Here is a 68820-nt window from a genome sequence, read left to right on the forward strand (position 1 = left end):
CCCGGTTTTGTGAAAACGCCTGCAGCCGGAGGTCACGAAGTCTAGGTGCCTGCGGAGAGGATGTTCAAGCCTCCCTTCCCGTGTTAGGTTTCAGCTCCAGCCTTGGACTTCCTTTTTCAGAGGAACAACATACGTCACAGGCAACTTTTTTTTTTTTTGACATGACAATACCGGGAATAATGAGATACGTAAAGAACAATGAGGAGTTAAGCGTTTCTAAGTATATTTTGAGCAGGCATTACCTTCCATCAGTGCCTTTCAAATGTCACTTGTGGAGCGATCTCCTGTTTGTAGCGAAGCGCAAAACTTCGCTGTTCTTCTTCAAAGTATCTGAGAATCTTTTAACTCTGTGTTGAACTATGGGAAGTCGCTCCAAAATTAAAGCACGCAAGACCTTTATTTTGAGAAGCTGAGAGGTGCCCATCAAAGCTGCGAGACCGTTCCCTTCTCCGTACTTACTGAGTGCGTTTCTCTGGAAATGGCAGACGTGCCCTCATTTAAACAATGTGACAGCTCGCAAGAAGACATCTGATGAACATCGCATTCAATTGTTAAAAGTACCACAAAGAAAGTCCAAGAAGTTTTTTTTTCCCAAAGAATTTATCATCAGTAATTCACATGAGCTACTTTATCTGTGGTCGTGTCCTGAATACAATGATTTCATTGCTCTCTCTGCAAATGGAACCTGCGAAGACTCATCTGAACATAAAGGACACCTGGGATTTTCACCTGAAAGAAAATAACAAAGCCTTAGGACTGCCCGAATAGGTTTCACACATTCCGAAACGTATGCAGGAATGTCTAAATGCAGAAGCACTGGGTGTAAGTCATCAAACACACATTTCTAAAAAACGTGTTTTGACCCAAAGCACCTGAATTTTTCATTTACCACCCCAGGGCGGCTCACTGAAAATCCAATCTCGCTGGCTTGGGGCGCCTCACAGTTTTGGGGGGTTTTTTTGAAAAATGCTCGATGCTCAGAATCAGCTCTTTGAACTTTCATCCTGAGGTTGTAGTTGGCCGCGTAGAAATAAACATTGATGTAGGAAAGACATTAGGGCTCGAAGCCGACAGCCAAGAAAAAAATTCTTGAGACGTCTTTGGTGCGAAAAGGTGGTTTTATTAAAGCACGAGGGACAGGACCCGTGGGCAGGAAGAGCTGCGTTGGGGTGATGAGGAGTGGCCTGTTACAGACTTTCAAGTGGGGAGGGGCTTAGGGGTAATGTAAGTCTCCCAGATATTTTGAAAGCAAGTTTTCCAGGATCCTGAGGGGGGTAGCTATTGTTAGGAAAGGCCATTTATTACTGCTCAGTAAAAATTCGGTCCTGAGACCCTTCAGATGTCTATCGGTGGGCCATATGCTTGGGGGGTGATTGCCAACACGTATTGTGCGGGGGGAGGGCAGAGATAAAAGAAGTTTCCAAAGGAATTTTTATATATTCGAGTAGACTTACAGAATCCTGGGGTTGGGCTAAGATTGCCTTTTGCCCTTAGCGAAGTATCAACAACGAGGTGGTTGAGTCCCTAGAGGAAGGTCACTCTGCCTGTTTCAAGGACTTGTCAATGGGTTGTAGATAGTAAAGACATGTAATCATTTTTCTTCCGCCTTTGTTTCTGCCTCAAACATGACCCTCCAGACGGCTGCTGCATGGCCAGCCGTCTTGTTCCCAAGATGCTACAGGTCTGTGGAGACAAACATCGGGCTTTTCAGTTGGCTATGTTCAAGTTGGGTTGGACAGTCGGGTTTCTGGGAGGAGTACCCGGGGACACGTGGGACATAAGAACCCGCTCCAGTGCCTGGAGGTTAGCCTTTCCTGCATCCCTATCTTCCTGTTCCTTTGCTCTCCACCCTTGGGCAGGAATGTGGACACCAACTTACAAAAGGCCCACCTCCGTGTCAAGTGCATTCTTGAGGAATTCTTGAGACAGGCAGCTGAGCCCCGCCCATAGAACCCACCCCCCCCTCGCCCCGCCCCCACCTCCTCGGCACCCCGTCAGTCACAGGGGGCTGCAGCCACTGCGGCACAGTGGGGATGACGTGGGTATCCAGAAACCTGTATTAGCAGGTTGATTAAGGCGAAACCTTAATGAAGCGGCTTTAGCCCAGCCCCTGGGAGGGGAAGCGGCTCTCTGAAGGAGAAAGTGTCCTCTGTGGGAGGAAGTCAGGTCGGGCCAGCCTGAGTCACCGTGCGGTGCGTATTGTGATGCCGGCGAGGGCTGCAGAATTCACTGGGGAGGGGACTTGTAATGAGCTGCCATGTTTCCTCTCGCCAGGCTTAAATTAATTTCTTCAAATGTTCCCGTTAGTTAACAATGATTGATAGAGTGAAGATATTATTAATAAAAATTAGGTACCCAGCCGGGGAATGGACTTTTGTTCGTGCCTCAGCACTTAGCAAAGGGCAAGTGAAAAAGGGTATTTTCAGCAGCTTGCGGGTGGAATGAGTCAGGCAGGTGGAAAATGATTCTAGCCATTCATCAAAGCTGTCAAGACCCGTCTCCCACCAGAAGTGTTTACCTCGATTCACAATGAGCTCCCGCGTTCTGCTAATAGGAGCCTGTTCGGCCGTAACTCAGGAGTTTGAAAACGGCTTAGGCTCTGTGCGGTGCACCTGTTCCATGGAACGCGGCCGTTTTGCGGCTCTTGAGGCCACAATTATACGAAAGCGCCGCGGGACTTCCAGAAAAGTAAACAACGCAGCTCTGAACAACGCTGCTTGGGGTGGCTTCCGAGGAGGCCAAGCCGGACGTGTTCCGGGGAGCTGATGCGTGGGGGAGCGGCGGCATCAGGAGTGAAAAACGAGCCGGCTCTTCCACACACATGTTAACATAAATCTGATTCAAGGAAATGAGAGAGAAGACAAGTAGACAGGGAAGCATATGGAAAAAGTTAAATAGAAACCCGAGGTGATGCTACCATTACTCTCTGGCTGGGGATTTATGAGGGAGCGGGTTCACGTCCTGGGTGTACTTCCTGCCGGTACCGTTCTCTCAGTGCTTGGTCATCGGCGGCTCCCCAGGGACAATAGCGGACGTTTGCTGAGCACCTACTATGTGCCCGGTGTGGTTTGAGGTGTGGAGGATGTTGAAAGAAGGGAGAACCCAGACTCCTAGAAGTTGGGGACTTTGCCTTTGCATTTTGTCCCCTCCCTCCCATGCGTAGCACCCCATAGGATTCAATCGTGAAGCAAATAAAAGAATTTGGGACCATAAAGAACATCGCTTTCCTCCTTCCAGTGTTTCTGAGCCTTGGCTCAATGGTGCCAACCCCGTTGTCGGGTTACCGGATCTGATCTCATAACTACCCCACGAGAGCTGTAATTGTCCTCAGCTAACAGCAGAGGGAACTGAGGAAGCAAAGAGAAGGTATGAGTTGGCTCGGGCCACGTGGTCAAGATACAAATGCAAGTATCTGCCTCGGGGGCGTGCGTGCCGTTGGCTACATTTCACGGCCTCCCCCAAGGACACCATGGGCCCTATCTGCAGATGGAAGTGTGGAGCCAGTGCGTTTCTGATGACCTTCACGGCCAGATAGGATCAATTGCTCGGTGGGGTTGATCCGCCTCTGTATGGAAGTCTGCGTCTGGAAGCCCCGCCCTGCCGCCGCTCTCCAGCCTGGAACAGTTGGCCCTGTTGCCTGCAGAGTGAGCCCACGGAACTGGGCAGCTGAGGCCAGCCCCGAACACATGACCAGAACCTAGACCCCACCGGTCCTGGCCCACGCCAGCTCTGGACAAGGCAGAAAAGGGTTCAGAAAGGGGGCTCTTATGTCACAGCTTCCTTGCACAAGCCAGGGAAAGAAAATGGGCATAATCTCGCCCCCTTTCGGCAGAAGGCCTGCAGGACAGACGTCAACCTGACCGGAAATGGAAGAATCACAGGGTCCACTGTGTACAGAGGGCCCCCACCCACTGCTTCCAGGCTCCTGCCTCAGACACCAACTTCCTGACAAGATGAATTGTCCCCGCCCATGTGGGCCGGTGACTCCGTGCACCCATCGCAGATTTCTCCTGCCTCCAACAATCACATAGATATCCAAAACACAAAAATGAGAGTTTCTTTTCCCGCTTTACCACTTACTTTACTTGGTCATCTCTTCAAAGCAGTGCAGGCCAGTTTGGGGAAGGGGGCTCATGGGCACGCATCTTTTCCACCAGACTCCGGGCCTTGTTCACACAAACAAGGTTTTCTGCATGGGAGACGCGCTTTGCTTCTGTACCAGGATATGAGAACATGGGGCGCCTGGGTGGCACAGCGGTTAGGCGTCTGCCTTCGGCTCAGGGCGTGATCCCGGCGTTATGGGATCGAGCCCCACATCAGGCTCCTCCGCTGGGAGCCTGCTTCTTCCTCTCCCACTCCCCCTGCTTGTGTTCCCTCTCTCGCTGGCTATCTCTATGTCTGTCGAATAAATAAATAAAATCTTTAAAAAAAAAAAAAGGATATGAGAACAGCAGTTCCGAGGGGCCTCAATTTCTATATAATGCGAGTTGGAAAGATTTCAAGGTTCCACGGCTAAGTTAGAAGCCCACCCCCCCCGCCCAGCCCCTGATGAGATGTGCTGGCTGGACCCCCACCCTGTGTCATTGAGTCTCCGTGGTATGAATCCCGACCCCTTGGGAGAGGAGCTGAGAATGTGTTAAGATTTACTGAGTTTCTGGAATTATTCCCAGCACGGACCAGAAAAGGCATTTTCGTTCTGAGCTGCCACGTTAGAGGCAAGTGGCAGAATTTGCATAGTTATCAGTGAGGGCGGGGGGGCTCGGTTCCGGAGGGACCGTCATTATTTCCAATAGAGTTAACGGCGCCGCAAAGTGGATCCATTTTCTCCCTGCAATGTACGTGCGTTGGATTGTTTTTGCGGTAACTATGCAATTAGTTCCTTTTGCCCCCGTGTCTTGCCGGGCGCTGCTGTCTTTTCTCGGCGAGTGTGTTGGGAGCAGTATTTCACGGTGAACGTGCTCTCAGTCTGCATGCTGCGAATTCGGAACGTGGGCCGGCTTCCTCTGTGGTACCTGAGATCAAGGGCCCCGGGCAGCGGGAGGGCCATCTCAGTTTAGAACCGAGGAAACCGAGGTCGTCGAGGGGAGGCGACCCGTCCAGGGACATCTGTCCCTCTGGTCATCTAGAATGAGCTCTTACGTGGGTCATTCTGGAGAATGGACGAGAGTCCACAGACCCTCAACGCTACAAGTCCTATGCAAACAAAGCTTTGGAACAAAGGGGATGGTGGGACAGTGGTGATTTGGGCCAAAACCCGGGTCTGCTCTGTCTACAGCATGCGACCTGAGGGGGAGAGCTAAGCGAGGGCCAACGTGAGTTTTTAATTTTGTTCTGTCTTCTCTTGGTTAGCTGTCTTTTCCCACCCAACGTAGTTGTGCGTCTACACCGCCTGACCCGCGACTTTGACTTTCCATTTTAACGGGAACAAAGACCTCTCTGGCCTCCGACAGGAAGAGAGGCTTAGCAAACACAGGGTCACCAGTCTTCCGAAGTAGGTGAGAGGGAAATAAATGAGACCAAAGCCACTTTGGACCTCAGAGCCCATGACCACGAATGTGAGCAGCAATAGCCCGACAGGACTTCATGGACGGAAACGGCCTTGGTGCGAATCCTATCCACCCCATGCTGTGCAGGCAAAGAGAGCTCAGATTTCCGGGGGAGCTGGCACTGGAATCAACCCAGGGCTCCTGAGTCTGGATTCTGTGCCAACTGGGAGTGGGGTCCTTGTCTCGCTTAGGATGTGTTTGGCTGCAAACTACAGGCCACCCGACCCCAACGGCGTAGGGGGAGTGGTGTCCTTGTCTCACACGGCCCTGGGTAGAGAGCCATGGAGACTCGTCCTGACTTGGAGGGCGACTGCCCTGTCACGGCCCGGTGCCGCAGCCTCCGTCGCAGCTGCCGGCGTCCCACGGAGGTGACGCTGCTCTCTGAAGGGCGAAGTCGTTCACGGGATGGATGCAGCGTCTCACGCCGAAGTCCACCCTGTGTGTCATCTCTGCATGACCGGAGCTCCTTTATGCCTCCCCGTAAAGCTGACTGAGACATCACCAAAGAAAATAAACAAGATTTATGGAGTCCCTATTTCCGTGGGTCACTAATGATTGAAACGGGAGACAACCAGACCTCTTTGAAAAGGTTCTAACACCTGGTTATTAACATTCATTGAACATGTCTTGTGGGCACATCTTTGCGGCAAAAATCATGCTTTATTAACATGCACTAAGCACAGCAGTTTACCTCAAGATTCATTTTTATCTCTTTGCCGTGGAAAGAATATGCGAACAACATCGTGACCCTCCTGAAGGAAGATCCCCAAATGATATAAATTGTCTTCCCCGCTGGGTGCGTGCACACGCGGCCCACGACCAAGGGCTCAAGACATCGCAAGGCCGTTGAGAGAAGTGGAACGGATTAGGTCAAGGGGTGATGGCCGGGTGGAGGGTGTTGGATACCTGCCTGCATCCTCGACAGGGCTTCTGATAAGCCTCCTGGTACACCTGCTCCCTCCACCTGTTCACTGCTCCCATATCTTCAAAATAAAAGATTGGGCTACAGAATCTTTTTTGTTTCTTCATTGAGGGAAAATGCACATCATAGAAACCGAACCATCGTAAAGTGTGTGATTCAGGGGCATTTAGAGCATTCACAGTGCTATGCCCCCACCACCTGTGTCTAGTTCCAAGACCTTGTCATCGCCCCCAGAGGAGAGCCCCTAACCATTAAGCTGGATTAACGTAACATTTTAAGGACCCTTCCAATGACATGATTCGACGGCTCCAGAATAGAAACTCAACCCATTCAACTGTAAAAGTACCCTCCAGACTGCAAAGACATTAGGATTATCCTCATAAATGGAGAGCATGTAAATATTTGTCCCTAACAAACACACCTGGGATTGCCCTGGCAAATGATTCCATGGCAGATCATTGCACAGCTGAACATCTTTTCTTGTTGTTTGGAAACTTCCGTGGCGGGGCGGTCCATGCCCATGGAGTAGCATCCCGGCAACGCAGACCAGAATCGACTTGCACATATACACTTGGCTCCCGCACAAGACGTGTGGCTTACACACTAGTTTCTCCTCCCCTTCTGGAAAACAACTGTTCCTTTCCCTCTTTACCAAGAAAGGGTTATGCTTTCCTACGAGTTCAGATTCCTGAACTGAGGGACATTTTTGTGGTCACCCCTATCAGCGGTGGGGTGGAGAGGGGAGGCCAGGATCTTGCAGTGAAGAGCCTCTGCTCGGGAAAATGTCCTCTTTGCATCCTCTGGGTCTCAGCTGTTTCCCTTCTCCAAGGAAGGAATTGGCTGTGATTGGTGGACTCCCAGTGTGTTTTGGCTGTGGAATTCCTTGTTCAAACAAAGATCCACTATGGAACCCTCATTGACACCACAGATGACGTCAGGAATGCTGTGCGTGAGAAGGCTCTGAGCACGTCTCCCTGGGCCTCCCCCCTGTGCTGTGGGGTGGCTCGGTGGAATCCCCCCGAATCCCTCCAAGCACAGTGCGGAACCCGTCTCTTAACTCTTATCTCTGCAGCAAGTCCACACACTGATGTTGATGGTCTTTGGAATTTCTGAGTTTTTTGTTGTTGTTGTTGTTGCTTTTTTTTTTTGGCTCTCAGATAACAAAGAAGCCACCAATATAGGTCTCCATCAAACTGCCCTCAGCACCCTTTGTGAGACCTCACGTAAGTTCGTGGCTTCCTTTCCACCGTTTACCTGGAAGGCAGCTGGTCCCCGCCCCCACCCTCATCTGCTCCAACCATTTGAGTCTCGGAAGTTCTAGACTGCCATCCTGTTTCCATGCTGCCTGTTCGGCTACCCCACTCCACACAGGCTTTCCAGAGTCCTTCTCACTCCCTCCTCGGACCCTGAGGACAGCCAGCCTGCAGCTGCAACAGCAACAAGGGGGCGTGGAAACTCACAAAGAGAAGTGAAGACATTAACGTTAACTCTGGGGTTTGAGACTATTTTTTTTCCCCAGCGTCTACTGTTTCTTTCTCCTTCTTCCAACGAAAACAATTTTGTCTGGGTTCCACTTTTTATTTGTTGCTGAAAAGAGGAGAAGTCTTGGACCTTTAGCCACCCTGGAAAAACCAGGCAGTTCCCATGGTGTTTAGTCCAGAAATGACCAATGCAGCTCACACCAAGAGACCATCACTATTTGTATAGTTCCCTTTGGGGCCGCCATCCTCCCCAGGGGCCCTATCAACAGTGGGCTGAGTGAACTTTGTCCATACTTCTGCCCTGTGTCCTCAACACCCTCACTTCTGTCTGCATCACTCTCTTCTAACAAGCTCAGTACTTCCAGGTACATCTGCAACTCAGTGTTTGCCTTTTCACGTTATTTTGACGAGGGACAGTGGCAAAGGAATAATGCCAGGCTTCCCGGAGGTCAGTGCGGGTAATTAAGCAATTGGCCGAGGGGCGGTGGTGGCCGGCTGCTCCTACGTTTTAATTGAGCGCGCGCTCTCTCCGGGAAAACTCTGAACACAAACACCTTGAATTTATGGGCAGCATTTAGAAACCGCAAATAAGTTCTGGTTTCTCATTTTTGTTTTCAATCCGTGTGCTCTTCCAGGGAAAGAAACCCATCACAGTTTTATCAGCAAAATGGGAATCTCTACCATTTGGGGAGACGGACCCGCCCTGGCATAAACGCGTGTGTTGCGTGTTTACGGCCGTGCATTGGAATGGCTAATTTCACTGGTGTCAGATGCGAAGAAAGTGTCCCTCAGCAACTGAGCACTGCGTTGTGGTTGCGTTTAGACATGACACAAACTTACATGGTTGACAGCACCACTAAGAATGAATTCCAGTGACCTCAACGGGAAATAATTTTAAGCTAAATGAAAACCTCTCACCTGGTGTTTATACCAAGAGATTCATTTGGTTGAATAAGAATCTGAGTAAATGAGACTTGCAACGGGTCGGTAATTTCAGTGGAATATGGTGACGTGTGTATACCTAGTGGTGCGGTGGGAACCAAGGCTTCCTGGGTGGTCCTTCCTCAGGTGGTCTGAGATTGCCATTCCCAGAGTCTCGTATTTCTACAGCTCCTTACAGACACAGTCACGGAATTATCTCTGCACACCCCGCTTTGGAGGCAGGCAAATCCTGACTCACCCTCATCTGAGGGACAGGGTGCCCACTGGCTGCACTATTGGGCTGCTTGTGGAGAGTGGGGGCCTGACCCTGTGCTCCCGACTTCTCACCCAGTGCTCTCGAAATGCCAGCAAGCAGCTCCAGAGTTCATTAAATTGGACTGAAGTTCTTAGGGCTTGCAAAGCGAATTCTTTACAGTCGGCATAAAGGTCTCATTGCTCAAGTGTAATCTAGCAAACCGCCAAGCCCCCTACACTCCCCAGACACTCAGACTTGCAAGGGCAATGAGAAGTGTGTGGTCATCTCACGGGTAACTGCATCCAGCCCAAAAAATGCTTAGAGAATACATGGAAAGTTCCAGAAAAGGAAATGGCACCTCACAAGGGACAGTGGGGTGGGGTGATCCAGAGACTCACTGGCTTATGTTCCAATCTTCTATCGCCTACAACCAGGAGCTGGGAGTAGCCACTTGGCCTCTCCGTGCCTCAGTTTCCTTGTCTGTTCGTAGGCTGTTCGTAGGCTCCAGCTCAGAAAGTAGCAATGAGTCAATTGATGCAGAGCATCGAGAACAATGCTTGACATTTGCTCATTCAGTGCCTACTATATGCTGGGAACTGTACCCACAAACATTAACAAAATAGGCAGGGATTCCTGCCCTCGGAGAGTTTGTTTATTTATTTATTTTATATTTTATTTATTTGAGACAGAGAGAGAAAATGAGCAGGAGAAGAAGGGCAGAGGGAGAGGAAGAGTGAGAAGCAGACTCTCCACTGAGCAGGGAGCCCGATGCGGGACTCAATCCCAGGACCCCGGGATCATGACCTGAGCGGAAGGCAGATGCTTCACCAACGGAGCCACCCAGACGCCCTTCTCGCAGAGTTTATATTTGGGGTGGGGGCACACAGGGGACTCAGTAAGATTATTAGCTCCCGGTGGTCTGACTTTTGCCAAGGAGCCAAGTGTTCGCTTACATTTGGGCACATCCTTTCCATAGGCCTTGACTGCGCAGTGACACCTCGCCACGGCGGTGTCCTGCCACCCAGCAGCCAGCGGGACACGGTCTGTGCTGCCAGCAACTCTTGCCGTCCCGGAGGTACACCTGCCAGCCTTATGGGATCCCACCTGCCTGTCAGGGGAAGGACAGAGTGTTTTACATCAGCCGTGAACTGGGTCAAAGTTTAGTCAATGACAAATTGTGTAAGAACTTGCTGTGGCTGGTCTGGGGACAAAGGCCTCCCAGCACTCATTAACAACTATCTGTTCAATGATTATCTCCCTGGGGCTTGTTGTGGTGAGCCCGTCCAGAAGCATGATGGACTGTGGCCCTGATCCAAAGTCTGGCCCCTGACGTCAGGGACGAGCCTCCCTGGGTGTAGCCAAGGGGCGGGGCCTTTCTCCTCAATGGGATTTAAGGCCAGGAGCTTCGGCCACCGAACGGCAAACGCGGCCTTCCCACCGGGAACGCACGTTCACCAGCGGGAAGAACCTCGAAAGAAACCCTTGGATCTCTCATCGAGATCATCCAAAAAGAAGAAAGGTAGGGAGAGATTTTTAACGGACGTTTCTAGAGATTACACAAACTCGCTTCCTTTTCTCCTTAGAGCTGCGACCGTCTCGTGAGGTGCCGCCCAAAGAAGGATGTTGAATTTCTTTGAGGGCGTCTGTTACTTTGTTCAAGAAGCCTGTGTTTTCTCTTTTAGGGAACCTTGGCGTCCGTGGCCCTTAGCACAGCCCTGCAGAGATGCCTCCTCAGCTCCAAAACGGCCTCAGCTTCTCAGCCAAAGTCATCCAGGGCACCCTCGACAGCCTGCCCCCGGCGGTGAGAGCCTTCGTGGAGAGCAGCGTCGGGCTGTGCGAGCCTGACCGCGTCCACATCTGCGATGGCTCCGAGGGGGAGAACCAGCAGCTGCTGGGCCACATGGAAGCAGAGGGCATGATCAAGAGGCTGCGGAAGCTGGACAACTGGTCAGCCCCCAGCCCCACCCCCGTTCACACCCTCCCCTCCACCGCCTCGGGCCTGCCGGCAAGGGGTGGGGGTGGCTTGAACACCCAGTGGGGGGTGGGGTGGGTTGTCGACTCTTAAAAAACTTAATGAAATGGCCGGAACCGTACAGACTCGAATGTAATGACATTCATCGAGCAGCTCGAGTCTGTGCAAGACGGTACATGCGAACTCTTCGCAAACTAAATCCCTGATGAAAGTGACAGACCTGCTCTGTCCTAAAAGACAAGCTTGTAGACGGCGCCCCAGCTGGTGTGGTTGTCCACAGTTACGGGACATCGTCAGTGTGCCCGCTCTCCGCTAGGTGTGGGAGGAGCACAGTCGCGAATGGGACTGGTCCATTCCGACAGGACGACTGGCTGAAGGGAAGCCAGGGCCCAGATGCCATGCAAGATGGTGGCACTTCCCTCTCCATTCCTAACCTGTGTGTTCTTTGTGTTTGCAGCTGGTTGGCTCTCACTGACCCCGGGGATGTGGCCAGAATTGAAAGCAAGACAGTCATCATTACGCAAGAGCAAAGAGATACCGTGCCCATCCCCAAAACTGGCCTCAGCCAACTAGGTCGCTGGATGTCGGAGGAGGACTTTGAGAAAGCGTTCAAAGCCCGGTTTCCGGGGTGCATGAAAGGTGAGAGAGACGTTTGTTTGACTGGGAGAGACCAACCGAAGCAAAGGCGAGCTTATTCTTATCATGTCTTCCTCATGGTAATTGCGACAGCCGTGAACACTCCCGTGGCCTCAGATAACTTTAGATCCATGTATGAAACTTGCAGCGTATTGAAAATGTCTGGCTCACTTCTGGGATTTAGGATAGCTTGGCAGAACCCGGTTGTACGTGTATGAAAACTCTTATCATTTTGGCATTGCGTTCACTTTCCAGTGGAGTCTTCAAAATTAGGGGGGTGCTGGTAGCAAGGGTGTGATGTGGTTAGTGGGAACTGTGAGGCTAAGCTCACCTGCTCTGTGGCTGCGGGATCATGTCTCACCGGTTCCCACCGACTGGCCCCCACAGGTCGCACCATGTACGTCATCCCGTTCAGCATGGGGCCCCTGGGCTCACCTCTGTCGAAGATCGGCATCGAGCTGACAGATTCGCCCTACGTGGTGACCAGCATGCGTATCATGACGCGGATGGGTACTGCCGTCCTGGAAGCGCTGGGGGACGGGGAATTCGTCAAGTGCCTCCATTCCGTGGGATGCCCTTTGCCTTTAAAAAGTAAGCATGTTACTTCAGAATCGGAAGTTCAAACAAATAAGCGTGGCCTTAACCCCCCGCCCCCCGCCCCGGGCCTTTGCTCTGGGGATCCCCAGATGGGGATGTGGCACACTCACCTGGGATGTGTCCTCCTGTGCAGAGCCTTTGGTGAACAACTGGCCGTGTAACCCGGAGCTGACACTCATCGCGCACCTGCCTGACCGCAGGGAAATCATCTCCTTCGGGAGTGGGTACGGCGGGAACTCACTCCTTGGGAAGAAATGCTTTGCTCTCAGGATGGCCAGCCGGCTGGCGAAGGAAGAGGGTTGGCTGGCAGAGCACATGCTGGTAAGATGTAGGGAGCTCTGCAGGCACGCGGTGGGGACTTGGAGGTGGGGACACGGAGGTCCCAGTATGTTCTGAAGCGCATCTCCCATCAGGCAGGACCTGACACGCCCGGAGGAGGACAGATGTAGAAATTCCACCAATGGTTATTAACGCCTCTTTTGAAGCACTTCGAATGCAATGGGACCAGAGCAGTCCCTTAGACTTTATTATTTATAGTGTTCGTTTTGACACCTGAAGACATAGATCTGGGGTACCTCCTTTTGGGGGGCTTCTGGGCACTCTCCTCAACTGAGCTACTGAAGGAACAGATTAAGGAGGACTCTTGCCCCCAACAGATCCTGGGCATAACCAACCCCAAGGGCCAGAAGAAGTACTTTGCAGCAGCCTTTCCCAGCGCCTGCGGGAAGACCAACCTGGCCATGATGAACCCCAGCCTCCCCGGGTGGAAGATAGAGTGTGTGGGTGATGACATCGCCTGGATGAAATTTGACCAACAAGGTGACTCTTTTAGGCCCAACTGTTGACAGTAATAATTGGACCTAAGCGAACTTTTGGCTTGTAAGATGTGCCAAATCCTCTCAAATCCAGTGTTTGGATTTTTAAGTCAGCTATCGCACATCTTGCAAAGCCTTAGGAAGATGTATTCTGTAAGCATTCTTTAATTTAATGTAGAATCTGGATTGAAATGGAGCCATATGTCGCTGCTTGTTGACACAATAAATTTGTTAAAATAGTACTGGTGGAAAAGGGGCGAGGGAGAAAGGGTTGTAAAAGTGCCAAAGTGGAAAGTAATGCTCGATGGGAGAAAAGAGAAATCTCTTCTGGGGGGGAGGAAAGACTTGAGAATTTGGAGCAAAAATTAGCCTGGCCATTCACTTCTACTTCTCTGGTTTAAAACTTGGCAGGTAACTTAAGGGCTATCAACCCAGAAAATGGCTTTTTTGGTGTGGCTCCTGGAACGTCTGTGAAGACCAACCCCAACGCCATCGAGACCATCCAGAAGAACACCATATTCACCAATGTGGCCGAGACCAGCGATGGGGGCATTTACTGGGAGGGCATCGACCAGCCGCTGGCCCCGGGCATCAGGATCACTTCGTGGAAGAACAAGGAGTGGACCCCCCAGGACGGTGAGCCCCTCTGGAGGCCCCGGGGCTCTAGCCTACAGGCCCTGCTTGTTTGGGCCAGACTCTAAGGGCCCTCTCCTCTCTTGCTGTTGTAGGGGAAACTTGTGCCCATCCCAACTCACGCTTCTGCACCCCTGCCAGCCAGTGCCCTATCATCGACCCTGCCTGGGAATCTCCGGAAGGGGTGCCCATTGAGGGCATCATCTTCGGGGGCCGCCGACCTACTGGTGAGGCTCTCCTTCATCAGCCTGGGAACGTGGGTGTGTTGGCTACCAGGGGACAGCCGTGGAATCTCGCCTTTCTCGTGACCTTGTCAGAGGCCGCCAAAGATCTCCAGCTTCCAAAAAGCCAGGATAATTGGCAAGGCACCGAGAGCCTTTCTGGATCCTTGACCTAATGGAGCTCTCTCCAGAGTCACTTCCTGTTGCGCGGCCTCGGTGGTGTAACGCAGATGGCAGTTTTGCGCACTTTCGCTTTGGGGGGGCAAATTAGCTCAGTTGGAAAGATACCGTTCTGCCATGTCTTTCCAGATGCCATCGCCTGCCAAAGGGTCTGGGTCAAAGTCTTTAAGGGACGGTTCTTTTCTCCCGCTGCAGGTGTCCCCCTGGTCTATGAAGCTCTCAGTTGGCAGCACGGAGTTTTTGTGGGGGCGGCTATGCGATCAGAGGCCACAGCGGCTGCAGAACACCGAGGTAAACCAGAGGGAAACTCTAAAACCACAAAGGGTGACTGGCATGCTCTCTGTCTCTCTGTCTCTCTGTCTGTCTCTGCCCGTCCGTATGTGTAGTGAGAGAGAGACAAAACCATGCGTGCTTACGTCAGTAGTGAATGCTGCCGATATTGCCCTACGAGAGCGTTCACCAGCACATCTGCCTCTCTGTTCATAGGCAAGGTCATCATGCACGACCCCTTTGCCATGCGGCCCTTCTTCGGCTACAACTTCGGCAAATACCTGGCCCACTGGCTCAGCATGGCCCAGCGCCCAGCAGCCAAGCTGCCCAAGATCTTCCATGTCAACTGGTTCCGGAAAGACAAGGAAGGCAAATTCCTCTGGCCGGGCTTTGGCGAGAACTCCAGGGTGCTGGAGTGGATGTTCAACCGCATCGCCGGGGAAGCCGGCGCCAAGCTCACGCCCATCGGCTACGTCCCCGAGGAGGGGGGTCTGAACCTGACAGGCCTGGGGGACATCAACACGAAGGAGCTCTTCCACATCTCCAAGGAGTTCTGGGAGAAGGAGGCAGAAGACATCCAAAAGTACCTAGAGGAGCAGGTTAACGCCGACCTCCCCCACGAAGTCCAGAGAGAGGTCCTTGCCCTGAAGCAGAGAATCAGCCAGATGTAATCAGCCCCGAGAGCTGCACCTGTGAAATCATCCCCTCTCCAGTCCCTGGGAGGTGCTGGGAGTAAGAGGGAGTGGGATGTCCCACACCGACACCACCTGTCCTGCTGTGACAATCACGACGATGAGCAGATCATTTTTCAGATAAGACCACAGAGTACAGGCTCGTAACTGTGAGATCGGGGAGGGAAATCTTAGCATGTCTCCAAAATTCACTCTCCAATGCACCTTTGTTCAACCCTGAGGACACTAGACAGTTAGGCTTTCCTGTTTCTTTCTTTTCTTTTCTTTCTTTCTTTCTTTTTTTTTTTTTTATCACTGTAGCTCTATCAGTTAGCTGGAATGTACCGATAAAATACTTGAGCTGTATATATGGGTGTGTGTACGTGTGTGTGTCTGTATTTCTTGTTATCTGAGATGTATATAATACCTTTGGAAAAATCTTGGGCAAGATTCTCTACTAGTTGTCACTAGAAAGAAATGTTGCTTTATTATTAATATGTGTGTTTAAATTATTTTTATATATCCTTGTTACTTACCTTGACGTAATTCCAATTTTTCCCCTAACGCTTCTTGAAAAAATCACAAAATAAACTTTTGTAGAAAAGATGGGTTTGTTTGCTTGGTTTTTCTTATCTGGGCCACCAAGAAGCAAGGAACTCTCTGATGAAACATCGTGTGGCGGGAACCCCTCCAAAGGAGGTGGGGACATCAGGACCATTCCTCAGGAGAGAGAGAGCTGGACGGGGGGAGGGGAGATGGAGGAACGGAGAGGGGCCGGATGGGAAGTGTGAGCAGAGAGAAGGTCACCCAGGGGTGCCGTGGCACCACAGTTCGGGTTTTCGGAATTAACCACCAGTTAGTGTCTAGAAGCCACTAGTTGGTGTCATTAGATGGTAGGTCTTGCGTCACCAAGTAGGAGAATTTAAAATGTACTTTTTGACAGAGGTTTGGGTCTGGGGGCTCAGCCTCCCACACTGAGGAAATCGAGGCCAATTTCACGGGCCTTTGTCAGTAAACGTTTCGACCAACGCTTTCTCAACTGTCATTCACAAGGGAGGAGAGGAGAGAGAAAACCAAGCAGAGTTCCATGGTGCAAGCATTCATTGAGCGCCTTCTGTATACTGAGCAGTGTGCCCACAGAGGGCTGCCCTGACAGGAGCAGGTGGCGTGGTTTGACCTCAAGCCCTCACCTGGTCCCTGGGCTCATGGCATTTACTGGGCGATCAGGAGCAATGCAAACGAACCCGACGCCGGGTTTGGCACGTGTGTTCTGCAGATAAACATGGTGTCCTTGACTTCCTGTCTCCCCGTCTGGGCACAGGCGGCGAGAGCGGCGTGACCCCTCACCCCTCCAATGAGCCACACGTTCTCAGATTAATCACCACACCCCAGCACCTCGGCTCTCCTCGCTCCCACCGCCTGCAAACTCACTCGTTCCCCTAAACTCCCTGGTTCTTTCTCCACGTGGAGGGTGAAGCCGAGATCACCTCAATCTCATAGATGGGGAAACTGTGGCCAGGAGCATCCATCAGAGCTGGGAAATGGCAACCAGAGCTTTCTTTCTCTTTAAAAAGCCAAGAGCGGACCCGGCTCTCCCGACCAAGTGTCGTGTTCTAATGCCAAAACCTCTGATGGGGAAAACAGTTGAATGGAATTAAATGTTATCTGCTGTACTAATTTAAATCCGTGGCTTTCAAACCTGTTTTTTTCTTTTCGAGGCAGAACCCTTGCTTGGCCTGTGCTCTGACTCAGAAACCGAACGTCTGAGGGAGACAAAGCAGGGGAGCGTCCACCCCAGGCTGGGGAGACCTGGGACCGAGGGTACCAGGCCTCCGTTTCTCTACCCCCTGCAGGCCTCCGAGGCAGTTTCCTGGACCCCTGAGAGGGGCTTCCAGGTAGACATTGGGCACCATTAAGATGCCCTGTTCTAGGCCTTCAGCAGGCTTCTCCTCCTTGTGGCAAAGCTGGCCATCCCAGAAGTGGTTACACCCCTGCACGGCATCACCCACATGCCCTGTGCACTGGCGTGTAACCACGTTGTCACCAGGCCCTGGGAGTCTGGGGAGCAGCCCAGAGCAAGTTCCTTAAACAGAACAAAAGTGTTCAGGGAACCACAAAGACTCAACTCCTGCCTTTGGCCCTTGACTCATTCATTTTCCCCGAATGGTGCCAAGCGTGTTCCATCCCCCTGCAGGTCCTGGTTACTGAGCTGGGACCCCTGACCACAGTAATCAGGACGCGATGGCCTTGTTTGCCTGTGTTACCATGTGGTGCCCCAGTCCTTGTGAGGCAGAAAGACAGATGAGGCCAAGCCGGTTTGCGGGTGTGGATTCCTGGTCTGGCCTCCCCCAGCACACACGAGCCCAGACCAACTCAGGCTGATACCTTCCGCTGGAATCCAGTGTGGGTGCCGCCCCCCAGCCCCGTGGGTTCTCAGAGCTGTGCTGAGTCTGGGTTAAAGCCCAGAACACAGTAAGTACACAGCAAATACTGAAAAAGGACAACAAACCTGCCTTTAAGTTCACCCGAGACCTCCAGGGGCAGTGGGCCAGGTGGGCGGGGTGGGGCCAGCCAGGGGCGAGCTTGGGGTTTACAGGTTCTTAGTCTTCTTGCCCTCTCTCCTCAGGCCCACCCCCAGCCAGAGCCCCCGGGCTGCCCACTCGCCCCTCTGGGTGCCACACAGCATGTTCCTTCCAGAGCCTCAAGACCACCGGGCACAGGCCCTGGAGGCTTTCTCGACCTGCTCCCTTGCAGAGGGCACCCTATCAGTGACCTTCGCCATCACGGTCAGTGACTGCAGTGAATAGGGCACCAGGTTCCATCATCTATGGGAAAGGGCCTGTCTCCCCCCCACCTGCTCCTGCACTCCTGCCTTTCCCGGGGAGTAGTAAACACTGGTGACCTTGGACACATCCCAGCTCGACCTCGCCAGCAGTGTCACCTGAAGTGACATTTATCTGTGTCATAGGGCAACAACACCCCTGCTGGGGTTTGACGAGGATAAAACAAAACAGCCCAGCTCAGCATGGACTCTGGGATCTGGAGGGTCGGGGTGTGAGCCCCAGCCTGCCCCTTACTTTCCCGTGATTGCACAAAACTCCAAGCCTCATTTCCCCAACTGTAAAATGGGCACCATAACCGCACCTTCTCAGCGGGTTGAGGAGGACAAGGGGTGACTTGAGGAAGGGGCCTGGCACTCGTCAGGGACATGTTTGCTCTCCTCTAGGTCTTTACTGTGGGCTGAGCTCACGCAATACCGGGGACGGGGAGCTCGCTGTCCCTCACGGCAGCTGGCCCACTGCTGACCAGCCCTGGGCTCCCAAGTGGCTCTGGGAGGCTGTCCCTGGGAGGGACACAGGGTAGCTGGGGACAGGGAAGGGGGGCACACATGGACCCAAGCAGCAGTCACCCAAGCCAAAGTGGGAACAGGACCAGCCCTCCACCCCCCTCCGGGCTGACATTTACTATGGTCGGGCTGGAGGTGAGAAGCTGAAATCACCCCACTGCCTCCCTAACTCCCAGCTCATCCATCCTGGGATGATGGGACCTCCAGACCTTCTCGTACAGCCGAGGGGCTCCCAAACCTGGTCTGCATTGCCTCTGGCAGTCATTGTCCCCACCGGGGACATCTGTTTCCCCCAGCGCCATCCCCTTCATACCGCGCGAGCCTCCACCCAGACCTTCACCGCAAACCGGGGAGCTGGGCAGGGGGAGGCTCCCCCCAAGCTGAGAAGACCCTGAGTCGGCTGACATCACCCCAATGAACTACGATGACGTTTCCTCCCTGGTGTGAAAGGGGAGCTTGAAATGGAGAAAAGTCCAGAGGGAGGAAAATCAAAAAAGTGACTTTTTTTCAGCATTTCTGAAGTTTTGCCTTGGACAGGAAACTGAACATAGGGGGCCCTCGGGAGAGGTTCCACACACGGGTTCCTGTCAAGGGCCACCTCCTGGGACCACCGCACGATGGACGTGGCTCTGATTTTTACAGAGCTGTTCCACGCATGATGTTCTGTCTGCCACCTGCCCCCCAGCCCCCCAGCAGTGGGACGGAGCCCAGAGGTTTCTCCGATGCCGCAGAGCCGGGATTTAGGGCCGCCGCAGAAGAGCAACGGACGTCATTGGTCCACAGTGGCACCGTGGCGGGGCCAGGAACACATTTGCTTTGCTGACACCTGTCACCACTTCTGCACTGACGCCTGTTCCTGGGGGCTGCTTGTCTGCCACCTGCTCGGCGCCGTGCGGCCCCCTGGTAACGGGCTCTGTAAGTGGTGACTGTGCGCCAGGCCCGCCAGCCCGCCCACCAGAACCTTTCTCCCCGCGAAGCAATTTGCAGCAAAATATGCTGTAAATATTTGTTCAGCCCAGGAAAATGACTTTAATTGCATAATTAAACTCATTGTAGATGCTGCTTCTGGACAAAACGACTGGAGAGAAGCAGAGACCACAGCTGTCCCTCTGAGTCTGCAGAATAGAGGAGACTAGACATTTGTTTGCAGAGACTTTGCTCTGCACCCCGCCCCCCAACTTCCTTCATGCAGTGGGGGTTCTGAGAACAGTCAGGGAGGATGGAGGAAGGGGCTTGGGGGCTGTGGGAGAGAGAAGGGGGAGAAAAAGTCCCCCAAATCAGAGAACCAACACTAAAGGTATCCCCCAGGCCCTTGGACAGGATTTGTACCGTGTTTTTGAAAGTTCTAGTGAACAGCCCATCTCCCATGGATAACTGGTATCATTAGCGAATGATCAATCCCCTTAATTGGAAAAAAATGAGTAGATTGAAAGAAGTTTGTTTTAGAAGAAAACATTGCATCCCAGTCATTAATTTAAAAAACAGGCATTCCTTGCTAAAGTAACCACATCAACACAACATTAAGGGAAAGAAGCTCGCCACAAAAGACTTGTCCGTTGTGTCATTCCCTTCATAGAAAATGTCCAGAATGGGCAAGTCCACAGGGACAGACATTAGATTTGTGGTTGCCGGGGGTCGGGTAGGGAGAGGCATTGAGGGGCGAGGAGTGATTGCTAACAGGGATGGGGTTTCTCTTTGGGGTGCTAAAAACCTCAAATTAGATTGGGGTGAAAATTGCGCAATCCTGTGACTATATTAAAAACCATTGAATGGTGCATTTTAAGCAGATGAATTTTATGGTACGTGAGTTACAGCTCATAACATGGTTTAAAAAGGGAATAAATTCAACAAAAATGAAAGTGTCTCTTAACTGGCATTCGAAGCCTGGTGTCTGCCAAAGGCTCTGGGTTGGAGGCCTGCACTCACCTTGTCAAAAAGGCGACATGAAGGGAGAAGAGGGAGGTGCTGGGGCAGGTGCTGCCTACTGAGATTCACTCCTGGAGACAATGAGAAGGATTTCGAGAAAATGGAAAAAGGACAGACTTTCTTATTGTGGGGTTCGACGTCATCTAATGCCAGGCCTGTGAACCTCTCCCATAAAGATCATCTCACCAACTTCTAGGAGAAACAGGGCCGGAGAGGATAGAACCCTGAAGAAGTCATGAGCCCAGTGGTAGCAGCGCTGGGGCCACTAGGAGCCTCGGATCCTAGGCCGGCTTGCATCGGCATTGAGTCTGCTGCTACAGTCCCAACCTAGTCCTCAGCAGGGAGAAGAACCCCAGAGTCAGGAGACCAGAGAGCAACCCAGCTCTGACAGTGGGTCAGGAAGCTCACAACAACTGGCTTGGCAACAGAAGGGAGGGTTCGGCTCATGTCACTGCGAAAAGGAGGGGTCTAGACACAGGTTCTCTGAACACCAAGGGCTCCAGCCATGCAGGACGGTCCACTTTCCTTCCCCCTCCCCCTGTAGCAAAAGCCTGTGGAATGGGATCTAGGTTATGAAACTAGTATCCCCCGCAACCACTAGAATCCTGGCATGGTCTGGGGACAGGCTCTTCCTCTCAGAGCCTCAGTTTCCCTGGCTATACTGGAGTGCCCTGCCTTCGCCCCTAGAAGTCTTTCCACCTCTACCCTGCCATGAAGTTGGAGAGATGCGATTCTTCAGTGAGACCCTTAGAATTGGGGTAAGTGAGCCCAGGTCCAGATGTGGGGAGAAGGACAAGGTGGAGAGGGAGAGCTTCCTTGAGGGACGGGAAGAACGCGTCCCACCCGCAAACAGCTCTTCAGCATGTCTGCAATCCCACCCCAGGAACGCCCCCCACTCCCTGTTGGTCCCACTTGGTAACACCATCCGCCTCTCACACACTGCTTAATTCTGCCAACGCCACGTCGAGGAAGGGCGGTGTGGAACGGGACGCTCGAACTCACGGGCTCGCCCCAGCTCCCCTCGGCCCTCCATCTTGGCCCAAAGCCTGGCTCCCTGCAGCCCATGGAGGAGAGAGAGAGAGAGACTCCCAACCTGCGGCTGTTTGGTCTTCAAGGACATGGGCAAACTCAGGCAGGGGGGTACTTAGCTGGCTTCGAGAGAAGCCCTCACATCTCCTGGGAAGATGAAAGGGACCTTCTCCGTGGCCCAGGGGCAGCTCCAGGCCCACAGCAGCAGAGGGAAGTCAGCATCTGAAGACCTTGGCTGCCATTCAAGCCTAGCCCTTGCACGATTCAAGGCTACTTTTTGGGTCGGGGTGAAGACTGCTCCCTGACCCCAGTGGAGGCCGCTGGCTCTGTGGTGAAGTTCTCTGCCAAGGGCTGAGGCTCCCGAATCTGGGTGAAGGGGCAGAGATGCCTCGGCCTCCCAAGAAGGTCCCAGGGGACTGATCAGTCTGGTCCAGTTGGAGCCTCCCCTGGGATTGGCCTAACTTCCCACCCCATCGTCCCCTCGGAGAGCCGCACGCCCTGCCCGCAGAGGTGAACTCCGGTCTGGCCTCGGTGGGCACAGAGGCCGTGGCTGTCTGCAGCCTCCGTGAGGGCTTCATCACCGTTAAGGGCAGACCAGGGAGCCCGAGGCCCCGCTGACTCATGTGGCAGCTGCTCCCCGGTTTGTAAGCGGAGCTCAGAGCCATTAGCCGATAGGAGATGAAATTTACATTTTGAATTAACTTGGATCATCGGAACGCTTCCTCTCGACCCAGGGAAATTACACATAAAGTCGGAGGGGCTGTGGGCTGGGGAGGTAGAGGCTCGGCCAAGCGTGCCAGATTGGCTTTTTCTTTTTCTTTTTTTCAACAGGCTGCAGGCAAAAGGGGACGAGAGGACACTGCCACAAAGTCAGCCTCAGAGACAGAGGGAGATGGGAAGCTGAGATACTCTTTCTCTCTTTTTCCTTGGGCAGGAGCACAATAGATCTCTGTGGCAGAACGAAATTCTGATCTGTCTGATCTCCTTCAGCTCTTCCTCCCCTAATAATGGTTATTTATCGAGCACTTATTATGTGCCTGGCACTTAGCTGGACACTTTAGAGATAAGGCAGAGTGAATTTGTCTTCCCCCTGCACCCTTTCCTTATTTCCCCCGCCCGCGTCCCTTGTGGGGAGGGAGTCTGAGGGAAGACGTAAAGAGACAGTTTTATTAACAACACCAGGCCCCCTGAGTTATGTTAGGAACTTTGTCTTTCTGATGCACTGCTCAGGAACGCGAGGCCCGAATCTGGCCGCGGAGACAGCCAAGGCCCGCTGCCCTCCCCCTGGTCTGCACAAAGAGGGACCCCTGAGGTTGTGCAGTGCCCCTTCTGTGTGACTGTCCAAGTCAGAATAGACTTTGCAGGCTGGGATGAAGACTGAGCGAGCAAGCTGAAGACGTTTGCACCTGCCTGGGGCCTCTGCATGTGTCTGTGACCAACATCTAGCGAGATTTGTCCCTCCTAGAAAGGGACAGTCTTCAGGCGTCCTTCTAGCACCCCCCCCCATAGCTCCATGGGGTAGGTCCTTTATCTATAGGACCTTCCTGGATTCATGGGTAAATCGACTCCCAGAACAAACTAGTAAGTCAAGTTGCTTTGGGTTGACTAGCTTCCCATCTGATGTCCCTCACATCCTGGACCCAGATGGCTCAGAGGAAGGGCCACCTCCCCTGTGCCACGGGTGGTGGTTCTTATAGGGAGTCACGTGCCTCTACGGGGTGGGTTCTGGCACCCTACAAACATGGGAGCAAAGACCGAAGACTGGACGCTGCGCTGCTCACAGCAGGGTCGGTTTTTCCTGTAGCGGACTGTGAGAGAGCGTGCTCCTGACCAGCAAAATGCCTGTGTGCTTCCCGGCCGGCCATGCCTCCCTACAGTGGCAGGCGTCCAAGATCAATCCGTCACTTTCCAATGAATAGTTATTGAACGCCCTCTGACTGCCTGGCGCTTAGAGTCGGCCCAAGTGCTTAGGTGAGCTGATCAGGACTGTCCTTCTAATGAATTGGTCCCATAGGAGCCTCTGTCCTTTTCCCAGGGTCACTGAAAAACTTCAAGCCTCAAGTTATCAGGAGGAATATTTCCTGTGGACAAGAATCCACAGGCCCCTGTCCTGCCCCTTGCGGAACTCCCCTGGGGGTCGGCCTCCTGGTCCACCCCCCAGACTCTGTAATTCTGCCTGGGCAGTGAGTCGCATTTGCGATCTACCTTCCCCTCTTCCCCCACTTCTTTCCATCCACCAATCCAGCCCCTTACCTTTCCACTTAATTATTCATTTCTTTATCTTCCAAACATCTATGCCTCCACATGCCCTCCATCCATCCACCCGTCTACTCAATGGACCACCCAACCTCCACTTAGGGGCTCATCTGACCACTGTAGCGTCCCGTATATGTGAACCCTTCACCATCCATCCTTCCATCTTCTCACCAGGGCAATGCAGCTCCCGGGCTGGGAGAGCCAGAATCTCAATCCGCTGCCTGATTTTCCCGCTCTACCATGTGCCTTCAGGACAAAGTAACCGCTAGGCTGGACAGAGCAGAAAAGCTGGATGTTCTCAGAGGTGTAGACAGATTGCTGCAAAGGCTCAGAGGAAGCAACATGTGAGCAGCCCTCATAAAATGATGTCAGATCTGGAAAACCAGGATCGAAAAGGCAGAGTAGAGGAATCGCAGGTGATTAAGGGGCATGAGCAAGGATCAAGGTGGGCTGAGGGTGGAAAGTTTGGGGATCGGTGCACTGGGGGTTGGGAGTAAGTACTGTCTCGATGGTTGGAGCCTGAGTGGGTAGAAGCGTGGCCTGGTCCGAGGAAGGTGTGTGACCGCAGGAGGAGGAGTAAGTTCGAGTAGGTGCCCCAGGCTGGAGCAGACTATGAAAAGCCAAGCCAGGAACCTGAGCTGGGATTCATTTTGTTGGCACAGGGAGGAGACAGGAAGCTCGCTGAGGATGGGAAGTTGTTAGAGAGAGAAGCTTCGGCCGAGAGCAGACCCTGAGATGGTCTGCTTTCCACGTTGGGGTGCTGGTTGCTGCCACCCTTCTCAACCTGGGGAGCTGGGCCCAGACCACTCGGCTGTCCCAGGGACGTCTCCATCCAGCCCACACGGCAGAACTCAGCCGACAGGGATCTTAAACACCCCGAGTCCAGGAAACAGGTTGGCGTGGGGAGGGTGACTGACCGCAGGTCAGAAAGTGTCGCTCTCCGTGGTTACTTCATAATGGCCGTGGCAGTCCCTGCTGATCCACCAAGAACAAAGTGGCACCGGAAATTGAACAACTTCCCAGGCTCTTGCCTCTGGCAGGGGAGAAATCTAGGTCTTTTATGGTTTCAGACATAAGTGCTAGCCTGCTGTTATGCTAAAAATTTCAGCATCTGAAAAGTTCCAAGCTAATTTTCAGGGGGGAAATTAGATGAGAAGTGGCTTTAAAACTCAGAGAATTCTTGTGTTTAAAAACTTGGTTGCCAAGGAAACTCTTTCTCCAATACTTCCTCGCCACTGTGGTATAAATGAAACCCCCTAACTGAAGGGTGATTAAGGCTATTGCAGTATTTCTGCAGAGAGAGAGTGTGGCAAAGCAGTTGGGGGGGGAGGGGACCCCAACTTTTTCGGGCACACAGGCCCCCGAGCCCCGGGGAAGCCGGGTCCATGACTGCCCCTGGGGGGCTCACGGGCACCTTTGGAAGAGAATATAAGCCAGCGAACAGCTGCTCACTGTGTTCTGTGAAAGGCCAAGCAAGTGATTGCTGAAAGGAAATCTTAAATGTCACGCTGCTCCCCCTGTTGGGTTCGAATAGGTGAAAAGCTCCATGAGTCAGTTAATGAGCACATTGTACACGCTGCCGCGTCCCGGCCCCCTGTGGCCGCGTTAATGTCTGTGGTACCAGGCAGGAGCTGAAGCAATTGTTCTTGCCACCTTCGGGAAGGAGGCAATTTAGCATTTCGTTTCTGGTCCCAGCCATCCAGCAATCCATCTGTCCATTCATCTATCTCTCCATCTGTTCATTCATTCAGTTGTCCATTGGAATATCTACCCACCCACCATCCATCCACCATCGGGCCAGCCAGCCACCCATTTATTCACTCATCTACCCATCCGTCTGCATCTCTGTCTTCCTATCTGTCCCGCTCTCTATCTACCTAGCCATGGGCGCAGGCACACATCCAACAGAGATGGTAGGATGGCTGGTGGATGGATGGTGGATGGTGGATGGATGGTGGATGGTGGATGGATGGTGGATGGGTGGACTGTGACCACATCCATTATCTATCCACCTACCTCTATTTACCTATCTAGGTATCCGTTCACTTACACATTCATCTGTCTGCCCTCCACCCACCCATCCATTTATCCTCTCCTCCCTCTATCCATCTAGTTAGTAGACATTTACTGAGCACCCATATGGCTGGAGACAACCCCAGCCCCTCACTGAGTGCTTGTGTGTGAGGGCACTTTCTAGGCACCCTTCTTTAGTTCCTCCTCTCAACCTGGAGACTTGGGTGTTGTTCTGACCCCCCACTCTCTAGATGAGGCAGTAGGGGAGTTCTTACATCTAGCAAGGCAGGGAGCTTGGATTTTTAGCCCTTGTCTCTACCCCGGGTGCAGATTCCTGGAGAGAGGGCCGTGGCTTTGGCACCTTCCAACCACCAGTGTTTCAGCCGTAAGAGCAAGTGTTGAAGGAGGATGGGGACAGAGAGCAAGGATGAAAGACCAGGAGGGGGGCCTACATCTGAGGCGCCAGGAGCCAGGGGCTCTGGAACGCCTGGGTCCAGCTGCCCCGGCTCTGACTGTCTGCTCCAGGGCCCATGCGCACACACGCACAGCACCTATCTGGCCCCTTCCCTCCCCCAGGGTAAATACTGCCAACGTGTTCAGGGAGCTGGTGCCAAGGTGAAAAGTCCATAGATCAGAAACCCTAGCGGTGGAGGCCGAACCCCCCGGGAAATGCTGTTCCCAGAAGCTGAGACCTTTTCCCCAGTGAGCCTCAGGCTCTTCTACCCCTCCCCCCTCCACTCCTTTGCAGGGAATGCCAAGTAGGCAAGCCGGTGCCCCCTCTTTGGCCTCCGCCTCCCCCTTCACTTCCTTCCAAGGTACCCTTCTCCCAGAATTGGGCTGCTTGGTGGACACACAGGGGGCGCGGGTGCATAAAAGCGTGGGGGGATGTGGAGAGGAGGGGTGTGATTGTGGAGCGCTCCCCACGGCCCTGCACCACGCGGGGGCTTCAAGGGCCTCTTCACGGTGGATCCTGCCCACAGTCCAGCTGCGAGTCGGCTCACTGCTCTCACTTTGCAGAAGAGGAGCCTGAGGTTCAGAGTGACTCCCCAGGTCAGGCAGTGTGTTTTCAAGGAGCAGAGTCTCACTGAATCCTGACAGTGTCATGCACGCTTCACGGGGCAGGGAGCAGCTGCAGCCGGGCTGCAGTGGGCATGGCAGGGGGTGAGAGGGTCGGCTCTGGTGTCAGCCACTGCTGAGCTGTGTGACCTTGAGTGAGTCACCTCACATCTCTATGCCTCGGCTCCCTGTTTTGTACCAGAGAGATGATAACAAAACCTTCCTCTTAGTCAGGGTTCAAAGAAGGGGTGCATGTCAGGTGTTCTGAATGTGCTCGGCACACAGTTAAGTGCCCAATATATGTCAGCTCTTTCCGATGATCGCCTCCTTTGTGTCCTGGGGCTCTGCAGGGAAGCGTGTGTCAGACGAAGGAGCAGTGCTGCGGGCAGGACACCCAGGCGTCGGTGGAGTCATGGAACCTTGCGGAGGGGAGGATCGATCTGCTGTCGTGCCCGTCTGGGAAGGGCACCTGAAGGCAGGCAGGGACTCTGCCACTGCGACAAGCCACGGTCCTGGGGGATGCTGCCACACTGCAGAGACGGGGGGAGCTGGGACCTGGGGAGGGGACACCCCTCAGCCTGTCCTTGGGGACAGGTATCCTAAGCTTTTTGTGGTCTGAAGGGACTGATGAACTCATCTGTTGAGCAAGCCACGGAGGAACAGGGCTGATCTGTACTAACTCCCCCCACCGGTGCCCAGCACGGTGCCTGGTGTCAGCCCGACATGCAGTGACACCCGTTGGAGTCAGCACTCCCGTGGGCTCCCACGTGGCAGAGAAGACACTTACAGCAGACTGCCTCTCTGAGGCCCCAGCCTCTCCTCCGAGGCAGTCATGACACCAAGTTCCAGCTTATGGGGCTCACAGGGTGAGTGACTTGCCAAGGTCCCTGGAAGCTAAGGGCAGGGCAGGGTTTGAACCCCGATGTGTCTGAGCCCAGAGGGGCTGCATCTACCTGCCACTGGCTGCCTTCCAGCCACCTGCTGACCCAGCTGGAGCCAGGCACGGGTTCCCCTGACGCTTCGCAGATGTCATCAGTGGTTGGCTGAAAGCTGGAGCAACCGGGGACCAGAGGCTGAGTGTTATCCCCGTGGCAGACTCGGGGGGGCTCCTGCGCAAGCCAGCCGGCCATGGCCCTTGGCTCTGGGCACCAGTTTTTCATCAGGGGTCCCTGCTGGGGGGGGGGGTGTCTGCCAACACTTCGGAGCTGCTGAGCCCGGAGCTAAGCCGGTGACAGTTGTTCTTTCCTAGATAAACAATCCTCACAAGCCCCCCCATTGAGCTCTTGCCAGGTGCCGGGCACTGTGCTGAGTGCCTTCTCAGGGCCCCCGGGGTCCCCCGAAAGTCCTTGAGGGAAATGCTGTCTTCCTTGTCATGCTGGGTACGAGAGACGGTGGGGGGTTTGCTGTGAGCCCCACCATGTTCCTCGTTCCTGCACACAGGTCCAAACGCCCTGTCACCGAATGGCTTGCACGGCCCCCCGCCTGCCTCAGTGCCCCCCCAGGGAAGCAGGCAGAGGTGCTGCTGCACCCCTTCTCTCCAGGTGGGGAAACTGAGGCTCACAGCTGGGGGAAGAGGCAGATCTGAAGGCTCTCCCAAGTCTCTCCTGCTTGCTGCAGACAGTCTAAGCGAGTCATCCAAGGTCACCCAGAGCCGCCACCGCCGCGAGACGGCAGCAGTGTTTTGACTTCTGGTCAGGCCCTCCTTCCATCCCGCCGCGCCGCGAGGGGAGGGAGGCGTGGGGGCCGCCGGGGGCCTCTTTAATTCATGAGTTACTGGCAGAAGCACAATCTCGGGGGAAGATTGATGACCGGCTGCAGGTATTGGTGGGCGGATTCATAAAGCTGTCGGCAGCGGGCCGTAAATCAGATGAATATTCAAGATTCGGCCCCGGGAGCAATTCTCCAGCTCGGCGGTAACAAGATGGATACGCCGCGCGAAGGCGGGCGCGGTGGCCTCAGGAGCCCCCGCGCCAGGCTCCTTCCGCTCGCACAGAACTTCTGCTTTGCCTGGGGTATTTGGGCCCTCGAGAGAGCAGAGAGGAGATCGTGGATCCCCAACCCCAAAGCAGACCCCCTTTTAAAGATATTTTTTATTAGGGGATCTTCACATGCAGTAAAATACACAGGTCTTCAGTGGCAAGTGGGATGAGTTTGGACACCTGTGTGTCACCCCCACTCAGATCCAGATCTAGAACATTCCATCATCACCCCAGAAAGTTCCCTGGTGCCCTGCCCTGTTAATCTCACCTCCCCCAGCCCCAGGCAACCACTGATCTTCTTTCCATCCCTAGAGGAGGGTTGTGCCTTCTCCAAGACAGACAGACTTCTGTGATGGACACGGGTTCATTCTCTTTGTGCAGGCTGTACTCCCAGGACCGTCTTCTGCATGGCCGTGTGGCCCCCTGGAAGCCTTGACCACGGTGGGTTGAGCCGGTCCCCCGTGGCGGCCAGCTGGCCTGTTTCCAGCTCTGCCAGTGCGGGAAAGGAGACTGGGAATGCCTGTCCTGGTCTTTCTGGGCACTTCCTCTTGGGTAAATACCTGCGTGTGAAGCTGCTGGATGGAGGGCAGATGTCTGTTGAACTTTGCGAGGAACCGCCCCACGGATCTCCAAGTGCGCGTGCCGTCGACGCCCACCAGCCCCCACCGGCCTTCCCTCCGCGGCCTCATCGGCCCGCGCGGCCCTGCGGTTTCCGTCCACCCCGCCCCCGCTCGGGCCGCCGTGTGGTGGCACCGGCACGGGACACCCCTCTGTGCAATTCCGAGTCCCCTCTGGTCCTGCAGGAGGGCAGACTTCTCCTTCCCTCCCGAGCTGCCCGGGAGGGCGGCCCGGCCCTGCCTGAGCTCCGGAGCTGCTCGCCTGGGATCTACCCGCCAAACGAGGCTGGAGCTTATTCCTGGGGCTGCTGAGGCTCAGCTCAGATAATGTCCTGCACACAGCTCTCCCGTGGCTGCCCACTGCTCCCAGTCTGCAACCCCAATTCCTCCTGTGCGTGGCCACAAGGTCCTGTGGGACCCGACCCTGGCCATCCCCCTGCCCCCCTCTCAGGCCACCGTCCCTCCTGCCAGCCTGGCTCCGGCCTACCGGCTGGGGTCAACCTCACTGGCTGCTCCTTCTGCCTGCAGAGTGGTAGAGGTGCGGTCAGTGTTTCCTCCTCCCTCACCCCTGCATCCCCTGTAGCTGCCCCATTTTGGGGTCCCACAGGCTCGTTCGGGGGAACCCCTGAGGGTGCAAAGGCTTCGAAGGGCCCCTTCAGAGGGCCCCCCTGCCCTGCCCTCCTCCAGTTGTATCTGTCGGTAGACGTGGGCTCCAGTGGGAGGGGTCCCCGCTGCCTTCTGCACCAGTGAGCTAGGTGGCTGTGGGTCAGGCGCCAGGCGCTGCCACTGCAGGTGCCACCGTGAGCCTCATCGGACAGACTGGGAGGCTGAGGTCACTGTGATGTCGAGGGTCCCCTCAGTCTTCAGCCTGTGGGATCGGCCTCTCTGATGGGGGGGAAGCCCTGAGGGGTCTGGCATCTTGCCTGGCAAAGGAGCCCTGGCCTGGCTTCCGGGCAGAGGCCAGACTCCATGAAATGTCTCCCTCTTGGGATTCACAGCCTCCCAGTAAGGCCAAAGGAAAGTTCTTGCCTTTTCCTCTTCTGGAGAACATTTCCCCACTCCCCGGCTCCCGAGATGAACTTCTCTGCTAATTCTGGGCCCTATTGCTTCATTGGTATCAGTTGGCACCATAAGCAAATATTCCATGGAGTTGGAAACCTTTAGAAGTTAATACACGAGGGACCTCTACGACACCCCCGGGTCTCCTCACGTGTCCGTTCCCCCCTCCACCCTGGTGCAAAGCCAGCGCCATGAACCCATCAACATCCCAGAGGTCAGAGCCCCCCAGGGTGGGGAAAGCCACAGGACCTGCACCCCCTTTGGCTCACTGTTCCATCATGGGGCAGGGGTGTTGACAGAGGACACGCCCCCCCCTCCCCACACCTCCCCTGCCCCAGGGAGCTCTGCCTCCTCTCCCCAGAGCCCAGAGCACCATCAGCCTAGCCCTCACGGAGGGGAATTGTCCTGGCTTATCCTTCCGTGGTCCTGCCAACGGCCCCGACTTCTATTCCCGAACCCTGGTGCCATCCACCAGCCCCTCAGATCAGCTCCCGCAAAGGCAGTCACCCCAGATTTTTCCCCATCGAGGTAAAAGTTTCTTGTTCTAGACTTTCAAAGTCCGAGAAAGAGCCTTAGCAACACAGGCACGTCCGCTGGCAGACACTGGCGTCATGGAAAGCCTGGAGCCTGCTGATTGGACCGTCTTTGCTGCAGCGAGTCAGGCCCCCAAACGCTTGAAAAACAGCATAATGTATTCCTGTCTGCAGCTCTGAGCAAAAGCTCATTTCGTGTCTTGTGTTTCCATTTCCTGAGGATTAATAAGTGTGGAGGGGGACTCAGGCTTCGTGCCGAATATTTATTTAGTCAATATACACATCAATTTAGCAAATTAGAGATTGCAAGCCATTTCTAAGCAATGCTGTAAAAATAACAGCTGTACTTTAAACTGGTAATGGATTTTGGTGTGGGGGGTGGCGGCTACGTGCCTGGCGCTTTACAAGTACATAGTTTAGTTTCCCTTAAACTTCAGTAAATGTCTGAGTCATCGTGGCTGTTTGTTAAGAAAGCAGACATCTAAACCCCATCGTTTGGGGTACACGGAAGGGGCCTGGGATGGGGGTTCTGGAACACGTTTGGAGAAGATGGAGTGGGCTTCGGGGTGGAGGGACCCCTCGTGTAGACCCTGACTCCGTTCCTTGTAGCTGGGTGACTGCAGAGGGCAGGTTTGGGGCTGGATGATTTGCTGTTTGGGGCTCTGTAGGATGTTTCTAGCAGCATTCCTGGCCTCCACCCTCCAGATGCCATCAGCAGCAGCCCCCTGCCCAGTTGTAATGATCACAAATGTCTCCAGAAATGGACACGTGTTCCCTGGGGGGGGGGTGCGCACAATCTCCCCCAGTTGAGAACTACCAGTATACAGCAAGGTTCTCAGACCCTCTGGGGCCCCATTTCTCCACAAAGACCCCGTTCTGCAGCCTGGTGAGCGAGTGGCGGTTGCCTCCGTGCCGTAGGTGAGCGAAGGGTCTCAGGGAGGCTCAGGGACCTGCTCGGGGGCACTCGGCCAGCACCCGGCTGAGCTGGGGTGTGCAAGCCACTTCCTGCTTCTTGGAACAGTCAGTGGCTCCTTCTCATGCCTCCAGCCTCTGTCCAAATGCTGCCCCCCAGAAAGGCCTGCTCTGTCTCCCGTGGCTGGGGTAGCTTTCCACCCCTCTACCCCCCCGCCCCCGCGGCTCTTTCTCAGCACTGCTGCTCTCTTTCCAGGGCTTCGAGATGGGAACCTCCTGGTCTCAGCTGTCTCCCTGGGAGTCATCCCTCGGGGCTTTCTCCCTCCTGGTCCCTGCTGTTTCATCAGCACCTGGCACAGAGTAGACAAATCAGAATGATAGAATGGCTCCCCTGAAAGGTTGCCAAGGCAGAACTGCTGATGGCCCCATATCATCTGCTCTCCCCGTCTTCTCCAGGAACGAGGACCCAAATTTTTAGCGTCCAGGCACATGGATGTGTGACAGAGCACTGGCTAATGAGATGTAAGTGTAAGTCCTGTGTGTGGCCTTCTAGGAAGTATCCTTACAGAGAGTGAACAAGCTCCTCCTCACTCCTTACTCCTTCCTGATGGCTGGAATGGGGACGTGATGGCTAGAGCACAGGCAGCCACCTTGGTCTCTGAAGTAGAAGCTCTGTGTTGAGGATGGAGGGGCAACAAGGTAGAAGGGACCTGGGCTTTGGTGACTTCTGGTTTGATTCTCTGTTCCATGTACCACCACACTGAATGCTAACCAAGGCTCTAGGCTTTTGGGACTATCCAAGATGGAGGAGGGAGAAAATGCTGTTCATTCTGTTCAGGTTGCTCCCAGATCAATGGGTTGCATGGAGCCTTGCAGTTAGACAGAGTTCCCAGCTCCACCGTCAAGTCAGTGCCCACAGCTCCCAAGGTCAGAAGGGTCTCTCTGGTCTCAGGAGAGAGGCAAAGCATTGAGGAGCAGAGGGAGGACACAGGAGTGAGAAATGGTCTGGGCTTCCAGCCTTACTTCCACTCAAGTACTTCATTCATTCATTCATTCATTCATTCATTCGGTGAGTGCACTCTACACCTGCTAGAGGCTGGAGCCTGGATGATCAACACTACAGCTTCTGGAATCCCGGAGTGAAGCCAGCTCGTCGGGGGAGACAGACCATGATCCAGCGAACAGGGACGTGAACGTTCCGATGCCAGTGCCCTGCTTGGCTGGGGATGAAGGGAGGTGCAGTCGAGAGCCGCTAAGCAGAGCAGCTTCTGGCAGGAGAGGCCAGAAAGCAAGCACTTCGGAGAGCCGAGCACGTGGTGAATGAGGCCTGCAGAGAGCTGCGGCAGCATCGGCGGGGGCCAGCCTGTGCAAAGGGTCCTGAACGGGCCGTGTTGTGGGGACAGGGAGATCGGGGGCCGGGAGGCTGGAATGGGCGGGCCAGCCTTGGAGGCGATTCGGTTAAGGGCTCAGGTGAAGGGGGCCCGTGTCAGGGAATTTGACAGGGGGCTGGAGCCACAGACGCTCTTACGCGGTGCTCGGCACAGCTGCGGCTGATTGTCTTTGTAGCTCCTTCTGCGCCCTGGGCACTTGCTCATAACTCCAGGGTCTGGGGGCCTTTCTCAGACCCCTCGAGTGGCCCTCCCTACAGATGCGGCAGGCTGTCCACACCCCGCTCACCCCCACCAGGCGCAGTCCTCACCCCACGACTGCTGAGGCTGGGGGATGAATACCTCATGTCCCTCGTCTCCCAGCTGGAGGAAACTCGACGTCAAGTTACTGATGGTAGGTCCCGCACCGGCTCTCCGAGCTCCTGCTGCTGCCCTCGGGCGAGCGTGCCCTGCTCAGGCCCCTCCCACAGCGCACCCTGGGATAAGTGTCAGCCCTGTCTCCCTGTCTGCTCCGGGGAGACCCCAAACTCGGGCACCACGTTAGCTTTTTCACCCTCACAACAGCCCTGGAAAGGAAGTACTATCATTGCTCCCATTTTACTGCGAGGAAAATTGAACCGAAGCCCAGAGAAGCGGAGTCATTTGATCAAGGACATACAGGAAGTGGCAGAGCCAGGACTTGAATCCAGTCTGTGTGTTAACACCCTGCCTGTGGCACGGTTTGTAGTTGGTTCTGATTTTGACTTGAAGGCAGCCCGAAGCTCGGTGTAGACCTGCGTCCTTCAGCTGCGGCCCCGTACCAGCAGCAGGACTTGGGATCTTGTTACAAAGGCTGAGAGTTTGGGGCCCTACTCCAGACTGGCTGAATCAGAGACTTGAAGGATGTCCCTCCAGAGATTCTGGTGCACACTCACATTTGAGAACTGCTGGTGTAGACCGGTGGTGTAGACATGACCCGACCTGTAGTTTTAAAAGGCTCTCTCTGGCTGCCATGGGAGACAGCAAGGGGGGGGTCTCCATCTCAGGGAAGAGGGGCTTCAGGGAAAAAAGATGTGTGCTATGGGGGTGGAAAGAAGGTGTCAGGTTCGGGCCTCACTTGGGGGTGGAGTCAACAGAGATGGACGGTATGTCGGTGAGGCAGAAGAGAAGCAAAGAGAACCTAGGGTTTTGGCTTCGAGTGCACATGGGAACAGGTATCGGCGTGGGGAGCTCTGCCAGGATGCCAGCGGGCAGGGCGACAGTGAGGTCCATGTCAAGATGCTTTAAAAAGCATTTTAAAATCATTCCCTGTGTGCATCCAGTATTCGGATGCTCAGGAAAGCAGTCTTCAACACGGCCCGAAGATGGTCATGCAGGACGGGGGGTGGGGAGAAAGGAGGCTGTTTAGGACTTTTGGAAATTGGGAACGAAGTGGAAGCTATGAGAAGGGAAAGGGTTTGGAGAGACAGCGTGCCAGGCAGGGGACCGACGTAGACAAAGGGGTGGAGGTGGGAACGACCATGTTTGGTTGCCAGCTGGTGGGGCAGCTCTCTGAGTTCCCCGAGAAGACGCCCGGAGGTGGGCTGGGGTAGGGAGGGGGCTGGGAGGGGGAATATGAGTTCACTGAGTGCAGGAGCGTGATTCCTTGGGAGCGACAGGTAGGGAATGAAAACCCATGCTTATCTCTCAGACGGGCTTTGCTTTTACTTAATCTGCTCCAACACATAGTGATCGAGGCTCCACCACGTGCAGGAACTTTGCTCACTTGGCACATGTGTCGTGAGGGCTCACGATGGGGAACCAGACACCCCGGGGCACACGCTCGGGCGGGGTGCCTCAGATCCATTATGTGAGGTCACCCTTGAGCAGACATTTCAGGGGAGCAGGCTGAGGTGTCCGGGGCACCTGGGGTATATCTCAGGCAAAGGGGAAGGAAGCTCCCCCCACCCCCATCCCACCACGGATTCTTCTGGAAGGGAAGACAGACACATTCTTGCTGCCATAAAGAACCTGCTTGTCTCCCATCTTTCTCCATCCAGAAAGGGGTTCCTCAGTTTGGGACTGACGATCAGGCGGAGGACAGAGGGCCCCCAGGCAGCTCCCCCTTGGGTGTCCCTCTGCTTGCGTCCTGTGTGCAGAAGGCAGCTGCCAGGACTTAGCCTCCTTCTTCGTCCTGAAAAGCTCTACTCCCGCCCAACTTGCTCAGCAGAACCAGCGTCCTTTGGAGCAAGGCTGCACCTCCTTAGAAGGCCCGTAGGGGGCGCCCTCTACTACGCAACCACCTCTCCGGAGCCAAGGTCTCACCCCCAGAGCAGGTGGTTTGTCCTGAGATTTCTTGCAATGACAGACATGCTCTCCCCGAGAGGAGCTCTAATAAGTATGAATTTCTCCAATTTGTCACATTCCCACGGATATTGTGGCACTGGAGCAGCTGGGGCTCAGGGACGCATCTAGACTCACTCCTTAATTGGTCTCTAACTTAATTCTTAAACCTTCAGCAATTTCTTGCCTGGTCTTCCCTCATGCTGTGCACATGGGCATATAGACAAAGCCGTAGACTCCTCCAACTTAGGACCGGAAGGGACCTTCAAAGAGTAACCAGCACATGTCGGGTTCTGTGAGCCTGATGCTGTTCTCCGTTTGACCTGGACTTGTTTTCTCCCTCACACTCTTGTCAAACTGTCCACCCTTCTGCCCCAGGCAAGCCTCCCCAGGACCGCAGATTAGGGGATGCCTGTGCCTGCTTGATTTCTTCCAGGGATGGGGAGCTCACTTCCCATTCCTCACACAGCCACAGAATACCTCTACCCAATGGTGTCAACAGCAATGAGCCTCTCTCTGAGTCCTCATCTCAGAAAATACTTGAAGACACCTTCCTTGTGATTGAAACAGCTGTCTGTGAGCCCCAACATTCCTCCTTGGACCCTGCTGTCCTGGTATGGGTGGCTCCATGCTTGCTTCCTAACCTGGTGCCTGAACCAGACCTGGTCTTCCAAGGAGGGTGCTGGGGTTTAATGTCCAGAACTCCTGCCATCGCTGGATATTAAGCAGGGGGAGAAGATTGCTTACCCCAGTGGGCTTGGAGCCTTGGGCTGGCTCTGTGGACACCAGTATGTCCCGGGGAGGCTGAGGGGTGTCCTCCAAGCATAGCAGCCCCACTTGCGGGTGGTCACGAAGCTGCCCGTGCATGGAAGTCTGGGGCCTCTTGGAAAGGGTGGCACTGTGTTCTTCCCAGCAGCCCAGGGAGGAGTCGACAGCTGCCCTGCCCCTGCACCTGCCTCCCGGGGTTTCGGTGAGGAATGCATGCGTTAACACACACGACGAGCTTACCTAGAACAACGCCTGGAAGCTTGCAAACACCTGAGACAGGCAGCCTGTTACTAGTCCCATTTAACAGATGGGGAAATCAAGGCTGGGGAGGATAAGTGATCAATCTGGGATTGATGATGGGTCCTCCTGAGCCCTGGTCCGAACCCTGGCTATTAATCCTGGACACTCACCCAGACCCTTTGGGGAATCATGTGAATGACAAATGATAAAAACGAGTTGCTTCTGGAGGCTGGCCCCGTGGAGGCACTTTCTGAGCAGGTCCACTGATGACTGGTTATCACTGTTCTCATTACGGATAGGAGCGCTACGACCAGAGAGACTAGACTGGCCTGAGGCCACACAGGGAAACAGGATTTGAACTCAGGTCTCTTAAACAGTAGCGTGTGAGTGTTAATAACCACACAGTGCTATCCTTACGGCTTCTTCCTTGTGGGCAGAAAAAGGAGGCTCTGCCCTAAGACAGCACCTTTGTCCTGACACCGTGTAACATGCCCAGAGGCGGCTGTAGCTCTGGCAGCATCGCCAGAAAGGACAGGGCCACCGCTGGTGGCCGGAGGGAGTCACAGGGAAGCACACGGCCTTGAATCCTGCAGAGCCGCTCTCCAGCTGAGGGACCTGCGACCAGATGCCTGCCTGCTCGGAGCTCAGCGCCCCGAACTGGAGTACTGTGCCTGTGTTGCAGGGACCATCACGGCACAGGTGGGGCTGAACCCAGCCAGGGAGGCTCCCAGTCTGTCCTGACTCCTCCCCCCAAACCTGCCCTACCCTGCAGCTGCTGGGAAGACGAATGGGGGCAAACCGTGCACAGCTCCTGGCCCAGCTAGGTATACAGCAGGCAGCACCCCGTTCCTGACCCTGCATGGCCCGCGCTGTCAGACTGGCGGGGTTCTGACTGCGGCCTGGACGCAGGGTGAGAGCTTCAGCTCAGAGGAGGTCTGTCCGAGGCAGAGGTCCAAGCTGGGGCAGCTGGCCTCAGTGAGTTTCTGGCCCACTGGGCTCCCAGCCTTCGAGCCAGCGGCTCCTTCTCCAGGAAATGCCTCCAGGTTCAAAACTAGCCAAGAAGCAAAGCCAGGACAGAGATAAATCGAATGCTTGAGAAGAGCACCGCCCCGCACTTGGCCTTGGGGAGCTTTGGGGAATTTTGCTGTCCTGGCAAGTGGGGGGGAGGTCCACCCAGTTTCTCCTTCACTGCCCTCCTCCCTGCTTGGACAGGGCTTTTCAAGGCCTTGCTTTTCTTTACCAAAGTCCTGCGCAGTGGGGGCAGAGCTCGGACAGGATGGGGCTGCTCCCACTAACCCAAAGCCAGTGTCTCTGACAGCTTGGAAGTTTCTCGCAGGAGATCCAGCCTGAGCTGGCTCCGTTAATCATTCCCTGTGGATCCGACCCCCCACCTGGGTGAAGTTTCCGGGCCACAGGAGAGCCCAGGCCCCGGCTGTGGACGTTACAATGGGGGCATTTCGGTGACCTGTCCAAGGGAGGAGTTTCAAGGTCAGCGGGGAAGGAGTGAGCTCCCTGCCCGTAAAGCAGCCCGGGGTCTCCTCAGAGCCCTGGGTGCCACTGTTTACTAACCAAACATTTACTGAGTGCCTGGCTGCAGACTTGATAACAAAAAAATGAATGAAATCCCGGTACTGGATGGTAAAAGGGGTGCGTGTGCTCCCTGCGCGCTCACTACACCTCGGGCGCCGTCCTGAGTGGTCGGCATCTGCCAACGCAGGGCTGGGCCCCTCCGAGTGCTTAACTCAGTCATCACCTCCACTTCGAGGGGGGCGGTGTCGAGGCTCAGCAAGATGGGCTCCTGGCCCAGGGGCCTACGCTGATAAAGCAGAGTAGGCTGGAACCAGGGCCTGAACTCCGAGCCCCCTGCCTCTGGGCCAGGTGTGGGACAGGCCTGGGGTGGAGATGGGGAAGGACACGGGCCCCTCAGCAATCCCAGTTCAATGACCAGTCCCCCCATGACGTGGTACACGGGACGGCTGTGGACTCGTGGGGATGCGCAGGTCCTAGAGGCCACCCGGGGCCAGGACCCAGCTGGAGTGCAGGGGAGGGGGCTTCCCTGGGAGGGACTTGGGCAGCAGGTGGGTGCCAGTTCCAAAGCCACATGCAACACCAAGATGGTGCCTCCGTGGGGGTCGGGGCCACTGTCCGAGGGGTGAGAGGCACGAGCCTCGTGTCCGGAAGGACACCTGACTGCAGCCTGGAGCCAGCTGAAGAAGCAGGAAGGATGCCTGGGAGAGAAAATGCGTAGAAGCCCCATGAGTGCAAGGCCGAAGCATGGCCAGCCGTGGAGGCAGCAGCCGGGTCTGGTGTGCAGAGCTGGGACGGGGAGCAGGGAGATGACGGGAAGGGTTGGAAGGCTGGGTCTCGCTGGTCCTGGGGGCAATGGTGAGCCACTGAAGGTTGCAACAGGGGGGTGCCAGGAGCTGCATGTTCCCCAGTCCCCTGGATGCTGGGTGGAGAATGGTTAGAGATGTCAGCGGGGAGGCTGCTTCTGTGTCCAGAGAAAGATGGTCGTGGCCAGACTGGGGTGGCTTTGGAAGTGGGGGAACGGGCAGGTATGAAGGCTCTAACAGGTGAACACGGGCAGGATCCTCCCTGGGAGACTTCTCTAGGGAGATCTGCTGGGTCCTGGAGGGACTGGGATGAGCAGGGGTTGGGGACACCCAGAGCCACCTGGCTGGGCCCTCCCCTGCTCCTGGGCTAAGACGCAGACCTGGTTCTCCCTTCTGAGGACTTCCCCGTCTCACCCAGGAGGGGTGGGACCACCTCGGGGCAGCCAGGAGGGCAGCTGGAAGGGGGCCGGGCAAGCAAAGGGTGGGGGGCATGCTTGGCTTGTGCAGGCGGTGAGGGTGGGATGGAGGTCTGGGGGCCAAGGGCAGACAGGACGTTTGGTCTGCGTCTTCAGTGTCAGCAAAGGAGAGGGCAGGGCAGGGGCAGGAGGGCAGCCCCCAGCTCAGGCAGAAAACATCTCTGGACCTGGCAGTTCCCTTAGATGTCCCCTGCCCGGAAGCCAGCATTGGCTGGAAAAATCAATGCTTAACCTTGTGGCTCCTACAGGGACATTGGCCCCCACGTCAGCATGTGGACTGAGACCCGGGTCTTTGTAAATACCCCAGGCCGCAGTGAGCTCCCTACCCCAAGCTGCCTGCCCGTCCCCATGCAAGTCCGTGTGCTGACCCCACGCGGCGGGGGAGGCGCTTGGCAGTGGGCCCAAGGGAAGTAGGTGAGGACAGTTAGGGGTCCTCCAGGCACCCCCATCTTTTGGAGGCCCGACCGTGGCCCTGGGAGAGTCTGAGATGCAGCCCGGCTGTGATGGCCGCAGCAGGGGGAGCACCGTCCGTTCTCACACGAGGAAGGGGACAGACCATGGGACCGGACACAGGGACCGGGGGACGAGGGGGCAGGGACCACAGCCTGGAGCCCCAGAGGGAGGGCGTGGGGGTGAGGGCACAGCCGCTACCTTTAGCTGCTCACCGCTGAGTGGCGGGAGCGGGCTGTGAGCTGAGTCCCTCCCTCTGCTCAGGCCTGAGGCCAGATGCCCAAGGATCCCCGGGTGCAGACAGGAGCCTGACGCTTGGAGGGTCACCTGCACGCCCGGCGGCTCTTCGCACACCTGACACAGGCTGAGGGAAACAGCGCCTCACCCTCGCTCGCTCTCTGCTCCAAGACCGACTTCTTTTCCAAGAACAATTCTCACTCCTCTGTCAGGCTTATCCCAGAATGCCAGGCATCAGGCTCCCTGAAACCCCCGGGAGCCTGGGAGGTGGGTGCCGGTGGGCGACCAGGCACAGAGATGGTGCATAGCTGCCCACGGCTGCACAGCCTGGGGGAGGGTTTGAACCACCGAGGCAGCTCTGGGGCAAAGTCTCTGCCCTCAGGACAAGGTGGACTAGGAGGCCTTGATTTCCTCCGCAGCCCTGGGTGGGGAGCTGCTCCTTCTCGGTTCTGGGCCCCGGCCTGCGCTGGCCCTGGGCTCCGTGCGACGGGAGTCACAGAGTCCAGCCCACCACAACCTGCGTCAGCGCTGGGGGCAGGGGCTGCAGAATGCTGATTCCCGGGCCACACCCGTCCTACAGGTGCAGCGCCTCTGGGCCGGGGGGAGCCGGCCGGCATCTCCAGGAGTCCACTCTGGCATGTGATGATGGTCAATACGGGCTGGGTCCCCACATGGCACGGCCCTCGAGAAGACAGCAACTGCCTTGGGCTGAACCCTGAGGGACCCATGAAGTGTAGGGTGGAATTTATAGGACAGAGAGGTGAATGTTGATGCAGGGAAGGGACCAGAAGGCTTCCTGGTGAAGACGGAGGTTGGGCGGGGCCTTAACAGAGAGAGGGGAGGGCAGCCAGGTGGAGGGCGCTGCCCAAGCTAAGGCCCAGGAGCTGGAAAGGGGGCTTCCTGGATTGGGGCGTTCAGGTCTGGGGAGCAACCGGGGAGGGGGGAGGTGTAAGGGAATGAAGACCTATGGTGGGGCCAGACCTTGAAAAGGTCTGAATGAGAGGCTGCTTGTCCAGGTCTCTAGCCCCCACAGGACACCTGTCACCTGTGGGAGCTCATTCATTCATTCATTCATTCATTTATTCTTGAAACACATATTGTATCTATTTACGGGCCAGACATTGTTCTAGTCACTGAGGACACAGCAGAGAGGCTGACAGAGGACACACACCTCTGGAGCTGAGTGTCATCCCAGGAGAGAGACTAATTAAAGGAAGAAGGAAACGAAATGATGGCAGATTGTTCTGGGTGCTCAGGACAGAGCTCCGGAGCTGTGACAGGGAGTGCCTGGGTGACAGGCAGGGCTTCTCTGATGAGGTAACATTTGCGATGAGACCCTGAAAAGGAGCCCGCCAGAAAAGACAGAGAAAGGAAGTCAGAGGGAGTACATGTGCAAAGGTCCTGGGGCAGGAGGACTTAAGTCAATTCGATACTGGTGAGGCTGGGGCTAGGGAGGGAGATAGAAAGGTTAGGAGATGAAGAGGGTCAGCAAAGGGAGGCCAGTCCTCCATTCCAGCTTAGGAGCGATTTTGAGCTGTGAGCTCACCACAGATGGTTTTCAGCAGGGGAGAGTCTGATGAGATTTACGTGAAATGCAGGTTCCTGGGCCCTACCCACGTCCAGTGGATTGAATTCTTCAGGGGTGGGGCCTGGGAATCTGCCTACACAGGTACGTGGGTATTTGGGACTTTGCTGGAATGAAGATGTCATCTTGTAGGAGGGGATGGTGAGAGGGAGACAGAGACAGAGACACAGAGGCAGAGAGAAAATGAGAAAGATGTAAAGAGACAGGCAGTAAGAGACAAGAGCTGTCAGGGCTCCAGGCACTGACCGGTGGTTTGAAGAGGCAGGAGCCCCACAGGAACAAGGGTTTCCCCAGGACAGAAGGGGCCAGGACAGACAGACCCCAATGACCCCTGCAGGGACTGGACAAAAAGGCACCCAAAGGTCACTTCTAGGACACACATTTCTGGGCCGGGGGTAACAGAGGGGCAGAGCGGCCCCCCCCCCCCGCTCTGCAGAGATAGAACAGGGATGGGGGGGTCTTCAAATGCACAGTTCCAGCCCTGGGAAGGGTCTCAAGAACTAGCCCCTGCGCCAGCGGTCCTGGGCTGAGTTGAGGCAGAGAAGTGGATCCTGCGACCCCCTGTCCCACTGTCCTGTTCCTTCCAAGCTTGGGCTCAGTTTGCAAAAAAAGATGGGGAGCGCCACCTTGTGGCCAGCGCCATGGCCACGGCCCAGGTCCCGGCCCACGGTGTCCGGGGCACAGGTGGCCTGTCTGCACCCGCGTGTCTATCCTTGTAGACCTTTGTAGTCACCCAGTTAGCGCAAGTGCCCTGCAGACGAAGTTGAAGATCCAGACAAAGCGGAAAGAAACCGACCGCCTGGAATTCACACCCGGAGGGAGCTGAGCCTCATGTGTGCACGGACTCCTCCAGACTGTCCTCCAGGCGTGCGGCCGGTCTCTCACCCAAAAGGTGAATCGCGCCCCACAGAGAGCTCTGTGGCCGGCTGGGCCTGTTCCCCTGTGCCGCTGGATGCTGGGTTCTGTGTCAGTGAATATTCTCGTACAACATCATCCGAGCAGCAGGGCGCACCCTTGGGGAGTGGCCCGGGGCTGACTCAGGGCTGCTGCGCGGTGCCATTTATAAGCGCAAAGTGAGTTTTCCAGAATTTTTTGGTTTTGTTTTCGCTACCCTCAAGGAAGGTGGAAACTTCAAAGCCTTTGGTGCTGTGATGCAAAAGGGGGTCTCGATAAACCCACATTTGGAGGCAAACATCACGGCACCCGCCGTGGTGAGGTTAAACAGGTGAGCTCTGTAAAGCACTGCCCGCAGGCCCAGAGCAGGGGGCCACTGCCCGCCGGGCCTGGACGGACATCACTGGGGGCGAGAGGCTCCGTCTCCTGTCCTATCCCAGCCGGCTGTCAGGTAAAACTCGTGGGGGCTCGGGAGGGAGCTCCAAGGTGTTGGTGGCTCAGAACGTGGTTCAGAACGTGGTGCGGCGAGCCCCGATAGCGGGTCACCTCTGAGCCGGATGCTGATTTCATCCCAAGGTCACAGGGCTGGAGGGGGGGCTGAACTTTGATCCCAGAGTGGCCCTGAGCTTACTCACTTCAGCCCCGCCCTGTACGTAGACCCGTGAGTGTCCATCTGCGTGGTGGGCCAGCGTGAGGACGTGTGAGCTGACCGTGTGCTCGGAGGGGTTGTCACCCCCGATCCCGGCTCCCCACCCCTCAGACGGGACGCATCTCCCAAGTGTGAGGTGGTCTTCTGTGCCCGGGGGATTCCTTCCAGGCCCATCAGGGCTGTCTTCACTCGCTTTGTCCCCCAGGTGTGATCTCGGCAGGCTCTTCCCTGGCTGTGCGACCCTGGGTGAGTAGCTTCACCTCTCCTGTGCTTCAGTATTTTGACGGTGTGAAAGGGGTAAGAATCCCTTTCTTCGTGGACGGCACGGAAGGATTACGTGAATTTGTACAAGCAGGAGTCTGAAAAAGTCAGCTCTGGTAGGGATGCAAGTAAGAGCCCCAGGGCTCCTGCAGGGACTGGGGGGCGCCTAGGGGTCCCAGCTTACAAGGGTGCTCCCCAGGAGAGAGATCAGCCCTTGCAGGGCATTGGGGCCCTGGCATCAGTGGGAAGGGAGACCCAGAGGCGAAGGCAGAGCAGGAATTTAACCTGGGATCTGTGGATGCGCTTAGGGTGCTGTGCGCCGCCCCAGAACCATGGGCAAAACGTTGTGTGTCCAGCCACTTTGCGGGGAGGGAATGGGGCGGCATCCCCACCGTGGCTGGTCTCGGGCTTCCACCCTGAAGTTCCCAAGCTCAGTGCGTGCGGCCTCCAGCCTGCGGCCAGCAGAGGGCGCTCGGCCCAAGGCTGTGAAAAGCAGAGCTCAGGCTTAGCTGCTGCCCGAGGCTGGGCGAGCAGAGGCCTGCGGGGCTCTGGCTTCTCCCCTCCCAGGTGCCCTCCTGCCAGAGGTTAGCCAGAGCATGGCGCTGGGTGTGGGGGCTGCTGGGGTCACAACTATGGCTGTGGTCCACTGGTGTCCTGGGTGCCCGGCTGGGGGCAGCCCTGGACATCTCAGCGAGGAGGGGGGCTCCTTGGTACCCCAGGAGGAGCTTTTAAAAATACACCTGCCCAGGCCCCACCCCTAGAGACTGTCCTCAGTGGGTCTGGGGTGGGCCCAGACATCAGCATTTGTTAGACGCTCCCCGGACTGAGAGTCACAGCGTACGACCTCATGATGAACTCTGCGTGAGGGGTTGTCCTTATTTCTGCCCATTTTACAGAGGAGGAAACTGAGGCTCAGAGTTGCTGGGACTCACCTGAGGTTACACTCAGGTTACACCTAGGGCTGTGACGCCACAGCCCACTCGTTCTTTCATCTTCACAATGCTAATAACGAAAACAGTATCACCGGTGGGCTCTGCAGACATTCTGGGCTTCATGACTCTTTGTTGGGGGCGGTGCTACTTCAGTGTGCTGGCTGCATGACGCCCCCCCAAGGATGTCCATGTCCTGATCCCCAGAGGCTGTGACCCCGTCACCTTACTCGGTGATGCGGACTTCACAGACATGCCTGAGATCTTGCGGTGGGGGGTGGTCCTGGGGGGTCCGGGGGACCCCATAGTGTCACAAAGGTCCTTAGAAGAGGAAGGAGGGTGAGAAAGAGATGGAGATTGGAAGATGCAGTGATGCTTGATTTGAGGGTGAAGGATGGGCCGTGAGTGGGGAACTCAAGTGGCTTCCAGAAGCCGGAAAGGCTGGAGACAGACCCTCTTCTGGAACCTGCAGAAGGAGCCAGCCCTGCCGACACCTGGGCTTCAGTCAGCAAGGCCCGGGAGGGACTTCTAACTTCCGGCGCTGTAAGATAAGCTTGTTTTAAACCACTTGATGGCAATTTGTTACAACAGTAACGGGAAACCGCTTCCACCCTCTGCCCCTGTGACAACCAGAAATGTCTCCAGACTTGCCACACGGCCCTGCCAGTGGAGGGAAGCGCGGGGCCAGACCCTGCAGCGAGCCTTCTGCACGCATGGCCCGGCCAGCTGCGGCCCCCCACCCTCTCTTCTGACCCTCCAGCAAACCTGACTTGATTGCCTCCCTGGCCCATTCTGCAGACGGGAAAGCAGAGGCTCAGAGCTGTGACACCTGAGAGTGAGGTCACACAGATGGGAGGCCTCTGCGTCCATGCACCTCCACTTCTCCCACCGGGAGGCAGAGCGGGCTGTGCTGCCCGGAGGTGACCTTTAGGGGTTTCGAAGCCCCAGTGAGGGGTAGCCGGGCCTCCATCCCCTATCCTACATCCCCGCCCTCCGGGCTTCGTGGCCTTTTCAAGGCCAGGCTGCTTCTCCAGCTGCTGGTGGAGACCCCGCTGATGGCAGCAAAAGCCATGGGGTCCCAGGTGGGGGTGGGGGAAGGGAATGAGCGAATGTGTCACAAATAGTGAATCCAGGCAGTGAGAGCCAGGCCAGGTTTTGAGTCCCAGACTCCTTCAGCGGGTGTCAGAGCACTGGCTTGAGAGCCCAGTGGCCTCGGTTCCCGTCCTGTCTCTACCCCTTGGGCAATTGTCTAACCTTCCTGAGCCCTTACCTCTCTGGGCAATGGGCTCCTGAGGCTCACCCAGGGCTGGGACCCCTTTTCTCCAGTTTATCTGCCCAGGGAACTCTTAATTCACAGGACCTCCTGCAGGAGGAGCTTTTCACAGAACACAAAGTGCTGGTCCTGCCCCCTTCTCATCCGCCGCAGCATGGCTGCCCACGGGTTGCGTGGCATTCTGGTCTCGTCCATCAGAGCGAAGAGGTTGGTGGATATGAGTGTGTCTCTGGGCCATGGGTGTATCATTAGGGCAGGAGAAATCTCACTCAGAATCTGGAAGGCTCGTCCCCGGGCATGGGCTCCTCTTACAAGTTTGAGCAAGCGTGTGACCCACGCTTAACCAATCAGAACCCTCCCCCCGACATTCCACCAGCAGTATTTGGCTTGAAGAATTCTCTTTCTGCTGGGGTGGCTAAACTGGCAGGCCCTAAGCCTTGCCCAGCTGGCCTCGAGAGAAGAGAGCTTCTCAGAGAGATGGAGAGAAAGAGGCCTGAAAAATAATGCTTGAGCCCCTGGAGCCAGCCATTCCTGAAGCTAAGTGTCTCTTGATTTTCCAGTTGCATGAGCAAATAGATTCTTTATTTAAGCCTAGGTGAGCTAAGTTTCTGTCACTTGCAGCCAAAATGCTCCTGAATTACTCCCTAGATCCTTTCTTGCTCAAAGCCTCTAACCTTGGCTGCCTGCTAAGCCCCACAGGTGAGGAGTCCCACCTGGGCTCATCCTGAGACAAGCAGAGAGGCTGGGATGAGAAAACAGAATTGCATTTGTGAGCAGGTCATGGTGGTTTGGGAAAATCACCTCTAACTCTCATGGAGGAAACTACCCCCATTCCACTCCGGGGGCTGCAAGCTCTGTTCGCACGTATCATGGCAGAAGGGAGGGTGGGTGGCTGGGGAGCTAGCGAGAACAAAGGGCTGGGGGAAGAACGGACTTAATCATTCCCTGCTAGCTAATGGTAGCTAGTTAATTTCCTTCCCGGAGAGACCAGCGGTGACCTTCACCTCCAGCCCCCATCAACTGCTGGCAATGCTTTGTCAGCGTGTTTATGACAAATTAATTACACAGAGAGGGGAAATCTTGCAGAGAGATGAGCATTCCGGCTGGGGCTCGAGATGCGGGCTGAGGCTGGGTCCTGCACTGACACGGCCTGGTTAACCACAGACCTCGGGCAAACTTGGAGGCGAGCAGTTTTCAGCTCGCCACAGGGGGAAGACAATGCCAGGAGGAGTCAGCCAAACCCAGTTTCAAGCCCCTTACACCTGCTGGCGTGTTGCAAACCGGATATCCCCCGAGGGAACGATTTGGGGGCCCCAGGTCCACACGGCAGCAGAGATAACTTTGCCCCCAGTAGGCAGGCAATTCCAGCCCATGGAACAAGACGCCCCCTCCTGATGAATCCAACTTTCTTGTCGTGTGCACCTGCCCAGTCGTCCCCGGAAGATGTGTGCACGTGGGACTTGTACAGAGCACAGTGTCAAGTCCAAACTCCCAGGCACACGTGGTCTGGCACCTGCTTCCCTCCAGCCAACCTCCGGCTGGTTTTCTTTGCCTTGTGCTTTCCACCTACACCCAAACATTTGGCTGTGGTGCTCTGAATAAGTTGTCTTGCTCTGATCATTACGCATTTGCCTGGGCCAGGCGTCATCCCCATCCCACCCGACCTCCCTGTGCCGGATATGGGAGAATGAGCTCTCGGGTTTTCTCCTTCCCCAGGAGCCTCCTGGACCCTTCAGGCAGAGTGTGGGCCCCTGTTCCATCCTCCTTTAATTCCCTGTGACTAGTCCTGTTCGGGACCCATGTCGATGACCATCTCTCCCGCCGACCGTGAACTGCGCACCACGGGGCAGGGCTTTGCCTCCCTCCGTCGGGAGCCCCAGGGCCTGGCCCGGAGGGTGTGGTCAGTGAAGGGGCCTATCCGGCACACACGGGGGGTCCATGCAGAGTGAAAAGACAGGCTCCTGTGCCTAGTGAATTCTCTGGCTGATGCCGGGAAATGCAGCGGACTTCTGAGCTTCTCACCCGTCTGGCAGCAGCCCTTTTCCGTAACTTTAGAGAACCGCCCATCCCTTGCCCTCGAGCCAGATGATGGGGGGTGGCTGACCCCCATCCTGGTGCCAGGGATAGATCATGTGATGCCAGTTGGCCAATCACAGCATTCCATTGCTCTCTGCTCAGTCACCAGCTAAGAGGTGGTCACGTGACTAAAGACATCCAACTTGGCTTTTGCCATTGGAAAGAAGTGCTCTCTTTCCACTGAGCAACGAAGTCGGTGGCATGGGGGCCTGGAGCCTCCAGGGGCCATGTTTGCCAACAGAGAGCAGAGCAGAGAGATGGAAAGAGGGAGGCTGAGTCTTGAGACATTTTCTGACTTCCTGGATAGAGACATTCCTGAAGCAAGATTTATACTTGGACTTGTGTCTATTAGAAGAGCCAATACATCCCCTTTTGTACAAAGTGGGTCCCAGCTTTCTGTCATCTACCACAAAATGAGTCTTGAGGAATACAGAGAGGTGGGCGAATGACAAGGCAATGGCAGGGCTGGGAGACACGGGTCTGATGGGGAAACACAGGAGCCTCAGGCACAGAGAAGAGACACAGGCTGGAACGAGAGCCTGGGAAGCTTTCCTGGACGAGGTCACATCTCAGCTGAGACCCGCTGGCTGCGTAGCATCGAGCTAAGGAAAGGGGGTGGCAGAGGTGAGAGGGACATGCCACACTGGAAAAGTAAAATCGACTGGAGCTGACTTCCACACTGAGGGGATAGACACATCAGCTCATCTAACAGACAAGGGCAAAGATAGATCCCGCTTCAGGAATGACTGGATCCGGGGGCTCAAAGACTGGCTTAGGACTCCCCTTGAAGGGACATACCATAAATCTGTGTATTGGTCCAGGCACTGATCAACACGTCAAGGATCTTGAGATCCTCCCAGTCACGTTGAAAAGAGATAAAGTGTTGTTCAACGACATTCTTTACTGAGGCTCTGTGATGACTTCTCTCCACCAAGGGACATGGCTCCTGGGCATTGAACATCCATGGTACAGAGGAGGAAACACGAAAGAGAGTGAGGTACGGGTGTGGCATTGGGAGGGGCGGTGGACATGTAGCTCTGTGTGTGTTATGGACAAAACAAGTGGAGGATGTAACTCCTCTTCCACAATGGTCCTGCCTGGCTGACCACCACCTTCCTCTATCCTTCTCTATCTTCCCAAGTGTCCCCCAACCCCACCCCACTCCTTTGTTCTGGAAACGCCGCCGTGCCCGCAACCCTTCCACGGGAACTCAGCCCACCCACAAGCACCATGATGGCATATAACAAGCACTCCCTTATGGCTGGCCAGCAGAGGTCCCCTGACCCACGGACTGGCCAGTGACTTCCGCTGGGGCCTAGAGGGGAGGGATTTGTTCTCCAAAAGTTCAGCTAAGAAATCCTGAGAAAGCAAAGTGAAGGTAGGAAGGTTCCAGAAAGGTCAGGTGGGAAAGAGGTCAGGTGGGAAGGAGGTCAGGCAGCCATAATGGGCCTTGAGGAAGTCAGGTCTTGAGTGAGAGAAGAATGAGCAGCCATGATGGAAGGAAGGCCAGGGAGGCAGTAGGGACAGATATGCCTTTGCCCAGCCCCAGGCCAGGCCCGGCCCGAATGCCGACTCTCAGTGGCCATGTGTCAGGAGGCAACAAGGTAGAAAACGTTGATGAAACACAGCCCAGAACCGAGGGTTCACTGGTGTTTGCCTGCTCTTCCTGAGAGAGCCTGGCTGGTTGTTCTGGACTCCACCTGTTCCCAGGAGTCCATGTCTGGGGTTCTGTCCCCGCAGCCGCTGTCTTTTGCACTTTGGGGATCCTTGCTTTCAAGAGTGACAGCTTCTAGGTGGGAGATGAACGTCAAGACGTCGCCATTGTCGGGGGAGGCCTGGTCACAGTCGTGAGAGAACTGGCTTCCGGGCTCTGCGCCTTCAGAGAAAGTGTCCCAGGAAGAGAAGATGTTGCCAAAGGGACACATGGGGTCTTTGCCTCAAATAACCAGAGCGATCCGGCTCACTGGGGACCCGTCTCTGAGGCCCCGTCCTGTCCCATCTGGACCAGGAGTTAGCTCCTGTCTTCCCCAGGCCCCCGTGGTTCTGTCCCCTGACTGTCTTCAGTGAGGCTTTTACGCTTGTTCCTGCTTAAAACCTGCCAGGGGCTCCCCAGAACGCTTAAAACAAGACCCAGATGCTTCTTCTGGGCTTCCTGGCTCCGAGAGACCCAGCCGCGGCTCGCGGAGCCCACGCCCTCCCGCTCCCCGGCACCTGCCGGACTCTGAACAGGGTTGCTGTCGCCTCCGCCCACGGGGCCTCCCCGGCTCTTTGCTTGGCTGGCTGCTTCCCCGTCAGGCCTCAGCTCAGAGGCCACCGCCTCCGGGAGCCTTCTCTGGTTGCCCCGCCAAGGCAGGTCCTCGCCCATCACGGCGCTGCCCACCCCTCCCTGGGTTTTATTGTTGCTGTTGTTGTAAGTGCTGGGCTTTCTTCCCAGGCTGGATTGCTTTGTGAGCTGCCTCTCTTCCTTGAGGGACTGTCTCTGACTTGCTCCTGGCTGTGCGTCCGGGTGCGGGAGCAAACTCAGGGCAAGGGCGCGGCCGGAATTGGGGGATGAATGGATGAACTTCTTCTTCCCGATACGGGAAAGACAGAGGAAGCTCTAAGGTGGCTACAGCATTATTTCTGGGGAGTCTCAGGGGTCTGAGTGACTGGAAGGGGGGTACGGACTAGAGGAGGGGCCCTGTTCCAGAAGGCTCCAAGGAGGGCCCGCTTCATGGGCATGTGGCCTGGACCCACGTTCAGAGGGACCCCGGGCTCAGTTCAAACTCTGTTCTGTTTTGAAATTCGGACGAAGCCGACTCAGGAGCCCCACTTTTCCCTATTGCACTGGACCCCCAAAGTCATGTCCCCAGTCCCATCAGGGTGCCACAGCAGCCAGCCGGACAGGCAGGCAGCTGAGCGCCCCCCGCGTCCCTGCTGACGGCCCATCCAGGAGCCTCCGCTCACAGAGACCCTGGAGAGGGTGTCGTGCTCCACAGCACTGACAGACCCGATTCATCATTTCCCCCAAAAGGAAAACCTGTCAGGCCTTCCACGTCTCAGGATGGGATCCTGCCCGTCACCTGAGTAAGAAGTTAGATGTTCCTCGGGCCAGTGAGGAAGGTGGGTAGGGGCGCAGAGTGAAAAAGGCCTTGTCAGTGCTACTGCTGAGCCCTTGCGGACGGACAACAGAGGGGGCATTAGCTGTTTTTCAAAAGCAGAGGACTGTGTTTCCTTCCCCCAAAAGAGGAGTCTTGGCTGGTCTTGCCTAAGACTGGGTGGGGGGCCCACGATCCCCACGGACCTTGTGTGCCCCCTTGGAGGCTTCTGGGAAGTGGGGAAGAGGGTGCCCTCTCTCTACTGATTTCTCTCGCTGTTAGAAGTTCAAGGACATGGCCATCAGGAGGGGAAGACACTCTCGGTGTCCAACACAGATGCCCACGGGCCCGCGGGAGCTGGTTGGTGGATGCTGGTGAGGTCTGGTCTAGGTTTTCCGACCCTGGGGGGCACCACATGACTCCTTCGTCCAAATCCCAGAGTCAGGAGCAGCCATCCACCTCCCGGTCCCCCCTTCACCCTGAAGGCAGAAGTCCCGTCATACCCTCTCCTGCTCAAAGCCTCTCTGTGGCTCCTGACAGCCTTGGGATAGATGCCAAAGTCCCCGCTGTGGCGTGCAGCCGTGCTCTGGCTTCTGCCGTCCTCGCAGTGTGCACGGGTCACACTCACACTCTGTTCATCCCCCATCCTGTTCGCCCCTGTTGCCCACACTTGTCCACCCACTGGAGGCACCCTCCCCCCACCGCTGCCACCTTGCTCCTTGCTGTGTCACCCACCAGGAGTCACCTGGCTCCACAACCAGAGGCAGGAGCTGTGGCTGGGTGACTAACTGCACCAGTGACATCCTGTTGGCGATGGAGACCCCTCCCCTGAGTCTCAGCCAGGCTCAGGTGACATTTCCCAGCCCCTCTTGAGGCCAAGGGCAGGCCCTTGGACTGAGGTCAGGAGCGTGGGTGTGCTTGGTCAAAGGGGGATGGCGGGCCCTCTGTAGCCTCTCTGCCCACAGATGAGTACAGAGCCCCCGGGATGGCCCAGCACCACAGCGGAAGAAACCGGGGTCTATGCCTCCCGGCAGCCTGGACAGGCCGCCCTTCCACGGGTGCTGAGCCTCCAGCAGGTGGCAGCCGCTCTGGTTAGACGGTCTCTTTGCTGCAACAAGTTAGCCTCTCCCTGAGCCAGCCTCACTCACTGTGGCTCCCCAGCGCCTGCCGTGAGGCCTAAAATAACGCCAATGGTACTGCTACCTTACGGTCCCTGGGGGCACGTGCAGGGCCAGGCACGGTGCCGAGGCTTTGCCTGCAGAGCTCCCCCAGTCCTCGCCACAACCAGGAGTCACAACAATTATCATCTTCCTGTCGCAGATGGGGAAACAGAGGCTCAGAGCTAAATGCTGGACTAGGTCACTTGGCTAAAAAGATTTGACCCCACACACGGACTTCAGGGCTGCTCTTTGCTATGACCCTGTATTGCCTTCCAGACTCCGGGAAATGGGAGATTCGAGAATGAGTGTTGATGGGTGGATGGATGGATGCATGCATGCATGGATGGACAGATGGACAGATGGACAGATGGATGGATGGATAGGTGGATGGATGGATGGACGGATGGACGGATGGATGGATGGACGGGTGGATGAGTAGATGGATGCGTGGGTGGATGGGTGGATGGATGAGAGAGAAAGAGACAAAGAACACAGGGCCCACCTTGCCCCACACTCACCTGCATCCTTGCCTGGCTGCCCCGGGTCCCTCCCGCCATCCTCAGGCCTTGCAACTTCTCCTGGACCATCTGTCTCTGAGCTGACCGTCATTCTGTTGCTGTTGCCGATGGCAGTGTCCTCAAGGAAGCACGAACTGATATGGACTCTCTGGGTCACCTCCCCCTCAGAGGAAGGTCCTGGTTTGGGCATTCGAATTTCGAACGAAGCTGCTGGGCCGTCAGTGGTAGCAGAGACTGTGGGTCAGCCAAAGACAGAGATGTCAGGAGGGCTGCAGGAGCCGCTGGAGGGTGGCCCCGAGCCCCGACCCCCAGCCTGGCTCTCAGGCTCTCCCTGGCCAACTCTCCTCCCTGAAGCCAGGCCAGGCTCGGTCCACAGCCCAGACCCTGCCCACCTCAGCACCTCTGCACACAGCCTGGGCTGCCGGCTCTCCCTGCCACCCAGGTCTGCCAGCATGGACGCCACCTCTTCCTGGGCCCTTCCCCTGGAATTCGACCAGCTCCCCTGCGCCTCTGCCCCACCCCCGGCTCCTGTCTCTGCTGCTGGCTTCCCCGCAGCTCTTAACACCATCTCCACCTGCCCCCACGTGTCCGCAGCCGGTCCCCAGCCCCTGCCACCCAGCTCCTTTCCCATCCAAACTTTGGAGAAGAGTTGCACACAGTCCCCTCCTCCTCCTCCTGGTGCTCAAATGTCCCCTCAGGTCACCACAGACCCCTGTTGCTCGACCCCCTGGAACTCCTCAAACTCACTGGCTTCTCCTTCTTGTAAATTCTGCTCCGGGCGTCCCTGGCCTCCCCCCTGTTGTTTGCCTTCAGCCTGTCTCTGGATTACCAGTGCTGGGGAGGACTTAGCCTGGGCTCTCTGGTCACCGTGGACAGCACTTAATAGGGCGCCAGGTTCTTAGATGGCTCCTGTCCACCCTTAGATGCCATCTCCTCCGACCCTGCTTCAGCTGGCCCGTGCCTGTTGTACAGATGAGGAAACAGGTTTCCCGAGAAGGGTGGCTGATAGGGAACGGGATCCCGAGTGCCAGCTAGAAAGCCCCACCTACTCTACTCTGTGAGACAGCCTCCAGGTGGAAGGAAAGGAATTTTCCATCATGCCTCTCTCCCTGCAAAGAATGGCTCAAGTTCTGCATAGCGAGGAGATGGATGGGGTGGGGTGGGGGCAGGATGGGTTACCTGGGGGGCTGCCCAAGGGGCTGCAGGTTGCAGGGCCCTTGGCCAGGGCATCGCTGACGTCCATCTTGTTGCCATGTCCCATCTGTACCCGTCTGAGCACAGACTTCTCTAAGTGGATGTCCTGGGGTCCCCAGGCTGCAGCCGGAGAACCCCGAGTTGAGGGATCAGCTGGCGCCACTGGAGGAGGGTGGAGGGGAGCCACGGAGCCTAGCAGGGGACACAGCAACATGACCTCAGACCCCCACCCTCTGCCACCCCCTCCCCCTACACACACAGAGTCCTGGCTGGACAGAGACAGGCCTCTGAATTCTTTGTAGGCTCTATCGGATTGGAGACGAGTGTTCCAGGCTATTGAGGGAGAGCAGCGGACCCAGGGGCACAGCTAGCGTGGGGCTCCCCAGGGGTGTCCCTGGGGTGCTCGAAACCCCAGTCAGTGAGCACAGCTCTGCTCCCTGGTGCTCTCAATCCTTTGAACCCACCAGGGCAAGTCTCCTTGGACTCCTTGGGGGGCTGGTGTACCTTTAACACCCCTCAACCAGGAGCATTCAGAGCCTTGAAGTTTTTCTCTTCTCAGTGTTTATCTTTACGGTAAACTTCCTGGTTTTAAACTTAAGGTCATGCTGTAAAAGTTAACTTTAAAATAAATTTGAGTAGAATAAAAAGGTAAGCCGTTTAACGACATTAAGTACATAATCAGACACGGGCATGGCCAAAATTGGGGAGGGCAGAGCCCAGAGGACGAAAGTCAGGGAGACACTGATCTAGATTCTGAAACAGAGTTCCTCATTTCACAGCTGGGGAAACTGAAACCCAGAGTCGGGGGTGGAGGGGGAAGGGCTCTCTGAGGTCACAGGGAGGATTCCAACGTTTGGGCTCATGTGGTCACTCGTGTCCCACGGCTGGTCTGATAGGGGGCCCTGTGCCCTCTCGCCCCAGTGCCTGGGGGAGAGTAGGCACTCCTTTGCGGGGCTGTAAGAAGGATCCCCGTTTCTAGGATGTTAAAATGTGTGTGTGTGGGGGGGAAGCTTGTCTCAGAACAAACGAAATACTACAATGACCCTTGTAACGTTCTACTGAGGGAAAGTGAACATTGAGTTGTTTCTCATGGGAAAATATCAGGTCCCATTGAAACCAAGACAAAAGGTATCGGAATGAAAGGAAAGCAGGAGAGGTTTGATCCAGGCACGAAGAAAGACTTCCTCGTTCTCAGGAAGGCCACAAAGGACGACCTTGGAGATCTGCGAGCTGCTCTTTCTCCTCCGAGCTTGAATGTCCCCCTCTCTGCTCCCACCCAGACGGAGCAGATGCCCCTATGTACAGGCAACAGGTGTCTCTCCGAGGACTCACCATGCTCCCCAGAGGCGGTCGTTCTCACGATGACATTCCCATGCCCGATCTGGATGTCTTCAGAGTTGTCAATGGAAATGAGGTTATTTGGTCCATGCTGACGGATCAGGTTGATGGGATTTTTCTGGTAAATAATTGTAGTGGCCGGTTTTCTTCCTCCCAAATCTGCAAAATCATATTCCACTCAAGCCCTTTGCACCTCTCTGGGGGTCGGGGTTCCAAATACCAGACAGCAGCCACCAAATCTCCTGCGGAGCTCGTTAAATCACAGACTCCCAGGTGTCACCCTGAGGACGCTGGGTCAGGAGCTCCAAGGGGGCCCCCGGAGCCGGCGTGTTTAACAAGCCCCCCGGGTGTCCCAGGCGGTCACCCTACCTGTGTGTCCTCTGCCACCTGCAGGAGGATCCTGGGAGCCTCACTGCCCCCCTCATCTTCTGTCCCTGTCCCTGGGAGGCACCCCCTGACCACCAAGCTCCAGGACCCATCTCCCTTGAGCCACAGCTGCAGGGGACTGTCCATGGGCTGTTTCTGGCCACTGGATAAGCTCTGTTTGGCTCGCATGGCATTTTTAAGAATTGGGATTTTTCTCCAGTGTTTAAAACCTGGCCGCTGTCATGTTGTCATGCCTGCAATGCTGAGCCCCTCCCCGCCCCCCGGGGCGCGTGACCTCGTGCATCATCCCAAGGGCCACGTGAGCACCTGCCTGGGGCCCTGCCAGCTCCACACACAGGGCCACCTCCCACCTTTGTGGGCCCTCAGCTCTTGTGCCTTGCTGGGTCCCTGCTTCCATAAAAATATTCGAAATGACCGTTGATGACAGTGTTGGGATAAAGGCAAAAGTAATCCAGGCCGGAGTCCTGATTAACTCCTCATTATTAGTTTAAGACTCATCTTTTCTTCTGATTTTAAGAGAAATTAGAACACTGTCGTGGACGCCTAATGCTAGGGCCCGTACCTGCTGGCCCTGAGGGAGAAGTCACCCGGGCCCCCTCTCCGTGGGTGTCTGAGCCCAGCCTTCTCTTCCAGCAACTTCAAAACTCCAAGTTGGGCAAAGTGCTAACAGAAAACTGTTAGCAAACTCAGGCTGAGCCCCGCATCCCAGGGCTGACATAGTTAGCAGTGGGACACCTCCCCTCCTGGCCCCTTGCCTTCTGCCACTACAGCCTCAGGCCACTCCTCCAGGAAGCCCTTCTTGGTTACTCCCACCAGCACATCCACCCTCCTGGTACCCTCTTCTAGTGACCCATCAGCAAGACCACCGCAAGCTTCTGTGAGGGTCTGACAAGGAACTCGGAGCGGGCAAAGTGCTGGGCGGGGCACACACAGACATTGGATGTTATGGTTTCTCTTCTAGCCCCCCCCCATGCAGGTGTGGGCAGCGGGTAAGGACCTACCTGGTTGATAAATTGCCCATGTACTTGACTTCTCATCCAAGTCCAGAAGGTGCTTCCTCCTCATAGCGTACAAGTCTGGGTTGACTTCTTTTGCTGTCTTCCTTCCCAGCTTCTGGGAGATGGTCAGGGCCTTACAGGGCCCATGGGCTTTCAGAATCCTGTAGATGTCTTCCTCTGAGAGGCAGGGCGGTGGGTGGTGAAGGAGGACCCCGGAGTTGGAATCTCCTCCACTGCCGGCTAGCTGTGTAAACTTGGGCCGCCCCAGACCCCCGTGCCCAGGTTCCCCATCTGAAATGCGTGGGACGTAAGAACAGTGCAGCACAGAGGCTGATTGAGGGAGTGGGGTGGACACACATGGCTCCGAACAGTGCCGGGCCCAAGGCAGGTGCAGCCACTGATCAGGGAGACTTCTCAGCCATTTAGCTTCTCCCACTGTGCAGACCGAGTCCTGCCTCTGGACATGTCGTGGGAACCTCTTGGTGGGCGGGGCCAGAGGACCATCTCAAGTGGCCAAAAGGGAAAGCGGGATGCTTACGCTGTTTTGTGAGCTGCAGGCCGGGTTCCTCCGGAATTGCAACTGCGTCTCGCTGGGGCCTCTCCGCTGGAGGAAGAAGGAGGCGTCTGGGGCATGAGGGGTGGCAGAGGGGACAGGGACTCCACTGGACAAAGGCGGGCTGCTCCACAGTGGCCCAGGCGCCTGGGTGATCGGGACTCAGAGTGGAGAGTTAAACAGACCTGCCTTCAAACCTGCCCTGTCGCTCTCCATCCCCCCGGCTTCGCTGCTAACTCAGGCCCTGGGCCAAGAGGAGGAGTGCCATCCACCCACGTCCAGGCTGTGGGAGCACCTGACGAGTGCCCGCTCTGCCGGTCTCTGGTCTCTGCCCTGCAGAATTACAAAGGAGGACGAGCGCGAAGCCTAGTCTCTCCTATTACTATCACTACCGCTGCAGCTGTCAACAGTGTTACTGCTGACGCTTTGCTGAGCGCCTGCTGTGTGCCCGGGCCCTCTGCATCTCACCCTTGTGCAACCCTGGGTGGCGGATCTACAAGGCACGGCCAGGGGATGCCACACACCCTTGAGAGGCGAGCCCACATTCGAGCCCAGGCCCGGACCCTGCTTGTCCACGGCCAGGACTGCTCGTGCTGTACCCCCCCCCCCCTCCCGGGGGGCAGGTTACCCTGGCTGGGCTGGGCCGGCTCTGCGGGCACCACTTCTCCAGTCCCGCCCTGACCCAGGCCCCACACCGCCTGGCCTTCCAGGGAGACTTTGGACTCCTTCCTCATCCGGTAGAGGACTTGGTTGAGTTTCTTCTTGGGCACTTGGCATTCCTTTGCCAACTGGAGAGACTTCACGGGGGAGCCAGCATCCCTCAGCACCTGCAGGATCCTCTGCTCAAGGTCTGGGAGAAGGAGAGAGGGGCAGAGAGGGAACTGAGTCTCCCCCGGATCGAGCCTGGACGGGAAGCTCAGGGGCAGGGGAGGTGGCCCCGCGTGAAGGATCCAGGGCAGAGGGAGGGGCAGCGACCCGAGCAGACATTCACTAACAACACCACTGTCCGGGGAGGGACACATCCGCTGGTCAGAAGTGACCTTGGCCAGACAGCCCGGTGACCAGGGGAGGCTCCCCAGCCTTCTGAGCGATCTCTGCCTGGTGTGAGCGCTTGCAGGCGAGAGGGCCACGCTCTGCCCGCAGACACCCTCAGAGCAGAGGGGAGTAGAGGATGGCAGGGTGGGATAGATTGAGGGCAGGAGAGCAGGAAGTAGGGGGGAGGCAAAGTGCCTGCCTGGGAGGCCCGCTGTCCCCACCTCCCCGTGACATCTGCCCCTCCTCCTGGGCTCACCATCCAGTCAGTGGTGCACCCAAGCCAGAAAGCTAAAGACACACAGAAACGGACCTTTCTCCCTGATGGAGAGTCCTGGAAACCTTGTTCCTGGGGCTCTTGAACCTCCTCTCCCCTCTGTGCCTCCACCTTCCTGTTCTTCATCACCAACTCCCGGACGACAGCAATTCCACCGACTGCAGTCGGGATCCCTCCCGCCCACCCTCCGCTAGGCAGCCAGAGCTTCCCTCCAAGTGCCAGCCTGCCGCGCTCTTCCAGCCCACTCACCCCAGGGCCTTTGCACACTCAGTTGCCTCTGTCAGGAACGCTCTCCCCCTTCTCCACCCGCCCGACATCTACTCAACTTCCAGGTCTCACTCAAACACCATCTCTTTTGGGGAGCCGGACTAGGTGCCCCAAGTGATTGGGGTGCTGTGTGTCTGGGTGAGGGGATCCCCTGCAGAATGTCTCCAAGGACCCCCTGGTGTGATTGCCGGGTCAACCGTGGCATCTTTGGTGTCTAGCGCAGTGCTGGGCACACAGTAGATGTTCAGGAAACAGCCTTTGCATGAGCGGGTGTCTGAGTGGATCTGCCCACCTCAGGGACAGGTGTCTGCCCAGATGGCCCAGGGCAGGGCGTGGGCAGCTCCTCCCGGGTCTCTATTCCCCGCCTGAGGTTAATGACCCTAAGCAGAATCCCAGAGACTCAACCCTAAGCAGAATCCCAGAGACTCAACCCTAAGCAGAATCCCAGAGGCTCGAGGAGGAGCTCTCTGAACGGCCCCTGTTCATCTCAGACAGGCTCCCACAAACCCAAGCCAGCGGCTCTTTGGGGAGCCGAGAACAGAGCACACACAGTGCCTGGGAACCTGGAGGGAGCTCTGTGGGTGGCAGCCGGTCTCTTGCCAGGAAATGTCTGCCCCCAAGAACCCCAAGGGAAATGCAAGGCAGGGTCCTTCCGGGAAAGATCTGGGGCCCCTTGGCAGGGCAGTAGCCCGATCCTTTGCCTTCTGGGTTTTACCCTAGTGGGGGAAGGGGTAACCCATTGGCTGGCTCTACAGCTGGGCTCCGAGGCTCGCCCCGAGATCAGGACATGTTCATCCTTGCTGGGCGCAGGTGAGGTGCAATTCAAATGCCTGGGGGCCCCCACCCCTTCACCCACCGAGGTCTACCTCCAGCAGCAGCCGGGGATCCCCGTCCAATCAACGGCAAGCCTGGCTTTGCCTTGTCTTGAAAAGAGTTTTGGTTCTTGAAAAGCCTGCCCCTGGGCGAGCCTCTCCCCCTCCCTCCTCCTCCACCCCCCTGACCCCAAAGGAGCCGAGGGGTCGTGGGGTCGGAGATCAGAGTGAGGGCCGAGCCCATAGGGCTGGCTGGCCTCCTGGGCTGAGTCTTCAGGCTGGCGCGTCTGTAAATGCGAGGCTGTAAAACGGATGAGGTGTAAGTGACTGGTTGGAAAGGAACACCCAGGAGGGAGAAGTTAAATTCAGCCACTGAGTAACAAATACCTGCCTGTACCCCTTGGGAAGTACCACAGAACCCCGGGGAACCAGCCCGGGCCCTGGGCGCTCCCTGCTGGCACCCTCCCCAGTCCCCCACTTGTCCTCTTTTCTGTTCTCTGACAGCAGGTTTCCGTGGTTTGAGCCTCCGCTCTGCCATCCATGTGGTCTCTCTATGCCTCACTTTTCCCATCTGTGAACTGGGGATAAGAGCAGCTACCGCAAAGATTGTAGTGAGGAGTAAATCAGCTAATGATAACAAATCAAAAGAAACAAAAACAAAACCACCCTCCGCCCACAGCCCACAGCCCGCAAGCTCTCTAGAATACACCGCCATTGCTCAGCACACGGCTCGCTTTTCTTGGGTTTTCTTCCAGGAGTGAGGTGTTATCTGCGGTACCGGGAGAAACACAGGCATGCATGTCCGCCTCTTCTCAAAGCAACTTCTGTTGTTTCTTAAAATGAGTGTGAGGACAGGTGTGCAGACCCAGGTGTCAGCCCTGTGGCCCCGGGTTCCCCTTGCAGGGCCTCAGTGACCTCATCTTAAAAATGCAGACAGCGTGGCGATTGCCCCGAGGGCTCCTGAAAGGCATGCGGAGGGTGTCGCATGGTGCCCCGGGCAGAGCCGGCCTTCCCAACCAGACCCTGGGGTCCCTTCGACTCCTGCGGCCACGGTGCTTTGGGATCCTTGTCGGCTATCATTGCTGTCATCTAGCCAAGGAAAGGGCCAGAAAGAAAGGTGCAAATCTCCCCTGGGCGAGCCCACTATTCCTTAGAAGGAAGAAAGTACCTCTTTCATCAGGGTCCCCAGGGGCCTGGGCCATCCTGGCTGCGGAGGCTGGGAGCCTGGAGACGTGGGGGCCGCGGTCGGCGTCTGCCCCGGGGCTTGGAGAGGACAGGCTCAGGGTGTCTTTGTGCAGCTGGACTTGGTGCTCCCGCAGCTGCGAAGGGACGCGTCAACCGAGTGGGTGTTTGCTGTTCACACTCCAGAAACAAGCCTAGTCAGCCTGACCTGACCAGCTTTCTGGGGAAAAAGAAAACGAAACTCCTGTGTGTGGCCTCAGAAAAAAAATTGAAAACAGGAGTGATGAGTGAGGGCCTCTGACTCCATGTTGGTAGGAGGAAGCTGAGCTTGGCAAGACCAGACCATACTCTGGAACCACCCGGCTTCCCCGACTTTCTAGGCGCCGCCGCTGCCCACTCTGATCCCCACACATAGGCTGAGGGCCCCGGGGTTGGCTGGGGCGCTGCGATCGTTTGCCCGTGTCAAAATGACAGCTCTTTTTAGTGAGCACCTGCTATGTGCTTTCCAATCTTGTGTGCCCCTCTGAGTCCCCTTCAGGGTAGGGGCTAGTCCTGCTCTTTTCTCAGAGGGGAAACTGAGGCTTAGGATGATGGGGTCACTTGTCCAAGGCTGGGTTCTAACTCAGCCCACAATTTACTGGCTGTGTGACTTTGGGCAATTTCTTAAACATATTTGTGCCTCAGTTTCCTCATCTGTAAAATGGGGCTAATAAAAGTAGCTACATCAGGAGGTCCTGGAAAGGACTAAAGGGGCTAATCCAGTTGAGCAGTCTGACCAGACCCCCTAGTGCCATCTCCAGCCATGAGCACAGCAGGGCACCCACATACCTGGAAAAGGGACCTATCACTTCCATCTAGTTTCAAGGGGCTCCTGACCCCCAAGTAGGTCAGGGCCGCCGTTTTTACCAGGTAATAGAAGGGCAACCAAGGCCTACAGCGGTGAAAGTCTCAGGGCCAGGCAGCCAGGAGGGTCACGAACTCAGCCCTGGAGGTCCCTGGGGTCAGGGTCCCAGTTGCAGATGCCCGGGGAGGGTCTCGACCTTGGAGCACTTTGCCCCAGCACTTCTGCGAAGGGAGGGGCTTGCACGTCTGGAGCAGTGTTTGCAGAGCGAACCGGCAGTCCTGGCTCCCAGACCGCACCCGGGCCACTTACCAGCCCAGCCTCTGGGGGAGGGGCGCGCGTCCCAGGCGAGGTCACGCGCATCCGCTGCCAGGTCCAACAGCTCAGTAGCAACAGGAAACCGCAATGGTGTTTGTTTCTCTTTTATGTAAAACCGAGAAAACGTGTTTCTCCCTATGAATTGTCAATATCAGTTTTAAGGGTAACGGGGGCTGTTGAGGGAGATTGTGGAGGCGAACTCAGGGAGGGGGCTCCGGCTGAGCCCCACGCGGGACCCTCGGGGAGGCGGCGTGCCGGGACTGGCCACCAGGTGGCGCCCGCTCATCAACCTGGACCCTGGGACGCTCGCTGTCTCTCTAACGTGGGGGACCTCCCCACCCATCACCACCCCCCAGGGAAACCCCTGACTCCATCTGGCCCCACCCCGGGCTTCTCCTCATCCTCCCTGGCCTCTCCTACTCAGGTTCCTTGACTCCTTCCCTGCACGCTGCCGACCTTTTAGGGTGGAGGCCTGAGGCCCTGGCTTTGACCCAGGTGTTTGGTAGGCTTACAGGTCAGGCTGACTCGGGCTTAATCCCGAGGGTCAGATTCACTTCTGGAAGGACCACTTGTGCTTCCGTGGTGGAGGCTGGCACCCTATGGCCTGTGTCTGTTTGGACAGTTTTGGCTGGCCCCTTTCCACCCCTCATGCCCCTGTCCCTCTGTGTCCCCATCCCCACCTTCCCGCCCCCATCCTGAAGCCATGTGGGGCTTGCACACTGGCTTTGGAGCCTGCAACAGGAACCGCTATGTCGGGAAGGCCAAGTGCCCCTGGGATGTGCCACCTGGACAGGGATTCTGCCTTGCCTTCTTCTCCAGGCAGGTCCCAGCAGCAGCCCTGCTCCTCCCTAGCTGTCTGTCACTACCTCTCTGGGCCTTGGTTTCTCTAATTATAAAACAGAGTTCATAAATAAGAAAAAGCCTGCCTTAATGGCTGCTCACAAAAGTGGCAAAACTTGGAAAATGTGATACAACGCATCTGTACAAAATAACTTTAGGCACCAGAGACAAACAAACAAACAAACAAAAAACCCCAAAGAATTCCACAGCATTCCGTCACACGTCAGGAACGTATGGAAGCTATGCACCTGCTGTGAGCATCTCACCACACTGAGTGGGATTCTTACTTTTAAAGATTCGGATTATCTTGTATTTCATTTCACAGTTTAAGAGATTTTAAAGGTAATTTTGACTCTAAGGATTATCGTTGACCCAAATATCAGTGGCTTAAACAATGCAGATGCTTCTTTCTTTCTCCCATAACAGTGTGGTAGGCCATCCAGATTTGGTGTGGCACATCATGGTGTTGAGACCCTGGCCCTTTCTATCTTGTTGCTCAGTCATTTGTGGCTTCCATTCCCAGGTTGGCCTAGAATAGCTGCACAAGCTCCAGCCATCACATCTGCATTCCTTCCAGCAGGAAGGAGGAAAGAGAAGGGCAGTTATCTCCCCTTTAAGAACGCTTGTAAGTTGCATACACTTTTTACTGACATCCCAGTAGTACCATGGCCCAGCAAGGAAGGTGGGGAAAGATGGTACTTATTCTGGGTCACAATGCACTGAACTAAATTGGGGGTTTTATTACTTTGAAATAGAGGACAATAGATATAGGAGGATACCAAGCTGTCCCTGCCATTTCGAGACTCTGTTGTTCCCCCAAGGAAGGAGCATGGATACTTCCTCTGTGCCTGCAGGTGTGTCCACTCACAGGAGCCTACTTATTAAGCAAATTCGAGGCTGAGCGCAAAGGCAGCGTCCACATTCTCAGAGCCTCCTGTCCAGTGTGGAAGGCGAAACAGGAGAGGCAGGGAGGAGGCGGCTCCCTACTCTTCCAGGGAAGGGCCTCAAAGGCCACAGGAGTTCTAAGATGGGACCACTGCCTGCTCGAGCCCAAATCCCTTTTTGCCTTGGAAAGCACATTCCTTTTTCATGGTTTGTGTTTTTCTGGAAGCTATTAGAACTCTCCACCCAAACCAGATGATAATTACATGTTACTGATCTCCAGACTTTACATCTCTCTCTCTCTCTCTTTTAAAGAAGAGATATTTTTACTGCACATTGTGTTGGCAAAACCCAGTCTCCTTTCTACCAGGCAGCCTGGATGTTAATTTCACATTTTCTCTGTGAATTCACCTCGGGGGAGGGAGTGGAAAGGCCTGCAGGCACCCAATGTGGGTAATAATGTGTCTTCGGTCAGGGGACAAAGATCAGAGAACCAGGGGTGGCCAGAGGAGACCGGGATTGCACGCGGTCTTGAGAGCTGTCAACAGAGGACGACCAACAAAGACCAGGGCCAGCTGCTTTGTCGAAGGCAGCGGTCCTCTGTGGCAGCCGCCCATAGGGACCTGCCCTGGCTCCGTTCTCTGCCCTTCCAGGCAGATCTCAGTGGGCTTCCATTGGCCATCTGTGTCTACCGCAGTAGGATGGACCTGGGGCTCTGGTCTGGCACCCCTACCATTTAGCTGCGGGCCTGGGAGCGAGTCACTAGTCTTTCTGAGCCTCAGTTTCTCCCTTTGGAAAAGGAGATCAAAGCAGCACCTACTTCTGGGATGATTGCAAAAGCGAAACGAGATCAGGCGCCCAGGTCCTAGCAGGGCACCGAGCATGTCATATGCGCTCAAGGAACAGGAGCTCGTCGTATCATCACCACATGAACCCAGCCGTCCCGCTCTGACATGACGAATCAGTCCCATTTCTTCTGGTCTTTCACCAAATAATGTTTTGTGCTTTCTTTATCCCAGACCCCGAGCTGGGGCCTCTGATGGGGGTGGAGGAAGGCCTCTCCTCACCGGTTCCTGGATGCGCTTCTCGCTCTAGCTGTAGAAGAGACCACAGGGCCCAATTCAGGGATTGAGGGGGGCTCAGGCGGAGTCCAGGGTGGCCCAGCACTCCCCGCTGTGCTGGCCGCTCGAGTGAGCCAGGGGGACGGGCAGGGGCCGGGGCATCGATGGCCGGGGTAGAAACTTGAGATTTTCACTGGGAGCAAAGCTTCGCTGGAAGATTTTCATCCAAGTCGATTTGGATAAAAGCAGCCGTGGGTGCTTGAGGAAGGTCGGCGAGAGGTGGGCGGCGGTGGGAGGGGGGGTCGGCCAGCACCAGGCAGTTTCTCCTCCTCCCCACCACCAGCTCTCTGTAGAAAGCCCTTCCCCACACCCCAGTGAATGATGGAAATGAATTCCCTCTAAGTTGTATTTTTATGATCAGAAGATATTTTGATGATGCTGCCACCAAAATTATTTGCCTACAAGAAATTCATTCATTCCAACTGGCCACAAGCTCTTCACTGAGCAATCGGTATTCTTGGCGATTCTGGCAAAACGAGAAGAACTCATCTATAAATTCGTTCCAAATCTACTGAAATGTAACAAAATTTTTATGATGAGTAGATGAAATGATTCATGAACTTGACATAACGTTAGGTTTCCTAGACATTTCATTAAACATTTGTGGATTCTGATTTTGCAGTGTTGCTCCCCACCCCCTCTTTTAGAGCTCAAACAATTTTCAAAGGCTCTTGAAGCATCCGTAGGCCTGAGGTGCTAAGACTTCTGTGCCTGGGAGGTATGATGGGGAAAGGCAGAGACACACATCCTCAGGGCCAGGATTCCTGCTCTTCTGGGGGCTGTGGTCCCGCTGAGTTGTGGGCAGGGGTGTTGCAAGTGCAGGGGCAGGGGATGGGACTAGAGGAGAACAGTCTTACGTGTCAGTTTGTAGCTTCTTTTCATTTTAAATGGATATCCTGCTGTAAAATCTGACCTAATAATATTTCTTTTTTGTCTTTTTAAAGACTATTTATTTATTTATTTGACAGAGAGAGAGAGAGAGAGCAAGCAGAAGCAGGGGGAGGGGCAGAGGGAGAAGCAGGCTCCCCATCAAGCAGGGAGCCCGATGTGGGGCTTGAACCCAGGACCCTGACATCATGACCTGAGCTGAAGGCAGATGCTTAACCAACTGAGCCACCCAAGCGCCCCCCCCCCACAGTGATGTTTCTTAAAAGACTGGGGGACTTAGGAACAACTGCAGCCAACCCTTGAACAAGCTGGCTTTGAACCACACACTTGCACTTACTCGCGGATTTTTTTTTTAAATAAATGCGCTATGGTACTATAGATGTATTTTCTCTTCCTGATGATTTTCTTAACATTTTCTTCTCTCTGGCTTACTTTATTATAAGAATACAGTATATAATACACAGAACATACAAACACGTGTTAGCCGACTGTTTCTGTCATCAGTAAGGCTTCTGGTCGCTAGTTAGGTTTTTAGGGAGTCAAAGCTACACGTGGATTTTTGACCTCACAGCCTGTTCGGTGCCCCTAACCCCTGCGTCGTTCAAGGTTCAGCTGTATTTCGTTAGAGCGGACTGTGGACCCTGTTTCCATTGTTTCAGTGACTCCTTCCAGCCACGTAAGGTAGGTAAGTAATGTTAAATCTGTGTTTTGCAGACAAGAGAACTGACGGGCAGAGAGATGGCTGGGTAAACTGGTCGAGACCACGGAGCCAGCGAGTGGAAGAGATGCGATTCGAACCCAGACTGTCGAGTTCTAGCATCCAAACTCTTGGCAGTTATTACCCTCCCTGTGAACAGGTGTGTGGAAGGGGAAGGAGCAGTCCTTTCTCTGCTCAACTCCTCTGTGCCACTGAGCATGACTCACCAAGCCTATCAGCAACCGGAAAGTTGATATTTAATTGTTTTGTAAGGTTTCTTTGACAGAGTATGCCTGGTTTCATCAGTTCAGCGGCTATAACCAAACAGCACAGACTGGGGGGTGGGGGGGAGCTTAAACAATAAGCATTGTTCTGGAGGCTGGGAAGTCCAAGGTCAAGGCGTCAGCAGACTCCACATCCGGTGAGACCTGCTTCCTAGCTCCTCTGTGGCCGTCTTCTCTCCTTGTCCTCACATGGTGGGGGAGGGGGCAGGCAAACCCTGTGAATCTTACAAGGGCACTAATCTGATCGTGGGGCCCCACCCCCTAAGACTGCTGTGTTGGGTGGATAGGGTTTCAGGGTATGGATTTAAGGGGGCAGAAACATTTGGTCCATACCAGGGCCCCTATGAGCAGAGTGCTGTGCTGATTACTCAGAGGCCCAGAAACCTGAGAAGTGGGAAGAAAGTTGTTTTCTCATTAACAATTTTTATGTTGATCCCATGTTGAAATGATATTTTGGATATATCGGATGTAAAAAAGACACCTGAACAGGCACACACCGCCTTGAACACACGCACGTGCGCACACGTCCTTACGCGCGCGCGCGCGCACACACACACACGAGCCCATCTGTGCCTTCTGCTCAGTGAGCCCTTGTTTTCCAAGGCGCTCTGATCCTCTCACTTTGCTGACCACCGCTTTACAGTTTGTGGTCTGGGGCTGGGTGCCCCAGAAGTGCACCCTGAGGCAGAGATCGGCGTGCGAGCAGTTATTTATCTGGAAGGTGACACCAGGAAACGCCGGGCGGGCAGTGGGGAGGTGGGCCAGGGGAAGGATGGAACCTCATCGGGGGTGTGCCATCAAGCAAGGGACCCAACTGGGCTAGCGCTGAGTGCTTCAAGATCGCTGGAAACATGGGGAGCACGCGGAGAATCATCTCAGCCTCCCCCCACCCGAGGGTGAAGGAGCCGGGGTACTGAACCCCTACTCCCATCACCCGTTCAGGCTGCTCCCAATGGCGTCAATTCCCCAGCACTCTGGTCTGCTGCTAGACCGCCAGAGAAAGCCTCAGGCAGCGGGACGCAAGTGCTTTTAGCTAGAAGTTGGGCCCACGTGAACAGACATGAAAAGGGCCAAGAGGATATGGGTGAGGCTTGGATGACATTTGCTACAGCTCTCTGCACACGTTACTTCTCTTGGGAACTGGGGGGGGGGGTGGTGAACTGGCTGGAAAGGTGACTGGGGAGGATTTGAATCCAGATCAAATGACCACAGAGCCCTGCCCCTGTGCTTTGCCTCTTCCCCTGCATCTGCCCATGTCTGTAAAGAGCAGGCAGGAGTCTAACGATGAATTTTAAAAATTCATTTTAAAACTTGTTCACTCAATTAAGTTGGATGCTTTTAAAGACAAATTTAATTATTTTGAGTTCAATAAAAGCCTTTTAATAAGATGAACCTCATGATTTCAGGCCTGTCAGTCATGGTGACGTGGGGACACAAAGGGAGGGAGGGAGGAAGGGGCGAGGGCATGGGGGGAGGGGTGGTGCGAGCCAGCACACACACACACACACACACACACACACACACGCGCGCGCGCAAGAGAGTACACGGGTGGATATTTATTTTAAAAATGTGTTCGCACATCTAAATCCATCATTTGTTCCAAATTATTTGTGAAGCTTATAATGTTTTGTTTTATTTTTAGAAGCAGTTCTTTTACTTCGGTACAACTGTACAAAGTGTTAAAGAAAACGCGATGCCGATTTGGCACAGGCTCGCTGTGTGTTCTGTCTCCCCTGTTGGCGCTAGTCTTCCTCGCTGCGAACGTTCCGTCTATGCCTGCGGCTGAGACAGGAAGCCAGACACACATGCTGAAGTAATTTCAACAAATATCAACTCAAAACCAACTTGAAGTAGTCAAAAATGGCGGGGCTGCCTTCCCAGCCCGGTGCAAAAGGAGAGTGCACGTTTGCACTCTCGGGAGTGGAGCCTGCTTCTCTCAGTATCCACGCATCAACTGGTCCACTGTAATGGCAGCTGCTGTTTTTAGCTGCCTGGCACCTAACCCCCTTCAGGTAAGTCACCCTAATTTTCCTTTAGAGAATCGTCGCTCTCCCTTCTCGGTGCCGGTGAACTGCAGGGAGCTGGCCCCACTTCCAGGTGCAGGGTGGGGCATGTGACTGAAACCTGGCCAATCAGGGCAGCTTTCCCTGCGGCTGCAGTGATTGGCTCAGAGATGGGCACATGATCCGGGCCAGTCCAATGGAATTCAGTTCTGGGACTTTTGCTGGAAGGAGCGGCAACTAATTTCTTTCCCACTTGATTCAGGGCAGTCAGGAAATGAAGCTAGAGAGAAGGTGGGCACCAGGAGAGGAGAATCTGTTTGCAAGGGAATCAGTAAGGGGAAGAGCAGTTTGATGGTGGAGACAGACATCTTCGTAATGTCGCAGTAAGCACGTCTGGACCTGATGGCATATAATCTAGCCCGGCTCTACCTGTAGCTTTGCAGT

At 55.6% G+C, this 68820-nt stretch overlaps 2 protein-coding genes across 4 annotated transcripts; one reads left to right on the plus strand and one right to left on the minus strand.

Moving 5' to 3' along the window:
* Nucleotides 1-10535: 10535 nt before the first annotated feature.
* Nucleotides 10536-15727, plus strand: PCK1 (phosphoenolpyruvate carboxykinase 1). The gene is made up of 10 exons (XM_008699471.1): nt 10536-10645; nt 10809-11073; nt 11556-11737; nt 12122-12325; nt 12465-12652; nt 12988-13150; nt 13558-13782; nt 13875-14006; nt 14376-14471; nt 14667-15727. Exons 2-10 carry the CDS (start codon nt 10850-10852, stop codon nt 15119-15121), a joined length of 1869 nt encoding a protein of 622 aa, XP_008697693.1. The 5' UTR covers nt 10536-10645; nt 10809-10849; the 3' UTR covers nt 15122-15727.
* Nucleotides 15728-48588: 32861 nt separating this feature from the next.
* ZBP1 (Z-DNA binding protein 1) lies at nt 48589-60722 on the minus strand. 3 transcript variants are annotated; one of them, XM_040638507.1, is made up of 8 exons: nt 60489-60722; nt 57561-57782; nt 56918-57079; nt 56383-56556; nt 54989-55153; nt 53642-53848; nt 52463-52696; nt 48589-49583 (listed from the first exon to the last, which is right to left on the minus strand). In XM_040638507.1, exons 1-8 carry the CDS (start codon nt 60520-60522, stop codon nt 49351-49353), a joined length of 1431 nt encoding a protein of 476 aa, XP_040494441.1. In that variant the 5' UTR covers nt 60523-60722; the 3' UTR covers nt 48589-49350. The 3 variants fall into 3 exon arrangements, with proteins under 3 accessions (XP_040494441.1, XP_040494439.1, XP_040494440.1); XM_040638505.1 differs by lacking the exon at nt 60489-60722 and adding an exon at nt 59375-60042; XM_040638506.1 differs by lacking the exon at nt 60489-60722 and adding an exon at nt 59375-59968 and having other exon boundaries at nt 56918-56983.
* Between the last annotated feature and the right edge of the window lie 8098 nt (nt 60723-68820).

This window comes from Ursus maritimus, unplaced genomic scaffold, assembly GCF_017311325.1.
Source record: "Ursus maritimus isolate PB19 unplaced genomic scaffold, ASM1731132v1 scaffold_22, whole genome shotgun sequence".
Taxonomy (NCBI): domain Eukaryota; kingdom Metazoa; phylum Chordata; class Mammalia; order Carnivora; family Ursidae; genus Ursus; species Ursus maritimus.

What these genes read in the sequence shown, in the direction of transcription:
- PCK1 (XM_008699471.1), top strand. Translation starts at nt 10,850, where the DNA reads ATGCCTCCTCAGCTCCAAAACGGCCTCAGCTTCTCAGCCAAAGTCATC. An exon ending in CTGCGGAAGCTGGACAACTG is followed by an intron (nt 11,074 to 11,555) that starts GTCAGCCCCCAG and finishes TTGTGTTTGCAG; the next exon opens with CTGGTTGGCTCTCACTGACC. An exon ending in CGGGGGCCGCCGACCTACTG is followed by an intron (nt 14,007 to 14,375) that starts GTGAGGCTCTCC and finishes CTCCCGCTGCAG; the next exon opens with GTGTCCCCCTGGTCTATGAA.
- ZBP1 (XM_040638505.1), bottom strand. Translation starts at nt 60,035, where the DNA reads ATGGCGGTGTATTCTAGAGAGCTTGCGGGCTGTGGGCTGTGGGCGGAG. An exon ending in GACCGCCTCTGGGGAGCATG is followed by an intron (nt 53,849 to 54,988) that starts GTGAGTCCTCGG and finishes GTCCCCTGCTAG; the next exon opens with GCTCCGTGGCTCCCCTCCAC. An exon ending in GCAGCCAGGCAAGGATGCAG is followed by an intron (nt 49,584 to 52,462) that starts GTGAGTGTGGGG and finishes CTTTCTCTGAAG; the next exon opens with GCGCAGAGCCCGGAAGCCAG.